The sequence below is a fragment of the Adiantum capillus-veneris genome, chromosome 24, assembly GCF_014529385.1.
Source record: "Adiantum capillus-veneris isolate H3 chromosome 24, ASM1452938v2, whole genome shotgun sequence".
NCBI lineage: Eukaryota > Viridiplantae > Streptophyta > Polypodiopsida > Polypodiales > Pteridaceae > Adiantum > Adiantum capillus-veneris.
This window is the reverse complement of record NC_140954.1, coordinates 17,639,879-17,711,967: the sequence shown is the minus strand read 5'-3', so window position 1 is coordinate 17,711,967 and position 72,089 is coordinate 17,639,879. Positions and strand designations below refer to the sequence as shown.

The 72,089-nt window shown below is 42.4% G+C and overlaps 1 protein-coding gene across 1 annotated transcript; it reads right to left on the bottom strand.

Annotated features, from left to right (window-relative positions):
• Positions 1-19,748: 19,748 nt before the first annotated feature.
• MPPBETA (Insulinase (Peptidase family M16) protein) lies at positions 19,749-50,792 on the bottom strand. The gene is made up of 9 exons (XM_086498085.1): positions 50,157-50,792; positions 49,849-50,013; positions 49,606-49,743; positions 49,369-49,520; positions 49,182-49,290; positions 49,012-49,110; positions 20,507-20,572; positions 20,308-20,415; positions 19,749-20,232 (listed from the first exon to the last, which is right to left on the bottom strand). The coding sequence occupies exons 1-9, from the start codon at positions 50,736-50,738 to the stop codon at positions 20,146-20,148; spliced, it is 1,506 nt and encodes a 501-aa protein (XP_086354211.1). The 5' UTR covers positions 50,739-50,792; the 3' UTR covers positions 19,749-20,145.
• Positions 50,793-72,089: the final 21,297 nt, after the last annotated feature.

The window sequence follows — 72,089 nt, the reverse complement described above, 5'->3', positions numbered from 1 at the left end:
TAGCTTGCCAAAGTTAAAAAAACCTTCCAAGATAAGATAGAGTCCTTACCTGCATCCATCCAAACAAGACAACAATTCAATTAGCCTTGGATGTGTTTTACGGGTATCAATGGACCATACTAGTTGTTATCCATGTCCATCTTACAAACTTTTTTTAAAAAACTTAACAAGCTTAGTGATATATGTGTACAAAATGTTCTTCTTTTTTTATCAACCCAAGTTTGTAACTACAAATATCATTCTGATTAGAAGGCCACCACCACCCCTTCTAATCCAAGTGTCATAATCCCCTTTTAAAGTTCAAAAAAGTATCAAGCTAGTTTATGTTTGTTTAGTTTAAATAAGGTTCAAGCTCATCATGGTATATGAAATTCCAAACATCCTTTAGACTGTGTATTTTTAACCAGATAAAACTCAACGTACATAAAGTGGCAAGGAGCCCTTGAAGTAAAACCCATGAAGCTCTAGAGAAAAAACTGCCATGATTGTTTTTGTTTCTAACCTATATCTGTCTTTGTAATACAGATTTCTTTAACAAGACACTCTGTACCGAAAAAGGCCCAGTACTTGTAGGCAATCGGAAAAAACCAAATAACCAACGAATAGATCAATACCCAAATGCAGTTGGCAGGCCAAGCCTCTCAAAATTATACCATAGGCCATAACAGAGCTAGTATCGATTTTCAAACAAGAAGATACCCGGCATCATAACATCCCCATGCCAATCCAAGGGGCACATACCATATAGTCAAATGCATAGAATTGTCCCATGAAGTATACTTACCTTAATTGGCTGAGGTACTTTAATGAAGAAAGTTTTTCTTACAACGCAGCAGGTGCAGCAGAACATGGATTCATTTCTTTAAAAGAATATACACCCGCCAAGCAAATGCGGCAGAAGTAAAAGATTAAACTGGTAAGTGAATTGGTATAGCAACCGAATGCAACCGGGCCAACATCCCCCACACATAGTGCACAAGAAATCAAATCGGCACACCTCATTATCACATAGCCCAACCAATGGGTTATAGATAGTGAACCATTAACCCATGCTTATCAACTCCAATCCCAAACTATACCTGCTCATGCAGTTACCTCCTTAAAGCCAGTAATGTAATGAGCCAGTACATCAATGGTTAGCATCCGAGGAGAAAAAACACCCTGTAGGAATTCGTTAACAGCAAGTGAAATTCTAGGTTTTTAAGCCAGTCAAGTGATAGCAGCACCAATTTCCTTTAACAGTAGAAGTAAGTGTCAGTTTATAACGACCACCCTTAACAATTTATTCCATGTTGAGTAAAAAAATACAAGGCATATCATTCATGAAAAGTATATACTATATACACCTGCTACACACAGTATGAAAAAAACAGTAATCAACAATCAAGAAGCCCATCCTAACCCAACATCATCACAACCAGCAAATGCCTGAAGCACGGAAAAACCACCACTATGCTATTGTTTGACGACCATTTAGTGCTCAACTTACTGTGCCAGCAGATGAATGCTTAATGTAAACCTAAAGCAAAAAGATTCCAACATAACTAGTAGCGAGGCAAGCCACGATAGTAGAAAAAAAACTCAGACACCTGAGTAGTGAGCTCCATAGCTCCTTTTGTGAAGCAAGCAATAGGTCTTCTCAAAAACAACAACACGACAGAACAACACAGGCTAAGTGAGGGGTAGAGATGCACCCTCACCTATTTAAATAGTGGAGGGAGGATGGACTACCAGTCCTCTGAGCAGGAGCATGACTGAGCCAGGCTGCCTTCCTGTGTGTGTGTGGTTGCACTAATTGGCATGCAGATACCCATGAGTGCGGAGATCCATAGCAAGGAAGTAAAGGCCGCCTTCACGGTGTAATGAAGAGGGTGAGCTAAATCACACTCGGTGTGCCAGAGAAATTCTTACTAGAGATCCTAGTTTAATAAACAAGGGCTAAGCGCCATGGTCTCAACAAGTTAATGGCATTTTTTAGTAGGAACCATAAAGTGACCTAGTAGTTTCCGGGTTCAGAACGAGAGAGGGGGGGGGGGGTTGTGTTAGTTTTTGAAAACAACAAGAATATCATAGTACCAAATTCTGTGTGTGTGTGTGTTTCGACCTAAACCCATGCACACTCACTCTATGAGATAGTAGACCTATAGAGTGGGGCCTACTACCTCATCATAGTGATGATGGTATTTGTGTTGGCTTTAGTTCTAAGCCATTCATTTTTCTTAAGAGATTGAATAATGGTATTCATTATTTTAAGCTATAGAAATCCATTATGCATAAACGTGTTTATTAGTTTAGAGATTTCTTTAAATGCTACGAAGGAGTCACTAGAAAAGTACATTATGAGGTAGAGAACTCCAAAGCTGTTAAGTATGGAGCCAGATTTACCCCTTGTAATTTTTTGTGTTAAAAACGCACATTTGTAAGGTCCCCATTATGAGTAATAGCCATCGTGCGTGAAGAAAAATAACTCACCGGAAAATAAAATCACTCGTCGAAAACCAAAAATTTTCACGCCCAGTCTCAAGCCTAAGTTCGAGACTGTCTTCGTCGAAATATTCCTTTTCGCCAGAATCTTATGGCCGGACAGCGGTCGGAAAGTGGTCGAAAACCGGTCGGCTGATTGGTTAGTGGTCGGAAGTCAATGGCCGGTGGCCAATGGCCGAATTCAATGGCCGGTGGCCGATTTCAAAGGAGGACTTGTCTTCTCAAGGGCGGCCACACATGGGCGGATTGGGGGTCCGATTTGGACTTATCTACACAAGGGCGGCTACACATGGCTGAATCTCATGAGAGAGGGCAGCCCTTTTGGCCTATAAAAGGAGGCCATTTCTACACACATTTCATAGTGTAAAGTTGATGCAACAAGGTGGGTGTGAGGTGGTGAGAGCGAAGCAAGGCGGGAGCTCCAAAAGGGTATAATCCCTTTTTAACCTACTTCTTTTTTTGAAGTACTAAAGCCATTGAGTGGCTGCTTTCCCGTGGACGTAGCCCACATTGTGTGAACCACGTATATCATGTGTACCCTCTCTCTCTCTCTCTCTCTCTCTCTCTCTCTCTCTCTCTCTCTCTACTTTATAATCTCTTGTGTGTAAATTATCTCTCTCCATTAAGTAATCTACTCAATTATCTACTTAGCTATGTCATATTTCCTAACAACTGGTATCAGATCAAGGTTTGCTCGTAGCTAAGTTATCTCAAGGAAAGGATTCCTTGAATTGAGTGGGAGTAATGGTGGAGAAAGGGAAGCTCAAGATCGAGAAGTTCAACGGTAAAAACTACCAACATTGGAAGATGCAGATTGAAGACTATCTCTACCAGAAGGACCTCTATTTGTCACTAGGCGGTCTTACAAAGAAGCCCGCAATGATGGCAGATGAAGCATGGATTGTCCTTGATCGAAAGGCACTGGAACAATCTGGTTAAGCTTGGCATCAATAGTGGCCTTCAACGTTTTGGAGATGAAGACCACGGAGGACTTGATGAAGTCACTTGACAACTTGTACAAGAAACCATCGGCATCCAATAAGGTATTTCTCATGAAACGCTTACTCAATCTAAAGATGGCAGAGAATGGTTCAGTTGCATAACACCTAAATGAATTTAACACAAACATAAGTCAATTTCGATCTGTGAAAATCAATTTTGATGACAAAGTGCGAGCTCTCCTTATACTGTCATCTCTACCGGATAGTTGGGATGGGACAGCCTTGTGATGGCTGTAAGTAATCCTATTTCTGGCACAAATTCTCTTAAGTTTGATGATGTTCTCTTAAGTGAGGAAATGCGAAGGAGAAGCATAGGAGAATCATCAAGTGTTGCACTATCAGTGGAAACAAGAGGAAGGCCTAAGGAGAGGTTCAAAAACCAAAAGGATCGTGATCGCTCAAGATGGAGCAAGTCGCGCACAAAGTCAATTCTTGAATGTTGGAACTACGGCAAGAAGGGCCACGTCAAGAAGGATTGTTGGTCAAAGAAGAAGAAGGAGTCGAAGTCTCAAGACAACAAGCCAACATAATGTGGCAGGTAAAGTAGAGCAAGATGCTCTAATTCTCTCATTAGACAATGTGTCTAACTCCTAGATAGTAGATTATGGGGCTTCATTCCATGCGACACCACACAAGCAACAGTTCCAAGATTACATCAAAGGTAATTCTAGGTATGTATACTTGGGAGATGATGAAGCTTGTGGAATTATCGGCAAAGGTACAGTTTGTGTCAAAACTGCTAACGAAAGTGAATGGAGGCTTAAAGATGTTAGGCATGTTCCTTCTCTTTGCAAAAATTTAATCTCTACAGGACAATTGGACGATAAAGGTCACGACATTGCATTCAAAAGTAAATGGTGGGAGATCTCAAAGGGATCTTTGGTGGTTGCCAAGGGAGAAAAGGTTGGTACACTTTACTTGTGTACTATTAGCACGCAACCTTCAGCTTGTGCAACAACTACAGAAGTTGACAGTGCGGTGTGGCACTACCGGCTTGGGCATATGAGTGCCAAAGAAATGCAAATCCTTCAAACAAAGAAGCTTCTACCATGTTTGAAAGAAGTGGACTTAGAGTTCTGTGAAGATTGTGTTTATGGTAAACAAAAGAGGATAAAATGAAAGAAAAAATAAAAAACTTGAGTTGGTTCATTCTGACGTTTGGGGTCCTGCAAGTACACCATCACTTGGTGGCTCATTGTACTACTAGGAAAACCTGGGTTTATGTAATGAAGAATAAATCCGATGTATTTTTCATATTACAAAGATGGAAAGCTTTTGTGGAGAATGAAACAGGTACTAAGGTTAAATGCCTCATATCTGACAATGGAGGCGAATATTGCAGCCAAGCTTTTAAAAGCTTTTGTGCTAGCAATGGCATTCAAAGGCAAAGAACAACCCCAAGGACACCTCAACAAAATGGCATTTCCGAAAGGATGAACAGAACAATCATGGAGCGAGCATGAAGCATGCAGCTACATGTCGGCCTACCGCTTGAACTTTAGGCGGAAGCTGTAAGTATGTATGTGTACTTAATCAACCGATCACCCTCAACGGCATTGGATAGGGGAGTTTCAGAAGAGGCATGGACAGGTAAACCACTGAATTGTGCATTTCTCAAAGTGTTTGGGTGTGAGGCTTTCATGCACATAGATAGAAGCCTAAGATCAAAGCTAGATGCAAAGTCCAAAAAGTGTTTCTTCATTGGCTATGGAGAAGGTGACTTTGGGTATCGCCTATGGAATCCTGAAGATGGTAAAATCTTTAACGAACAAAATATGTACAAAGATTACTTGGAAAGAAAACAAACAAAAGAAACATGTGATGAGTACATGGATCTTGAGGACAGTGAAGACTTAAGGACGCAAACGGTGACAATGTGCAACAACGTCAACCAATTGAGGAGCCTCAACCTTTTCCCCGAAGATCTACAAGAGCAAGTAGACCTCTAGAAAGGGTCATTCCTTCCTTCAACCATCTCTTGATCTCTGATTTTGGAGAGCCGGAATCATACGAAGAAGCTATGCATCACGAATCCAAAGAAGAATGGATGAAGAGCATGCAAGTGGAGATGGACTCATTACATCGCAACCAAACATGGGAGTTGGTTGATTTGCCTAAAGGTAAGCGGGCACTACAAAACAAATGGGTGTATAAGCTGAAGGAAGAAGAAGGTGGGAAGAAAAGGTACAAGTCTAAGCTTGTGGTAAAAGGATTTTCTCAAAAGAAAGGTATTGACTTCAATGAAATATTTTCTCATGTTGTAAAAATGAACTCAATTAGGCTTGTCTTAAGCTTTGTGGATGCTCATGATTTAAATCTTGAGCAAATGGATGTAAATACGGCATTCCCTACATGCTTCAACCAAAGGGGTATGAAGTAAAAGGTAAGGAGAAAATGGTTTGCAGATTAAAGAGGAGCTTGTATGGTTTAAAGAAAGCATTAAGACAATGGTACTTGAAGTTCGATTGATGGATGTTGGATCATGGAATCACAAGATGCAACTTGGATCATTGCGTCTACACAAAGAATTTGGGAGATGGGAAGTTCATCACCCTAATGTTGTATGTTGATGACATGCTGATTGCAAGTGCTAATATGCAGGACATCAAAGACCTAAAAGAGGAGCTATCTAAATCTTTTTCAATGAAATATTTAGGTGCTGCAAAGAGGATACTTGGTATGAAGATATCAAGGGACAGGGCAAAGAAGACAATAAAGCTATCTCAAGAGGATTACATCAAGAAGGTACTAGAAAGGTTTTCAATGCAAAATGCAAAAACGATTTCTACACCTTTGGCTAGTCACCTTAAACTAACCAAGGATATGTATCCAAAGACACAAGAGGAGATAGCCTATATGTCTAAAGTTCCATATGTTGCAGCGGTAGGTTCTCTTGTGTATGCTATGGTTTGGACAAGGCCAGACATTGCACATGCAGTGGAAGTTGTAAGTAAGTTCATGGACAACCCAGGTAAAGAGCACTAGCAAGCTGTGAAGTGGATACTTAGGTATCTAAAAGGGACAACAACAAATGCTTTGTATTTTGGAGGAACTGATATTTTTCTAGAAGGGTATGCTACTGCAGATATGGCAGGTGACAAAGATACTCGAAGGAGCACTACTGGCTATGTCTTCACGATTGGAGGCACAGCAGTAAGTTGGTCTTCAAAGCTGCAGAAAGTGGTCTCACTTTCTACCACGGAAGCAGAGTATGTAGCAATGACGGAGGCAAGCAAAGAAATTATGTGGCTTCACAGATTCTTAGGAGAGCTTGGATTTAAACAAGACAATTGTGTCTTGTACAGTGATAGACAAAGCGCTATCCATCTTCCAAAGAACTCAGCCTTTCATTCAAGGACAAAGCACATTGAGGTGAGATATCATTTCATACGCACTCTTTTGGAAGAGGGGCAGCTAAAGCTAGGAAAGGTGCATACAAGTGAAAATCCTACAGATATGTTTACAAAGGTGGTCAACAAGGAGAAGTTGAGCTTTTGCTCATCTTCAATCGGCATTCAAGGATAAGAAGCCAGGATGGAAAGCAGTCAAGATTTGGTTTGGAGATCGGTCTCCAAGTGGGAGATTGTGAAGTATGGAGCCTGATTTACCCCTTGTAATTTTTTGTGTTAAAAACGCACATTTATAAGGTCCCCATTACGAGGAGTGCCATCGTGCGTGAAGAAAAATAACTCGTCGAAAAATAAAATCACTCGTTCGAAACCAAAAATTTTCACGCCCAATCTCGAGCCTAAGCTCGAGTCTAGCTTCACCGAAATATTCCTTTCCGCCGGAATATTATGACCGGAAAGTGGTCGAAAACCGGCCGGCCGGTGGCCGGTAGTCAGTGGCCGGTGGTCGAAAGTCAATGGCCGGTGGCCGAATTCAAAGGAGGACTTGTCTTCTCAAGGATGGCCACACATGGGCGGATTGGAGGGTCCGATTTGGACTTATCTACACAAGGGCGGTTGCACATGGCTGCCGCTCATGAGAGAGGGCAGCTCTTTTGGCCTATAAAAGGAAGCCATTTCTATACACATTTCATAGTGTGAAGTTGATGCAACAAGGTGGGTGTGAGGTGGTGAGAGTGAAGCAAGGTGGGAGCTCCAAAAGGGTATAATCCCTTTGTAACCTACTTCTTGTTTTGAAGTACTAAAGCCATTGAGTGGTTGCTTTCCCGTGGACGTAGTCCACATTGGGTGAACCACGTAAACTCTCTCTCTCTCTCTCTCTCTCTCTCTCTCTCTCTCTCTCTCTCTCTCTATATATATATATATATATATATATATATATATAATCTCTTATGTGTGTAAATTATCTCTCTCCATTAAGTAATCTACTCAATCATCTACTTAGCTACGTCATATTTCCTAACAAAAGCAAGTATTAATTTCCTTTTTATAAGGGCGATTACTTTTTTCTTTGATAAATTCATTAGTAGTGAATTGAAATTTATCTAGTTTTCAACTATATCTTGTTGTAAAATCCATGGTGCTAGTAACATATTTTTTAATCATAAGATAAGTTGTACTAGTTGTAAAGTGTTCTCCATTTAATAAATTCATTGTGTTAGAGGTATCTTCTATTTTAAGCACATTAAGGGAATAAATGTCCATAAGTTGTTCTTTGAAAAATTTATTGCCTAAGCTAAGAATATCATCCATATATCATGCGGTATATATAAATTGTGTGAGTTTTTTTTGTGTTCTAGAGTTATGTAATTGTCTGAGATACCATTTGTATTCAAAATAAGCCACGTAAAGATTACATAATTTGTTTTGGAGGTTTAAGAAAGATCTGTACTATTCTTGATTATCCAAAAAAGATTGTAATTGATCCCAAGAAATTTGTGAGTTGTTTTTTGTTTAGTTGCACAATGGTGTTCTAGTTCTGTGAGAATTAAATCATGACATTTAGTCATGCATTCTGTAATTTTTGTACAAATTTCATTTGAAGCATTTGAGATCCATCTAAATTTATGTTTGTGTCCTTTGTAAGTAGGAAAGAGTACACGTAGTTTTTTGTTAGGTTTGTAACCTAGTTGTTGAAGTTGTGGTGTAAGTAGATTCCCAGTATCATTTGGATTAAGAGAGTAATGGAAAATTCATCTCCATTCAGTCTATCTAGTGCTGCCAAGTGCACAAGCTATTTAGAAATAATTGTAGCTGTATTTCCAGCTTTGTCAAAACCCACAATAAAAAATTTAGAAGCGAGATCTCTAATTTTTGTAAGTATATCTAGAGTATACCAAGTAGTGTCAGTGCTAAGCCACTATGGGTTCAAGTTTACTCCCTTGTTTGAGAAGGAGTGAAAAAGTAGTTGAGAGAGGGTATGGAACACCTCTGACTCCAATTGGAGTTTATTAACCAAGTCGGTAAAGTAGTTAAGAAGCACAACACAAAATCCAAGTGAGGGTTAAATGGTGGAAGAGGAATGTGATTTAACCCTTTGTTAAGCAACACATGAATCCCATGATCCTCAAAAATTTCTAGGTTTGAAGTACAAGTGTGTGATCCAAATTTATCAAATTGAGATGTAAACTCGGTATGATTAATGCAATTACAAGTAGGTACGATGTGTTTCCTTAAAAAGTCATTATTGTATAAAAAAAAATAGTGGAAATGTGTACATCCAGCCAAACATAACAGGAAGCCCTCGTCTCCAAAGGCCGCATCAGATTGCTGGATGAAGGCCAATACTTTGTCGGTGGCACCAATGGTGCCATCATAGGTGAAAAAAGAAATACTCTTTCCTCCCTCTTTGAATTTCTTGAGCTTTTGGGACCTTCTTCATGCAGGGTAAGGTTTGCGATGTCCTCCCCTCTTGTATTCTCTAGAAGAATAGCTATTGCTTTCATCGGAAGAGGAGGAAGATGAAGAAGAAGGAGAAGAGGGTGACCTCTTTCTTGCCCTTTTCTCCCTTTGTTTCCTCTATTCTCTTTCAGAGTGACGAGAGGAAGGACTATGGGTTGACTGTTTATCAAAGGCCAATAGTAAATAATTACAACATGCCAATTGAAATCCATGGCCATCGCTTGTACCTTGGAGTAACTTGCACTTGAATGTTGTCTCTTTCCTCAGACAAGCAGTTAAACTACCTAGATTGTCTATATTTGCTTTGGTCATAGCAATCACAACAATCATTAGAAGTATATCATTGCAAAGCTCATCCCATCATTCCATCCTTCTAAGATGCCATCCATTTTGGTGCCAAATCCAAGCTATAAGGCAGCATAGGAATGATGAGGATAGTTGGTTTGTCGCAAGATCATGTTGCTAGAGATGAAGGTTTTGAATGAAGCCTAAGCATGGTCTTCACATTTCAAGACATATTTCATCACACCCATGAGGAAATGAGTATAGCTCTCTTTAGGAGCTACCATTTTTTCACTAATGGTAGTGACATAGAACACAAGAAAGTAGACTACCAAGAGATAGAACTACAAAGTGAAAGACATGAGTCTTATGAGTATGCTTCAACACCTAGAGGAGCATTCCATTCAAGTGCTTGTCATTGCCAAATGCAGAGAGAGGGAATCGGCCCTATGCCAAGGCATATCTAACATCCAAATTCTTACGAGAACTCGTATGGGCCAATCCGGTGCCATGTTCAGTGTTTGAATGAGCTTGATCATGAGTGTGTCCAAGGCAAAATGCATATAAATCCATGCATTGATAGTTTAAGCATCCTAATGAATCCAAGGCAGCTGTAGAATTCCAGGTTGTGGATGGCGATGAAGGTTTGGAAGATTTTATTTCGGGTCCTCCTAAGGCAAGCTTGGAGCCTGTCTACATGCACGCGGACGAGTTATGCGCTCAATTAAAAATGGGTTATGAGAATGATGTGATGAAGTCACAATGAATTTCATTCACATCAATGAGTGATCTCCAAGCCCGTCCATGTGCGCGCGGACAAATTGCAAGCTCAACTTTGAGGGCAGAAAAGGGTTGTGAACGAGACATATCTAGGTTGCACAACAAGGCGACATATCATCAACATTTCATCTGCAAGCAAAGTCGGGCAGCATATCATCAACAAATCTGCAACAAGAATAAGCACTCCTATGAGACAACAACAAATAAGCACACTCCTATGAGACAACACGTGCGAACAAGCTACGAGCTCATGCGTGGGATGAGGAGGGAGGGCAACAGGCACAGTGGGAGGGGGGTGAGCTCTAACCTCAAACACCACAAGAGCTTTCAACCGATACACTCCCAAGTAGAGAAATCGTGGAAGATGGTCTTCAATAGCATTTTGATCCTTAAAATTTTGCTGATTTTTAAGTTTACTAGCTTAGTTGGCATCCTTTGGCTGCGCCTCTCTCTCTCTCTCTCTCTCTCTCTCTCTATATATATATATATATATATATATATATATATTACCTTGTATGTTCTTTTACATCTTGCTCAGAATGAGCTTACATCTATCTCTAAAATGAGAATCAGATATCGTCAAAACATCCTCCATTACCTTGGATAGAATCAAGCTCGAAGGAACAGAACCCGGCTTGTGAATTTTGTATGTGCTTCTTGAGGAAAGGGGCAACTCTGAGAGCTCTGCTCTTAGCCACAATTTTGTACACAATCCACATCATTGTTATGGGCCTCTAAACCACTAAAGATCACGGCAGACAGAATCATGAGTCAAGGAAGCCCTTCCCCATCCTTGGGAACCACGACCAATTGAAGGATTACATAATTAAATGCCCTCATTGTTTTAGTATTTAATTTTTACGTGTATGAGACATACACTTTCATTTGGCCAATAATGTGAACTGATGAAATGTTTAAAACACATAAGACTTTTCTTCACTTAAACTACAACCAAAACAAAAAAAAAAAATTGATGAATGTATTAAACTTGATCACAGTTATATTTAAATAAAGCACTCCTAGGCATGTCGATAAAGCTGGACAACCACCAAAATGGATATGTGGCACCACTGCCCCATTCTGGTAGATGTCCAACGTGCACGAGAGCCTTTTGTTTAATATAAATGTGATCAAGTTTTACTAAGTTGTCAATTTTACATAAAATTTTTGAAAATCATCTGCAGAAACGACCAACCCCGTTGCAACAGTGCTCGAATCCGTCGTCATAGACAATGGTGCCGCCTTGTGCGAGGAACCAGTCCGCACCGGCACGTGGACTAGTTTGGATTACAATAACAAAGGTCATACACAACCCTGCTAAAGTTGATATGGATATTTTGTGAAATTTTTCAAAATATCCCATAAATTTCAAAAATTTCCAAAAGGCCATTGCGCCGTTTTTTTTGGATTGCTCCAACTTTCAAGTACCTTATCCTTTTCTAATAATAGAGGTCCATCTTTAAGAGTGTTACATAAACAAGCTGAAAAATAATAGGATCACAAATCGTGCTCCTAATATTTTCTAACATTACAGAACTAAAATTCCTAAGAAGAGTTGTCAAAAATCATGTCTTGAGAGATGTATGCGGGATTAATATTAGGAATTTTGATAAAATTGAAGGGCATTTTGGGAAGTTTTAGTCAAAAATAAGCATGAAATTTTGGGGAAAAATTTTAAAATTTGAGGGGTATTTTGGGAATTTTGACGGGAGTATTTTGATAAGTTTCCCTTTTTTTTTTTTGTAAACCTTCGTAGGATTACGCAGCTTCGAAGAGCTTGTTCCACCGCGCCGACGCAGACTGCTGGCTTCGACAAGTATTGAGAGGCGTCGGCGGTGGCAGAACCTGGTCCCTACTTCACTCCGCTACTCTCTAACATGGTCTTCGGTAAGACGACCAATCCTCAAGAGCCTCTCGGAAACCTTCAAGCCAATCAACAATCCACACACAACTCCACTCAAGCCCAAAAACGTTAACCATCTACGCTAAATGTAAGTTTTCTAAGCTTTTAGCCTTCTCAAGCACTGGGTCCGGTCCAACTTCTCTATGATTGCTCCCTCTTTCTACTCTCCTGCTACCTATTGAACAAAGGAGTACAAGAGATTAGTATTCTTGAGGGAGTTCCATTGGTGCCTTTCTCTTTGTAGACAACACCTACCTAGAGATACTCCCTAAAATTTCCTTGTTTCCCTCCAGACATCATCGTGGCTCTCTGCCAAGCATATTTGCATAAGCTTCACTCCAACCAAAAGCTCTTATCTCACTTTATCCTTGGCAATATCCACCATCAAGCCGCGTTTAGTTGACCTTCACCATTACCAATGCCAGAAGGGGCTTCACACGTCATGGAGACAGCTATCAATAAACCATTGGTACTTTCTTCGAAACACGTTGGGATGTAAGGGTGCCTCAAGTTGAGAACAAGTGTTTTGTTCCCACAACAAATCTTTCAAAAGCAAAGTGTTGGGGTAAAGCTGCTACGTCTTTTGCCTGAGACCGAACGTCCGTTGTCCGATCGCATGTCCACATGTGTACATGCCCTTATTCATTATACATATATGAATAAGGAGCACCTCAATCACTAATTTCTTGAGGTTGTTCCACTTATATCGGTCTCTTGCTTCTCCCCTTTCCCGCACGCATCACACCGCGTACGCATCCGCGCACACGTGCACTCACAAGTGGTATCGGAGCTACCGCTCGACAGTGGCGACGGCAGTGTCTCAACGGCAACGGCAATTTTCTCGAAGCTCGGCGATTCGCTGCACCAAATCGAGTTGATTCGGGGCGGATCTGACACGGATCAGACATCTCGACGATTCCCGGCTACTCGGCACGCACAGCCCCTCTCTGGCGTTGCGAATCTAGAGAGTTTTCGATGGCATCTCTGTAAAAACAAAGATCTCTACAGGAACAGAGGCTCGTGTGCAAATCTTAGCTTGGAGGTGAGAATCGAAGCTCGGCATCTAGCAAAGCAGCCTCACTGTGTGTAGGAGGCTGGACCAAGTCCAAGCATGGGGATTGGGGGAGCAGTCGACAGTCAATTTTTTGAGCAAAGCCGAGCCCGTGAGCTGCAGGCAGTAAGCTTATGCAAGCAATAGAAGCTTGAGAGCATCGGTAGCAGCGGGTCTGGCAGGGCAGTGTCAAATTCGAGCCAAGGTTGAGGACTTGCAGGCGGAGACAAGAGAAGCGGGTACAGCCGGTTAATCGTGCAAGCTGCAGGCAAATCAAAAGCTTAGCTTGGTAGGGCAGGAGTCGCAGACAGTGGTGGTATTGCTCACACACACACCCCATCCCTGCAGCTCGCAAGTGCTCGTCACACGCAAAGCCTGCAATTTCATTAGAGTTCGTCAATTTGTGACAAGTGACCAAGCAGTCAATTAAAGTTTTTTTTTTTCAAAACTTTGCCTTCACACTATAGTGTGTACAAGGCACTGTTCCCACTAAAACCCTCGAGCACCCCCCCCCCACTCCCCCGAACACTGACTCCTAGACTCCTCGTGTGCAAGGGATAAACCCGGCCCTTCGACTCTCTATCTCGACTCACACACGCCTCGATAGAGCGAGTGAGCAAGAGTTGTGAGAGAGAGAGACTGAGAGAGAGCAAGTGAGAGCTTGAGAGATAGAGCGTGAGCGTGTGAGTTGACAGAACGAGAGAGAGATAGCGAGTGAGTGAGAGGTAGAGAGAGAGCTTCGACGAGTAAGCCAAGACATCAGCCGACATCGGCTTCTCCTCGGCTACGGTTTTTCGACGACTCGGCATCGATTTCGACACCGAATTCGGCGTCTTCTCAACGTCCCGGCATTCCTCCTCCACGACTTCGAGCATCGGCTATCGATATCAAATTTCGACACTGATTTAGCGGCTCGGCTTTAGCGATTTTTCTCGGTGTTTCGCATTAGCTCGGTCTCAGCTCTTGACATTAGCTCCGAATCGATTTTAACACCAATCATGCGACTATACGGCTAGCGCACTTCTGCCCGACGGAAGACGGCATCAACGACGATTTTCGACCTCGACACACCAGGCGACCAGAGAGCAAGAGCGACATTGGCTCTCCTCTAGCGCCCATTCCGGAGCGGATTTGGCTCCGACGTACTCTCCACGGCGACGACAGCTTCGCAGTTTCCCAGCACATACCAACAGATACGGCTCTAACGGACCATTCCAGAGCAGGGTTTTCCTTGAGCCCACTCAGCTCCTCTTGGCAGGTTTTTATGGTCGACGTGTTCACCAAGCAATGAGGTAGTAGTTGCGAGTTTTTCAACGGTTTTGCTCATAGGTTGCAGTGCAGCTTGTGTGGAGCACTATAGAGCAATTTTTGCATCGTTTTCTGCAGTTTCATGTTATGTATGCATTACGCGGATGTAGTTTGATCTAGCCATAGCTCGTAGGTAGCAAGTTCGCAGGTTTACATGTGTTTTTGGACAGGTATACATCCATAGAGCCACTCGATCAAGAGTGAGTTGTTTTGCGAGGGTTTTGGCAGTGCTATGTATGCCATTTGTGGATGTGTTTACTGAGACACTGTGTGCCTATTTTCGTGCGTATTTGGTGAGACTTTTTTTGAGTTTTTGCTTAGTTTCCAGGGAAAACTCTACCAGATTTTTCTCAAAATCTCGCCATGGTTTATGCGTATTCGCAGTTTGCTCTCTAATGGTTTAGTGGTCGAGCTAAACTCCCACTTTGACAGTGATCAAGTGTTCAGTCTCACTTATAACAAGCCCGGGACCGGACGTCCGATGTCCGACCGCCCGCCCACATGTATACATGCCCTTATTCATTATACATATATGAATAAAGAGCACCTCACTTTCAGCTCGTGAGGTTGCTCCACCCATACCGGTCTCTTGCTTCTCCCCTTCTCCACACGCATTGCACCGCGCACGCACGCATCCGCGCGCACGCGCACTCACACAAAGCATGCAAGCATATGTGCATGTGTTGGATACAAGGCAAGTATAGGTTTGTATGAGGCCGCATGCACGAATATGGTTTTGTTTGTATTGTAAAGTGTGAGGTAACATGCATACTTAAAAGAAACTCACATATTCACTTGGCCAACTGTGGTAGATTTGGCTCCAAGGTTACTGGCCTAGTAAGTAGTAGGTGGCTCAAGAAAGAAGCTTATAGACCTAGCTCATTCTTCATTGCATGCGATGCGCATGCCAAGTCCATAAATGAACAGAGAATCCGTGAGGGAGAAAAGTATTCAAAGATCTAGAACAATATTAGTGAACGATGAGGAAATATTGGAGGATAGCAACAGGCCAAAGTGTATTACAACCACGAGAGCAGTTGGTGTATTTGGGAGTGGTTAGCATGAAGGTTGCACTTCCCAACATATGTGGTCTGAGATACTAGTGCCTTAGATAGTGTGGGCAATTCAGCATATAGAGCCTGGCAAGAAAATGACATGCTTTGGTGTTCTTGTAGAGCAAAATGCTCGTTGACATTATTATTTTCTTCGTTAATATACCTCGCGCTCCCATCAATTTTTCAATGGTGTTGCTTATATTTGCTTGGAAATTGGCTTCGCTCGATTTTCTTTACTCGTTGATTAAAAAGCCTCTGTTAAAAGCCACAACTTATAATACTTGTTACTTTCATCAGTGAAAAGGAGGCAAGTATTTCCATTGCCCATCAATCAACATATCTGTTTAGAAGGTAAAAAAAAGAGTGAAAATGTCACTTTTGTTTGATTGAGTGTGTGTGTGTGTGTGTGTGTGTGTGTTTTTGAGTACTCATTTGTATACATAATCCACAAATTGAACCCAAGCCCTCAAAAAGAGATACGACAGAAGTTAGTATAAATGGGTACAAATAGTTTTCTGTACATGACTTAACAAATAATAACGAATTTCAATATCTAACTCCATCTTTAAAAATAAAAGAGGTACTCTAGCTGGAGCAAGTGGTTTTTGCATCAATAAATTGAAAAGCTATTGAATCCAAAGATAAAAGAAGCCAAATCCTTAGTTGAAACCGTCATACAAACAAAAAGATCATCAGCATTTTTGTTCAAACATGGAATGCAAATATAAGGCAGACCTAACAGAACTCAACCATGTTACAGTCTGGGATAGGTCACTTACAAGAAATAACCTATACTGCGTGTGCTCAAAGGTTCTTATAAAAACCCGTACATCTCCATGCTTACAGATAATAAAATAACCTCTTTTTCTTTTTTTAAAAATCAAAATGCAATAAAAACACCTTTCTATGAATGTAATTATTTAATTTGGAGAAAAAATCCCAATTAGAAAACCCCTATTTTGAACTGACGTGCTATATACTTACAATTTTGGGGATAACCCCCCGAGGTCACAATTATCAACATATTCATGCCGGTTCGAATGACGGTATTTCTTGTCTTGTATCCACATAAAAAAGGTAATCCATTTATCATATTGAAATGGGCAAGCTGGTTACACCTTGCACAAGAAATTTTATATGTGCTTTGCAGAAGAACTAAATTCTGATGCTAGACTCGAACACGGAGCAATTAATTGTGTAGCATTTTGGTTCAGAACGGACTAAGGGTGACATTCCTGCCTTGAAGCCCACCTCTTTCTTGTGTAGAATTATAAGGAAGAAACTATTATTCTAAAGGTCAAAAAAACCAAAAAGTGAGTGATTCAATCATTGATTTTTAAATGGACAGCAAGGCATCTTTACTAGAAGAGTATTTGTAGAACTTAAGAGGTTTAGTGTTCTCTTCTGAGCTAAAAATTAAGTTTAAAAGTTGAGTCTCCTTAATAGATTAGTAGATTTATGTTAGGGCACACATTAGAAGGCCTTAGTGGATGGCCTAAGATAGACTAAGGATGTTTACAGTCCACAAGTCTCAAAACTATATGTGATAGCAAGATCAGCAACAACCTAAGCAATTTCCTCAGATCTCACTGTGATAAGAACCAGGAGCTCTTAAGCCAAGCAAGAAAAGTCCTTTGGGTTTACAGAAAAACAAAACCCCAAACCATAACAAGTTGGGGCAATACATCGAGACTTATTACCAAAAAAATGAACCCAAGGGCTCCGGATTGAACCCTAAGGGCCCCAACATTATTCAAAAAATACAGTAGCCCGCGCACGCGAGAGAGAGAGAGAGAGAGAGAGAGAGAGAGAGATGTAGAATGGCACATTTTGCAGTCAATAGCAATTGATGTGTGGAGGTGACTCAGTAAGCTTGCAGTTGCCTTTGTCTCATCTGTAGCTACATTCCCCTCAGGACAATCTGGAAATGTGTCTTAGCACGGCTTGGGTGAGTCCTTCCAAGCAAAGAGCGAAGCTTGCTAAATAAACATGCAATGATCATAAAGTGTATTTTGGTGAGGGGGACTTAATGTGCATGTGACGTTGGATCTCCTGTCTAATTGAAAAATCAAAAGGGATGCCACAGTAAAGTAGTTAGTCGCAGACGTTGGTGGCAATGGCCGTATACTTCTGGATTGATTATATTCGTAAAACGTGTAGCATCTTATTGCAAATTATTCAAGGGGTTGTTTTGTGGCTCAAATGAGCAAGAATAACATACATGAGAGAAAAAACTTACAACGAGACGAGAAACTATATGGTGTGCTGCCTATGCATAACAAGAATTCACAATGACAAGCACCATAACTACAACACCACCCATAAATAAGTGAATATGATAGCCCATAACAAGTTAATGAAGAGCCAATTGCTCCTTTGAGAACATGTGCAATGCAGGAGAGATCAAGTGTTGGGCTCTCAAAAAGTACCTCTTTGACACATTGGTGACACCGGTGCTTCTTTATGGAGTGGAGGTGTGGGGTGGAAGCATCGGGAAGTCTACTTGGAAAGAGTTTGAGAATGTCCAAAAGCGTTTTCTCACCAACTTTCTCCAAGTCAAGACACAAACACCCTACATGCTCTTACTTCTTGAGTCCGGATCGCTTCCCATTGAGGTCTTGGGCATGGAAAGGGTTGTGGAGTACATGCGTAAGACACAACATAGCCCTTTGCATCGACTTCCTAGAATCGCATATGAAGCAAGTCAAAAGGTTCAAAAGACATGCAAGAGCAAAATACTAAGTTCGGGGTGGATGCTTGATATCAAGAAATGGTTTGGAAGATGGGATGCATGTCACTTGGTCAAGGATGCGTCGATCGACTCCCAAGTTAATGAAGCCTTCTTACAACGCCAATGTATCATGGCTTGGGAGAAATCTGGAGGTTCTCGCTTCAGCCATTACACCACACACGTTGCCCCAAACTACAAATCTCTCTTCTTCTCGGAACGAGGTAACCGAACCCATTCCTACATCCTTGAGCCCATCCCGTTGAGTGCGATCCGCACCATTGCCTCCATTCGTCTTAGCTCCCATTCTCTACGCTGCGAGACAGGACGTTGGGGCACTGGCGAGGAGTGTCATCGACTTTGCACCTTATGCCCTCTTCAAGTGCGAGAGAGTGAGTACCACACACTACTTGAGTGCTCAGCTTTTGACCACATTAGGTCCTCTTTTCCCCATATATTCAGCCATGAGCTCTCCCTACATACCTTCCTCTCCCAACCACGATGTGGACTCTCTATTGCGACGCTCATTTCAGCCATTTTTGAGCATCGAGAGTCACTTATGAACTCCACTCACACCACGTGACATGTTCATTTGGTCCCATAGGTCATATTTGACCTCCCAGGACGATAATAGAACTATCTATCTATCTATCTATCTCTCTCTCTCTCTCTCTCTCTCAACCATGCCTTGGTGATCAAGTTCCACGTTAAACCTGCAGGAGCCTCCCAAGTCTATTTTCATTTTGGGAACCAATCAAGTGTAGGCTGTTGGCTTATAATAGCAAACAATTTGGATTCCACTCCATTTGGTTTAGCAAATTAGTTTACTTTTTTGGCCTGTTGAGGGAAGGCCGCTCTCTTGGGCTCAAGCCAATGAGGGCTTCTAGGCCATGTGCAGGGATTTTCAGCGTCTTCTCTGGGCTGGCCCATTGTAGGTCTGCATAATCATAAGTGCCATTCCTGCTTAAACCTTGCAAAAGCAATAAAAATCACCTCTCTCTCTCTCTCTCTCTCTCTCTCTCTCTCTCTCTCTCTAGGCTTGGTGCTCTAAGATTCCATATATTGAAGAAGATTCAACAATCCCCGATTCAAGACTTGAGGGCTCCAAATAAATACAAAGTTTCAACGAAACTAACATTTCACATCCTACCAAAAGCTCCTGGACCTACAGCAAGATGACATGTCAGCACCTAAAACCGAACGTTCATTTTGACAGTCTTAAAAACAGAAATGGCCACTTATTAGCTCGCAATCAGCATTCACCAAAATACATTTTTGAACGATAATGACATCCTCAATATTCTCTTTACCCAATAGTCACATTCGCTCAATCAGTAAACACAACATTGAGATCGCCAATCACAAAAGCATGATTATTAAGATAAATTCCAAAATTGCTCAATTCTTCTTGGATCAGAAACAAAATGTGTGCACCTCACAGAAGTTATGAACCATCCGCAATGAAACTCTTTCGAGGCTTACACACCAAACTTCCATCTACCAAGTCAGCTATGTTTGCCACAGCAACAGATTTATTTTATTGGCAAAGCTCTTGATGACTCTCTCTATCAAAGAGGGATACTTTGAAAAAGAAAAAAAGGGCCAGATCATCATGGATCAGACAATCACCCAACGCCCTCTAGAAATATTTGCGATAACAACACCTTGAGAATACAAAGCATACAGAGAATGAGCTAATTCTATATGATGTTGAATACCACCACCACCTGTTAGATGGACCGCCTAATACCGAAGCCAGTAGGTGCGGCGACGGAACCAACTATAATCCGGAAGGTCATGTGTTGGGCCCATAGCAGCAATAGCAAGCTCCTGTAAGTCCCAAAATATAGAAAATTAATCGGCTGCAGTTCAACATATCTTTGAACATGACTCATATATTCAAACCTTGTCATAAATAAAGCGATTGGCAACCCTTTTGACTGTTGCAGCATTTACAGCATCTATCCTGGCAAAAAGTTCTACCAAAGGAAGTCTTCGACCGTAAGTCAGCATCTGCTTTGAGAAAAATCGAAACAAACCAAATAATGAGAACATGCCAATGTGCCAGTTTTCGTTAATTAAGCACGTTACAATAATGTCACACCTGACGTCCAATATCCTCTGCTATTGCGCTTGTTCCGTCAAGATGAAGTACCAAACACGCCTTCAACTGCATACCCATGACAAGACCCTCAGAAAACTTAATGAATTATGAGCTCATGAGTTTTGGAAAGTCTATACCTACGGACTTTAGAAAAGCCAGAGAAACACATTCTTAAGTTTCATCAAAAAGCCAGAGAAAAGCCTATACTTACAGACTTTAGAAAACCCAGACTTTAGAAAAGCCAGAGAAGTACATTCTCAAGTTTAATCAACAAGTCAATTACCGGCCAAACTAAATCTAAACACACAAATTTCAAACAGAATCTACAGGTATATGCGATGGCTGGCCACCATTTGCTGTCGAGAGCTCCCTGCCTGCACAACAGACTCACTGCTCAGAGCAGGGCTACTGCCCAGCTGCCCTTGGTCGCCATTTGTCACCATCGGCCTTCTCCGACTCTTTCGCTGCCAGTTCAGATGGTGTCTTAATCTTTCTTTTCTTCTTTTCAACCTCTTCGTTTCCTGCATTGTCCTTCAAGAGTTCCCTTTTCTCGTCTTTCTTTTCAATCTCTCTGTTTTACATGCTTGTTCTTTCCTTTCCCGGATGCATGTGTGGGTGTGGGTGTGGGTGTGGGTGTGCGTGAGTTTAAATGTGTGCGCGTGTGTAGTAGTATACTTTTGTGTCTTGAGACGGAATGTTGCACCCATTCTTCTCATAGAAGTCCTTAGGCAAAACACCACAAGCGACAATACCGATGGGCCATGACCGTGCTGAAGAGAAAAACATAGCCACCATGAGACTTTCATCCACAACCCTGATGATCTATTATTTAAAACGAATAAGTGGGAGGATCTCCTTGCTACCTTGCCTATGGTCAGACGTCCGATGAACCACCTGACCGGTAGCGACCCCTTTTAAGGGCCAACGTCCAAGAGTGTAGTCACGCACCGACGCTAGACTCGGTCTTCTCTCCCATCACATGGACATAACATAGTTCCCCCTGGAGGATCATTGATGTCCTCATCAATGAAGTGGACGCTAGAATTTGGGATCTCGTGTTGTTACGTCCCCAGACATCAGGATGGGCGCCTGCAGTATGTCCCGCTAGTGTAAGCTTGGCCCTTTGGTTCTGTAGTCCTATAAATAGGACTTGAGTCTCATTTGTGAGACATCTTGTGTGATCACCACACTTGGGACTCTAGGCCCTTGGTGGCTCTACCTGCACACCCATACTAGTGTGGGCTTGGTGGTCTAGGACACCAACCCTTGTGATAGAGGCTAGCCCATTTAGCTGCAAGCTCCTATGCTCGGGGATGAGCCCGTATTGGCTCTATGACTCGGAGGTGAACCTGATGTCCGCTCACTACAAGGTCTAGGTGTGAGTTTGGCTTGCGTCATGTCATGTGTGCAAGATAGATCCAATGAGGGACTAACATTGAAAGCATCGCAAGTCTTCTTACCCCGAATCTTTGATCAAGTGGAAGCATTGTACTGAATCCCAAGCCACTTGGGAGTCAGTCAGATAGTTAAGAAATCGTTTTCCCGGTTTTATAACCATGTCCGACCAGCCCTTTGGTTATGAAATCCTATAAATATGACTTGAGTCTCATTTGTGAGACATCTTGTGTGATCACGTCACTTAGACTCTAGGCCCTTGGTAGCTCTATCCGCACACCCCTAATTGGTGATATGGAATGACAGCCCTTGTGGTAGAGGCTAGCTCGTTGGCTGCACGCTTCCAGGCTCGGGGGTGAGCTTGATTGGCTCTATGAATGGGAGGTGAACCTGATGTCCGCACACTACGTGGTCTAGGTGTGAGTTTGGCTTGTGTCACGTCATGTGCGCAGGATGGATCCGATGAGAAACTAACAAGTGCTTTTGAAAATTGAGCAATTTATAACAGTGCTTTTGAGAGGCCAAGGGCCTTTAAAATATGTACAAGGGGATCACTCTCTGGTATTCCAAGTAGCAGGAAGCAAAGGAGTTGCCCCCAAACCTCTAACCAATTGAAGCAATAATAAGAAATACTTGAGCGTGAGGATCTGTATCCTAATTCTAGTACTTCATACTTATTCACTATGTTTCTGAGCAGAACTTGAAAAGATAACTCTGATAAGAGACTTAGAAGACTGTGTGTTTTGATTGATTGAATGGATGGTTCAAAACTGAGTACGATAGGCTCCTTATATAGGAGATAAAGAGTCACAAATAAAAAAAACATCTCATGTTGAAGAGACATGGCTTAAGACGTAAAAACACATCCTTTGGACGAAGAGTTGCAACAATTGGGTGAAGGGGTGTGACCAGTCGTCGAAGGAGTGTGGCTTTTGGTGAAGAGGAATGTCTTTAGAGCGAAGAGTGTGACCATCCAAGTGTAGGGATCCTCATTGGCATGTCGCGTATCTGCAACTAAGACTAGATACAAGAATGCAACATAGTCATAATGTGACATTCCCTCAGCTTCTGTTAAAGAAATGACTTTCGATGTTGATAGAACTCTGGAAAAGCATTGAATCTCCTAAAATCTCCAGTCTTTGAGTTATCAAAAATCTTTATTTCCTTCGAGTGAAACCATTGGTAAATTGAGTTAAGAGTTTTGTGTTGAGTGACGACCACTGTTTGGATTCCATTGGTTTGTCTGGAAGAGTAAAATCCTCCTGAAGGGATGTCGTAGACTGAGACAGAGTAGTGTTGGGAGGTATATCCATCTGTGACGGTTCATCGCTACAACAAATTGTGTCCAAAGATTCGATTGCACCCACTGAAGTCATATTGCAAGAGTCTGCATCTGATTTATCCTTTGCACCGCTGAAGGTAAGGATTGAAACATTCAAGTTTAATAAACTATCATTCACCACTACATTTGATATCTATTCAGAACCAATAAAATTGTGTCACTTCTTGGTGCTCTTTTGGTCACTATTTGTCACAAACTACTGACATGTCAAGCCACTAAAGAACGGAGCCAACGTGCAAATCCCGGCCAAGAAGCCTAAACCCTAAGTAAAGAAGCAGAAGCAGCAAAAGAAGTTTTACCAACTTGCAAAGTCTTGCCGAGAGGCCTATTTTAAAGAAGAGTTCCCACCAACTTATGGGACCCCGTTTGATGGGACCTGAGTGACCTAGAGGCATTAAAAAGTAAAAGTTGATGACGTGGCAGCCTATACGGAATCCCGGATTTCGAGCTGACATGCCGACATTGCAGTTGTACGGACGTACGCAATTCGTGCTGACATGCTGAAATGACAGATGTACGGATTTTCGCAAAACGCGCTGGCAGCTTTTGGCCCTTGTGCTTTTGGGACGAGTTGCTTTTGAGTTTGACTGCTTTTCAAGGCCAAGGGCCTTTAAATATGTGTGAACGGCTCATTCTTTGGCATGCTTCAGTGTGAAGGTGCAGGGATTGGAGTATCGGCATTGTACTCAGTTGAAGCAATATAACGAAATATCGAAAGGGACGCCAAGGTTTGGGGCCAGGAATCTCTGGGATGGAGGTCCGCCACTCCCCGGCTTGTGTGTAATGGTATCAGAGCTTCAAGCGTGTGCTTTTCAAAAAGCAAACCGGTCTCTTGAGTGGTGCCCGTCTCTTGTGACAGTGGTATCAGAGCTTCAGGCGTGTGCTTTTCAGAAAGCATACCGGTCCTACCAAAGAGGAGACAGAGCAAACCAACGCTTCTAGAGTCTACTGGAAATTGTATTGAAGAATCTCCGTGTCCCGACCCCGGACTTATTAGTAACTCCCACCCTTACTTCATCGCGCATCGGACCCGCTCCCGTCTTCATCGCTCTGTCTTACAAGGCAAAAGCCATAAAGATCACCTGCAAAGAAGGATCAAGGATTTTTTTTCAAGCCGCTATTTTTCTCGGAGGTAGTGTCGTGCAGTGGTGGATGTTTATAGCTACCAAGCCACACACTCCAACGACTTGGCAAGATTTCAAGAAAAATTTTGCCCGAAGTCATAAGGTTCCTGGTAGCTTCTAACAGAGTCGGGTATCCTAAAATGCTTGCCATGGAAACCCTAGCAGATTATAACTTGAAACTTCTCGACATCTCTCACTAGGTGTCTCTTCTCGAGTTGATAACCTTGGAGGTCCGATGTGATTGCTACGTTTTGGGACTACCATCGCTGCCAAAGAACGCTATCTGTCCAAGAGCTGATGGACCATGCCATCCTCAGCTACGACCTTATGGAAGGAACCTAACCCTCATTTTTGGTGCAAGTTTTAGGATGGAAAGTCAATCGACTTTTCGAGCTTGAGTGATGTCGAGATTGTTTTTTAATTTTGAGTTCTGTTTGAGAACTTCTTTAGTGGTCCTGTTTGAAATATGTTTAAAATGGATGGTATATGTTTTAAACCTATCTTGGTGCCGATTTGAACTGTTTTGACTCTCGTTTTAATACTGCTTTCAATGATTGGTGATTTTATATATACCTTCATAAGTTCAAAATAGTCTGAACTCATGAATTATAAGAGGGAATAAAGCACTCATAAAACTATAAAAGCAAGGGACACACGAAAAGAAAAGAAAAACAAAAACAAACAAACTAACTAACTAAATCACTTTGATTGCTTCGAAACAAAACTAGATAAAACAAAACATTATTAACTTAAAAATGTTTTCAAAAAAGGTATGTGTAAAATAAGTTGACGCAACTTACTTGGCTTAAAACAAGTACTCAACTTTAAGCAAAAAAAAAGGATAAGGCATCTTAAAAACTTAATCCTAGAAATCAAACTTCACACAACAACCTATAACGGAACACATTCTTAAGTCCTCAGGTAAGCTAAATATGAAATCGAAAAATGAATACTACTACAAACCTACGAAGAGCAAAGAACCAAACTTGACAATATGTGATCTCAACTTCACTGCTTGTCCAAACAGGAAGAATAAGATTATCACCTTTATCATGCATAGCTTGGACAACAGCTATGACATCCCTACTCACGTCGTCAGTGCCCAAGAGTAGGTGCAGGTTTATATAGAGGTCATTCATGCTTTGAACGTACTCTACAAAAGCAACGAGCTGAGTTTCTATCACCCTCCGGAGGTGATGGGCATACTCAGCCATGATAAAGGCTAACAATTGTCAAGCTAAAGTGAAAATACTAGAAACGCTAAAGATCAAAACAACAACATAAGGTGTTATTAAGTCAAACAATAAGTGGGCTTTTTAGCTCCCCACTTCTATTGAATTTACTACTGATTATCTTGAACATTCCAAAGGAAGAAACACTAAAAATAAACTTACTACGATGCAAAAATGAACGAACTTTTTTCATGATTCTTTTGAATGAGTATCCTTTTTCAACTAGTAAAGAAATAAGATGGCAAAATTGAACAACAAAAGTAGATTTACTAGAACAAAGACGAGAAAATCTAAATAGTTGAGAGCAAATGACACCGTACTTAGTTAAAAGAGAAATGTTCGAAGAAATGTGAGGCATGCGGATGATTTTTAGATTGGCATATTCTGGTTCAAGGCGCTTATCATAGATATCTACTTCTAATCCCAAGGGAGTTTGAAAAATCTTAAGGTCTAAAAAGGCACAACAATCACTATTTGTGGTACAGTTAAGTTCACAAAACTCCTTGGGATAAATCCCTCCGCCTACAGAACTCGAATTCAAGTACATAAAATCTTGAAAAGAAGGAATGTCAGGGACAAAAAGATAATCTACAAAGCGTCTTACATTGCATAACTTGTGCAAAAATATTGGGCAAGTGTTAGCAAGGACAAGACGCTCCATAAAATCAAACTCATAGGTAAAAAGATAGAAATTAGCAAGAAAAACAGCACAATTGGTACCCATAGGGATACCAATAGTTTGCTTGAAAAGAGAGTCGCCGATGGTTATATATAAATTGTCCAAAAGAAAATCTAACCAAGATATGATGTCAATGTCATCTACAATCCTGGTGAATCTCTTTCTTCCTTTGTCTACATCTACATTCTTAATTTTCAGCCATAAGAAGTCAAAGTTCAAGGCTGACTTTTCTACTAGCAATGCCTTGTACCTATCCTTCTCAAGCTTGTACGCAAAAACTTTTGAAATAAGAGACTTGACTCTAAATTTTTGGTCCTCCAAATTTAGCTTCGTGTATAGCGTTGTAAAGTCAAAAGTTTGGAGACATAAAAGGAGAAGATTTCTCCTTAAGGCTTCTTGAAGAGTTCAAAAACTTTAAAACAGGAATCACACCTACTGAATCATTTAAAATCCAACTTGAATCGGTAGGTACGTCTACTTCCTTTAGCATATTATTCCATAATTCATTTACGCTAGGTAAAATGGCTTTGAAACAATAACTAAGCCATTTGGAAACCTCGGTCAAAGAGGTGTTACAAGAAGCAGCTATAAATCTAGGCTTTATAGGGTTCTTGTGGAACTTCCAAACGGTATATAAAAAAGGTAATTTAGGCTGGCACTTAAAACCAAAAGACTTACAAAAGTCTTGATGTTTCAAGATAACCTCTTGCATTGAAAGATCACAATCACTGTAAGTCTGAGAATTTACTTCACCTAACAAGCATTCTAAATAGAACTTTTTGCACGTAACAACAAAGTTATTAGAGCACTTATCTACATAAGAGATTACAAAATCATGATGAAATTTCCTAAGAGCATCACGATCAGAAGAAGATAAGCTATTCCTTCCTGAAGAAACGTTCCGAGAGCAAGATGCTAATTTCAAAGAAGCTTTCTTGAGGATTACAGACTTCCAATGGGTAAAAATACCTTGAACTCCTAAAGACTCCTCAAACTTTACTACGAAACTAGAAATTCCCTTTTCTATGGCTTTGAGAAGGCAAGAGTCGTTTGAGGAAGGGAGCCTATATTTAGTACCTCTTGAGAAAAGGTCTTTCAAAGAATCCGAAGGAAGGATAGAACAATCGGCAGTAACTACATGACCCAAAGCTCCATTTACGTAAGAAGAAAAGGCAGTTTTACTACAAGGGCAATCAATACTTGAGATTGCAAGCCTCTCTTGCTTTTTAAGATTACGTCCTATGTCACTATAGTTGAAAGCTTTTTGTCCTAAAGTTTTCACATATTTGAAAGCTACGACAGGATGGTTCCATACCTTTCTCACACAAGGAGGGAGAGTATCCAAAGCTTCTTGAGATCTCAAAATAGAGCTTAATCCAATCTTGTCTAAGTCAGGGGAGGTAAAGATAGTTATCAACAAATCTTTCTTTCCAACCAAGGGATTTTTCAGACTAGGACATTTAGACTTCAGAAATTTGCCTAACAGTACTCGAAGTTGAGTACTATGAGACTCTCTTAGCTCCAAATCTTCATAAGAGTAGTTCTCAAGGGTATACAAGAGCTTAAATAGGATCCTTATATTATACCTTTCAAATATTTTATAAGAAAAAGAACCCAATTCCATGGCACTAGATAAGTAAATCAATCTCCGTTTGAAATCTCTATAAGCAAAAATTCTATGGTTAGAAGGGTCATCACTCTCAATTCTAGAGATTGAAGCCCTAGGGAGACCTTGTACTCTACTAGAAATAGTGTTGTGCAAAACAACTGGATTGATTTCAGGGATAGAAGGCGGATCTGAACGAGAACCTTTAGGAATCCAAATTCTTTTAAACTGACTTGAAGGGAGTTTGGGATGCCTTCGCCAAAGCATAGGTTTCTTATGGTAAATTGTCTTATTTTTACGTAAAGAAGACTTTCCTTCCAAGTTGAAACCTTTAGGGAAAAAAGTATGCAAAGTTCTCATCCAAAACAACTCTCGAGGCCACGCTGATTTATAGAACTCTTTAGAGTTTCTAAAATTACCTTCTATGTGCTCAATGGGAAAACAACGGAAAGATTCAAACCCATGTTTTGCTATTGCCGCATACAAGGGTTTCACACTTTCACGTACGGTGCTCTTACTCACGGGTGTAGTAGTAAGAAATGATGTTTGAGAATGCTTGCTCATACTCATGGCCCAGACCCTTTTGGTTATTTGCGGGGGAGGTATTGAATGTTTGAAAAGTGATGCTTTTACTCATGGGCCGGACCCTTGTGGTTATTTATGGGGGGAGTATTAAGAAGTCTGAGCAGTGGTTACTCTCAGCACCTCCAAACAACGCAGGTTGCGGTCTCGGGAACGTTTGATTGTAAAAGGCCTCTATATCTCCCGGCCCGGATCTTGTTAGGTTATGCGGGAGGAGTGATGAGGGAGTCGTTGAATATCTCCAGACCCGGACCTTGTTAGGTTATGCAGGAGGAGTGTTCATCAGCGGCTTTATGTTTCTATGTCTTGTAACATGCATATGTGAGCATTCGAGTTGCATTGTGATGTGCCAACCACTGAAATATTTCTTATTGGATGAGATACTTCTGGGAAACCAACGACCCAGGATATCAAGAGTTCCGGTCTGGAATAAGACTCCTTATTGGATAAGATACTTCTGGAAGATCAACGACCCAGGATAGATATCAAGAGTTCCAATCTGGAATGAGACTCCTTATTGGATGAGATGCTCCTAGGAAACCAACGACCCAAGATATCAAGAGTTTCGATCTGGAATGAGACTCCTTATTAGATACTAGATGAGATTCTTCTAAGAAGCCAAAAACCCAAAAAATCAAGAGCTTCGATTTGGAATGAGAAAACTGATTGTCTCTCTCATTGTCCCTCGCAATGACTCTCAGAAATTTTTGAGCTAACTTGATTTGTTTTGCAAATATGTTGTAATCGCGGAGATTACTTTCTTTCAAGAAGGGGGGATGTCACAAACTACTGACATGTCAAGCCACTGAAGAACAGAGCGAACCTGCAGATCTCGATCAAGAAGCCTAAACCCTTGGTGAAGAAGCAAAAGCAGCAGAAGAAGTTTTACCAACTTGCAAAGTCTTGTCGAGTGGCCTATTTTTAAAGAAGAGTTCCCACCAACTTATGGGACCCCGTTCGATGGGGCCTAAGTGACCTAAAGGCATTAAAAATTGGCCAACACACACACACATACACACAAAGCGTAAAAATTGATGATGTGGCAGCTTGTACGGAATCCTAGATTTCACGCTGACATGCAGACGTGGCAATTGTACGAACGTCCGCAGTTTGCACTGACATGTTGACATGGCAGCTATATGGATTTCCACAAAACACGCTCGTAGCTTTTGGCGATAGTGCTTTTGGAACCAGTTGCTTTTGAGTTTGACTGCTTTTCATGTAACTGCTTTTCAAAGCCAAGGGCCTTTAAATATGTGCAAAGGGCTCATTCTCTGGCATGCTTCACGGTGAAGGTGCAAGGATTGGAGTATCGGCATTGTACTCAATTGAAGCAATATAAAGAAATACAGAAAGGGGTGCCAAGGTTTGGGGTGAGTGCTCTCTAGGGTGGAACTCCGCCACTCCCCGTCTTGTGTGTCGTGCATCTCTTTTAGTTCAGTTGTTATTAAAGTGCTAAAAGTATGTTCAGCCTGTTCTTTTCCGTTGGCATGTGGTGCCCATCTCTTGTAACACCATCCAAGGGTACCATGGCAAGGCAGAATTCCACAATATAAAATTAGGACATTGCAATGCTATTTTAGGCATGCCTTGGCACAACAAGAACGATGCTACCATTCACATCCAAAATCAAATCATCACTTTGATGCATAATGAAGAGCTAGTCGTCCTTCGAGTTCAATTGACTAAGACCAATCCACAATGATTTTAAATTTTGCATATTAATTAGATACCTTATGAACTCTGTTTGAGAATACTCTTTGTAATTTGTTTGAAATAGAATTTATTTATTTTGACCTTGTCTTGGTGTCAATCGAGTTTGCCTCATTTTGATTTTGATGTTGGCTTCAAACGCAAACTACAATCTAGAAACCATTTCGTTGTATTTGCCATGTGAAAATCTCATGACCCAGGCTTCAGTCATGGGAGGTGTAACATGACGAGCACCAGGTGCCAACGGAAAAGAGCAGACTGAACAACTTTAAGCACTTCAAACAACAACTGAGTTGAAAGAGATGCACGACACTCGAGACGAGGAGTGAGGGAGTTCCAGCCCGACCACTGGCCCCAAACCTTGGTGCCCCTTCTGCTATTTCTTTATAATTCTTCAACAAGGTAACACTCCCATGACTCTGCTCTGCATCTCCCACGGGTAGGCTGCAAGAGCGAGAGCCCATCAATCTTATTTTAAGGCCCTAGGCCCAAAAACAGTTACATGAAAAAGCATCTGGCCTTCCCAAAGCAGCCAGAGCATAAGTAGGAAAATTCATACATTGCTACCACGTCAGTCCGTACAGTCCTGCCACGCTAGCATGTCAAAGGAATTTTTGGAAGTCTGCCATGTCAGCAATGCCTGCGTAAAATCCAAATTATCCGTAAAATAGTACCATGTCATTTGTTGATCGCAAATTCTATTTGTGAGAGTAGGTTCTCCTTTACTTTATTATCGGCCCCACCAGACGGGAACCCCATAAATTGGTTCAAACTTCTTCTGTTGCTTCTTCTCTTAGGGTTTAGGCCCCTCAATCGAATCTGCAAGTTGGCTCCGTTCTTCAATGGTTGTACCCCCTTCTTGAAAGAAGAGTAATCTTTCGCGATTACCGTATATCTGCAAAACAACTCAATTTAGCAAAAAAAATATATATATGATGGACATTTCGAGGGACGATCAATTTTCTCATTCCAAATCGAAGCTCTTGATATCCTGGATCGTTGACTTTCCAAAAAATCTTATCCAATAAGAAGTGTATTCTCATTCCAAATCAAAGCTCTTGATATTCGGACGTGGCACAATTAGCCATCACACCCAGACCGCGCTGATCTGTAATAGGTGTTTGGATGCACTAAAATTACTTATCCAAATGGTTGGCACATCACAATGCAACACGAATGCTCACATATACATGTTACAAGACACAGAAACATATACGCGTCGATGAACACTCCCCCTGCAAATAACCATCCAGGTCTAGGCCATGAGCTCTTCAATGACTCCCTCATCACTCCTCCCGCAAATAACCTAAAATCCGGGCTATGAAATATAGAGGCCCAACAGCCCCCAAACCGCAGCCTGCATCATTTGGAGATGCTGAGAGTAAGCACTACTTAGACTTCTTCATTCTCCCCCCGTAAATAACCATCCAAGTTCGTGCCATGAGTAACAACAACAATACTCCCCCCATAAATAACCACAAGGGTCCGTGCCATGAGTAAAAACAGCACTTTTCAGAAGTTCAATACTATGTGCAAGCATTCTCAAGCATCATTTCTCAATACTCTACCTGAGAGTAAATCACCAATCATTGAAACCAATATTAAAACCAGAGTCAAATAATCGAAATCGGCACTAAGACAGGTTTAAAACAGATACCCTCCATTTCAAACAAATTCCAAACAGGATCACCAAACAAGTTCTCAAACAAAATTCAAAAAATTGCTAAATCAAAGTGAAAAAGCATTCTCGACATTAGTCGAGCAAGAAAGTCGACAAGGCTTTTGTTGTGAAACCTACACCAAAATTAGGGTTAAATTTCTTCCATAAGGTTGTAGCTGTGACCGCAACTGGTCCATAAGCTCTTGGACAGACAGTGTTCCTATAGCGGTGATGGTAGTCCCAAGACATAGCAATCACACTCGGACTCCGAGGTTATCGTCTCAAGAAGAGACACCTGTTGAAAGATGTCCAAAGACTGCAAGTTGTAATCTGCTAGGGTTTTCGTGGCAAGCATTTCATGATACCCCACTCTGCCAGAAGCTGCACTCCAAAGGAGGATGTCAGAAAGCATGTAGCTTGAGGCAAAAAAAATTCTTGAAAGCTTGCAAAGTCCTTCGAGTGTGCAACTTGGTAGCTATAGACATCCACCACTTCATGGCACTGTCTTTGAAAAAAACGGCGGCTCAAAAAAGAAATCTTTGATTCTTCTCTTGCAAAGTGGTCTTTGTGGCTTATGCCCATTAAGACAGAGCGATGAAGACGAAAGCGCGAATGATGCGCGATGGACTAAGGGTCGGAGTGGCTAATAAGTCCGATGGGCGATGGACTAAAAGTGGGAGTGCCTAAACCCTAGAAGAAGCAGAAGAAGAACTACGTGGGAAACTGATGATGTGGCTAAGCTGTACAGAATCCCGGATTTCACGTTGGCATGCTAACGTGGCAATGGTACGGATTTTCGTAATTTCTGCTGACGTCAGAGTGACGGGGAACGGTCGGAACGGGCCCCTGCCATTCCCGAAAGCGTTCCTGCAAGAGTCGGCCGATCGGAACGAAGACGGTGGTGGAACGGCGTTCCGTTCAGAAGCTAAACCGGACCGCGGGCCAAAATGGCTGCGGAATGGGCGAGACGGGCGGAACGAAACGTGGAACGACCGGCAATGGGAACAGCAGCATTTTGAAATTCAAATTTATGGCCATTTTTAAAAAAAAATAGCCGTTTCAGGTGGCGTTTTCGAACGCTTGGGAGAGGGGGTGAGAGGCCTAATACCTATATAAGGGCACCTTTGCCTCCCCTAAACCTCATCTCTCTCAACTTCTCAAGCCTCAAGGGCCAAGGTCGACAACCGTCAACGGTGGCTTGCCGCTTCTTGAAGTTCTCGTGCTCAATGCTCAAGCTTCACATGCTCTAGCCTCTAGCCTCGGCCCTCTCCATCAAGCTTTCTCTGCATCCCTTGGCAAGGCTCATTGCTCAAGCCTTCAAAGTTCATTCATTCATTCTCATCTCTCTCCCTCTCTCTTGGGCCTCAAGGCTTCAAGGCTTCAAGGCTCAAGCTTCCTCTCTCATCTCTCTCTCTCTCTCTCTCTCTCTCTCTCTCTCTCTCTCTCTCTCTCTCTCTCTCTCTCTCTCTCTCTCTCTCTCTCTCTCTCATCATGGCCCAAGCTCCGCATCAAGTGAATGCGTGCCCTTGGGCGTGAAGAAGAAGAAGGACGAAGCTTCATGGTGGGACGAAGTGCATTCCCGAGTGTTGGGAAAGGCCGGTGGTGCCCGTACATGGAATTGCAAACTATGCGGCTTCGAACGGCAATCCGGCACAACCAAAGTCCGTGCTCACTTCCTTAAGCTATAGGGACAACAAGTAGCAATATGCAAGGCCGTCAACAAGCAACGGTTGAAGGAATTTGAAGCCAAGGATGCCGCCATCAAAGCCACACGATCACATCCCCTTCATAAAGGCTCGGTAAGATTTACTATCATTTTCAATTTTTCATACAATCAATCATCTCGATTCTCATTCTTATCTAAATAGTAGAGACTAATACCTCTTGTGTGCAATGTCTAGGTCGAAGTACTTCAAGACCATGTGCACGAGGATTGGAGAGTATGGGGCACGCTACATGTCACCCTTTTTCGAGGCCCTCCGTACTACTCTACATGATAGAGAGAAGGCCGTTGTGGAGATGGCAACCCTCAACATGAAGAGGCAATGGACGAAGTATGGCGTGACCCTCATTGCGGATGGATGGAGCGACACTAGGAGGAGGTCCATCCATGGCATTGTTGCCTATTTCAAAGGGGAGATGTATTTTGCCCACTCCCATGACGCCATGGAGACAGGAAAATCAGCAGATATCCTTGCGGGTGAGTGGGCCTCCGTTGTAGAGACCATTGGGTCGGACCTTGTGATAGGTCTGGTCACCGATGGAGAGGCATCAAACAGGGCAGCCGGAGCTATTTTGGAAGGCACTTATCCTCACATCACGGTGTCTTTTTGCATGGCACATTGCCTTAACAACCTCTTGAAGGATTTCGGCAAACTACCTTGGATAGAGCCTCTCATTCCATCCACGTCCAAGGTGGTTGCTTTCATCAACAACCACAACATACTTCGAGTCGAGTTCTTGAAGCGGTCGAGGAGCAAAGTGCTTCTAAAGTATTGTGAGACCCGCTTCACCTACAACTATCTAATGGTGAGCCGTTTTGTAGAGTGTCAAAGTGCAGTGCAACAACTCTTCATCAGTACAGAGTTTGCTCAGACTACCCATGCAAGTACAGTCGCAGGGATCATTTGTAGAGGGAAGGTGGAGGATCTTGAGTTCTAGGAGTCCCTAAAGAGTATTGACAAAATGGTGAAACCAATGATCCACTTGCTTAGAGTGATGGATGGTATGCAACCTTGCATTGGCAAGGTCTATGAAGCAATGGATCGCATGGTCGAGACTCGAGGCCCTTGAAGAGTATGAGCAGGACCCAGATAGGCTCGAAGAAATCAAAGAGCTTTGCAGTAGCAAGTGGAACGCCTATAGTTCACCTCTTCATGGTGCAGCTTTTGTGTTGGACCCAAAGTTCCAAGGTGCAGGGCAGGAGCATGATTCGGAGGTAAACACACATTGGAACACCATCTCAAAGAAGCTTCACCTTGATCGTGACATGCAACGCAAGATAAAGGATCAGCTTGCATTTTACAAGGATATGCGAGGATCCCTTGGGACAGCCGATGCCCAAATTGATCGCACCAAGATTTCCTCCGTCTTATGGTGGCAAGAAAATGGTTCAGATGGACTTGCCGTCCGCATTCTCAGCCAAGTGGTTAGCTCCTCTTGCTTGGAGCAATTGTGGAGTGTATATAGCCACATTGCATCTAGAAAGAGGAACCGAATTGGAGTGGAGAAAACAAATGACCTTGTTTTTCTCAGTGCAAACTTAAGAATGCTTTGCGAGTCAACATCCAAAGTGATAGATCCCTTTCTACAGTGGGAGATGGAGGGAGAGGCAAAGGCGCTTGGAGAGGCAAAAGGATCTACGCATGAGGATGAGCCTGTGCAGGAGGATTGGGATGATATTCACGACGTCCAGGACTCCACTACAGATTGGAGGTGGGATGCTCTTCTGCCCCTACCTAGAGGTGAACTTCAAGCACGAGTCGTGACTCATTGCTCATTGGTTTTTTATATTTGTTTCCTTTGTGGCCGCCGGCTTTGCCCTCTTTTTGTATTGCACTACCATATGAGTGATTGAGTCTTGACATGTATCTATTGACTCTTACAGTTGTTATTTAGCACTCTTAGCATCTACATGTCTTTTTGTAGCGCCTTGGCTGGCCTTGTAAGCCATCTTTATAATCTATGATCTATCATCTTTTTGCTCCAAGATTTTGTGTGGAGTCTGGACTCTATTCTTCAACTTTGAGTTAATGTTCTTTCTATGAAGAATCAAGATGCTTTTGTGAAGGATGATCCCAATTCATGTATTGTATATTGCGCAATCGCGTGTAAGCCTTGAGACTGAAGAATCATTGTAGAGCATGCCTAAATAGGATTCTACTTGGACTAATGGGTGTGTATATACCTTCATAAGTTCATAATAGTATGGACTCACGAATTATAAGAGGGAATAAAGCAATCATAAAACTATAAAAGCAAGGGACGCAGGAAAAGAAAAGAAAAAAAAAACAAACAAACAAACAAACTAAATCACTTAGTTTGCTACGAAACAAAAGTAACATTATTAACTTAGAAATGTTTTTAAAAAGGCATGTGTAAAATAAGTTGACGCAACTTACTTGGCTTAAAACAAGTACTCAACTTTAAGCAAAAAAGGATAAGACATCTTAAAAACTTAATCCTAGAAATCAAACTTCACACAACAACTTCTAATGGAACACATTCTTAAGTCCTCAGGTAAGCTAAATACGAAATCGAAAAATAAATACTACTACAAACCTACGAAGAGCAAAGAACCAAACTTGACAATATGTGATCTCAACTTCACTGCTTGTCCAAACAGGAAGAATAAGATTATCACCTTTATCATGCATAGCTTGGACAACAGCTATGACATCCCTACTCACGTCGTCAGTGCCCAAGAGTAGGTGCAGGTTTATATAGAGGTCATTCATGCTTTGAACGTACTCTACAAAAGCAACGAGCTGAGTTTCTATCACCCTCCGGAGGTGATGGGCATACTCAGCCATGATAAAGGCTAACAATTGTCAAGCTAAAGTGAAAATACTAGAAACGCTAAAGATCAAAACAACAACATAAGGTGTTATTAAGTCAAACAATAAGTGGGCTTTTTAGCTCCCTGTAAGTGCAGCGGAAGTGAATGTTGAACTTTGCTCAAGATGAGTGCTCCGAATTGTGCTCAAGGTTCCTTTTACTTACGTAAGGGAGAGCCTTTCGTTCCTTTAGTGAGGCAATGGACACAAACAAGTGGATAAACACTATGAATGAAGGTGCTGAGAGTAAGAGATAGAGAGAGAAGAGAATACGACACCAAGAAGTTGTCAAACCCTCCTCCGAAGGCCCCACTCTCTATGGCGAGAGCGGTCTACTCCACTCTCTATGGCGAGAGCGGTCTACTTATGATTGCACAAATCTCTATAATGCTTTGGACTTGCCGACGATGTCAACGACGATGAGGACGACAACGACGAGACGGGCTGAAATCTGAAAACGCTAATGGCTAAAATCTGCAAATCTTTATCTGCTGAATTCTGACTCTATGTCGATGACGACGATGCAACGACGACGCGCTAAAAACGGAGATGCTGAAATCTGCGTTTTCCTGGCTGAATCTGTAAACCTTGCGGAATCTGACCGTGCGGCGAGGATCTGCTGCGGGAAGGTGAGATCTGTGAGGTTCGGGATTTGTTCTGCGATGTCTAAGTGCTGAAAACTGGAAACGTTGGTGCTTGTGTTGGTTCCATCGCAGTAGATCTGCAAAATGCTGAAATGCCTGGCAAATGCAAAAATGTTAGGGCTGAAAATCTGACTTGCGGTGGAAATCTGCTAACACCAAGGCTGATATGTTGTCGCTGTGCAAATCTGCTAATGCTAGGAGTCTTCTGCTTCTTGCTATCGCCAAGAATCTACAAGATCAAAAACGCTGGCTGATCTGTTCCAAAAGCGCTAGGTGTTGCAGTCTCTTGCAAAACGCTAGGCCTCTGTGGAGTTCTGTTGAGAAGTTGCCTGTTGAGCAAGGTGCTCCTGCTGCCTCTTCTGCCAGAGAGTGCTAGCTCTGGTTTCCTTATATATTTCATTAACAAAATTGCCCTACCTACTTTCCAACAAAAGTCACTTAAAAATAACAAGTGAAAAATGTCAAAAATAGAGAAAATAGGTCTATGCACTGTAAAAATGCTACTGATGGTTTCTGATTGGAATTTGATGCTCATGTTGTGTGCAACGGGAGGATATGCATCTATTCTAAGTGTCTGGACATGCACGGTTTGCGAACAGACTCACAAAAGTGCCAAATCACTTCCTATTCTAGACTGACTTGACTGAAGCGAACCCTCGTCATGTTGTAGCTTGTCAACGGACCCATAGGGTTGTGTCACGTGACACTCCTCACTTCTATTGAATTTACTACTGATTATCTTGAACATTCCACTTACCGTTCCGGCCCCCGTTCCCGTTTTGCCTTTTTGTGGGGGGGCCGTTCCAAAAACGTTTCGGAGGCCCCGGTTCCCGTTTCGGGTAACTTTGGCTTGTGTGGCAGTTGTACGGATTACCGCGTTTTACGCTGATGACGTGGCAACAGTTCGGACTTTCGCAAAACGCATTGGACAGCTTTTGGTACTTTTTGACCAGCTGCTTTTGAGTTCAAAGCTTTTCATGTAAACTGCTTTTGGACCTAGGGCCTTTAAATATGAGGCCATGTGTAAGGTGCAACGGAAGTGAATGTTGAACTTTGCTCAAGATGAGTGCTCCGAACTATGCTCAAGAGTTCCTTTTACTTACGGAAGGGAGAGCCTTCCGTTCCTTTAGTGAGAGAGTGCAAATGATCACAAACAAAGTGAATGACACTGTGAATGAAGGTGCTGAGAGAGAGAGAGAAGAATACCACACCAAAATGTTGTCAAACCCACCTCCAAAGGCCTCGCTCTCTATGGCGAGAGAGGTCTATGCTATTGATTGCACAAATCTGGTACAATGATGTCGACGACGATGAGGACGGCAACGAGACGGACTGAAATCTGAAAACGCTAAGGGCTGAAATCTGCAAATCTTGTATTTGCTAAATTCTCAATCTATGTCGGTGACGACGGCAATGACGACGATGCGCTGAAAACGCAGATCTTCCTGACAGGAATAAAATGAGCCTGCTTGCTGAATATACAAATGATGGTCCAAATACCATCATTTCCTGTCTGCGTTCTCGGAAGATCAAAGATAAAATCCATAGCAATACTTTCCCATGGTTTATCTGGAATAGGTAGTGGTTGCAATAACCCTGGTGCCTTTTGCCTGTCAAACTTGACCTTCTAGCAAATTAGGCATTCTTGCACAAAGGCATCCACATCTCTTCTCAATGTAGGCCAATAGAAGAATGTCTCAACCGCTTTAACTGTAGCATCGATACCACGATGCCCTGCATACGGTGGGACATGACTCTCTTCCATAACTTTGCGTCGCAATGGCTTTGTGACAAACAATCTGCCATGCATCATCATGAACCCATCTTTGAGAAGATAGTGTTCATGACGTTGTCCATGCACTAGCTGCTCGAAGACCCTTGCAAAATCTTCATCATTTTCATACTGTTCCCTCATATCATCAAGTTCATGATGATAAGGAATTGACACAGCTAAAATTTGTGGCTTCCTTGACAAGGCATCAGCCACAACGTTCTTCTTGCCTTCCACATGCACGATCTGAAAATGGAACATGGACAAGATATTTGCCCATTGCATATGCTTTTCAGATAACTTTGTCTGTGTCAAGAAGTATCGCAAGGTCTGATGGTCCGTTTGGACAACGAAATCTGCACCTAGCAGGTAGTGTTTCCAACTTAAGAGCGCATGAATCACAGCCAGTAACTCTTTCTCATAGACCTGCATGGTCATCTCTGGCCCTTGCAAAATTCTGCTCTCATAGGCTACTACCCTGCCATATTGCATTAGCACTGCACCAATGCTACTACCACAGGCGTCAAACTGGACCACAAATGACTTCCTAAGATCTGGCAACACAATGACTGGATCTGAAGTCATCTTTTCCTTTAAGAGATTAAAAGCTGAAATCTCTTTCTATGTCCATCTAAAGGTGACTGCCTCCTTTTGAAGAGCATGTAAAGGTGAAGCAATCTCAGCGAAATTTCGGATAAACCTTCTGTAATAGGAGCATAGTCCCAAGAAGCTTCGGACATCATGCACCGTCTTCAAATCTGGCCATGACTTGATCGCTTCAACTTTTGCAGGATCCATTCTAACACCATCCTTTGAGACAATGTGTCCCAAAAAGTGGATCTCTTCCATAAAAAATTCACTTTTCTTTGCATTGATGAGCAACCTATGACTGCGTAGCTCTTCGAACACAATGGCCAAGTGATGCCTATGCTCCTCTTCATTCTTTGAGTAGACTATCTGTCATCAAAGAATGTACCAACAAACTGCTGGTGTGGACGGAAAATTATGTCCATCATCCTATTGAATGTAGCAGGAGCATTTGTGAGACCAAAGGGCATCACTAAAAATTCGTAAAGGCCAAACGTTGTTCTAAAAGGAGTCTTGTGCACATCCTCTAATCTAATGCGGATCTGATGGTACCCACTCTTTAGATCTATCCTGCTAAACATAGCTGCTCCTTCTAATTTGTCCATAATATCATCAATTCTAGGTATAGGGAACCTATTCTTGATGGTATTCTTGTTCAGTGCACGGTAGTCGATGCACATACGCCATGAGCCATCCTTTTTCTGCACCAACAACACTGGAGAACAGAATGGAGATGAACTGGGCTGAATCAGCCCCTTTTCTAACAACTCCTGTACTTGGCCCATTATCTCTTTCTGCTGAGCCGCACTAACCCTATACAGGCTTATTTGGTGGGCTACTGCCTGGCACCAAATCTATCGCATGGTCCTCGGGTCTCTCTGGCGGTAATTGAGACGCTAATGAATCGGAAAAACAGTCACTATACAGTTGTAAAAACATTGACCTTTCTTTATCTAGCACAGATAAATTTGATTCATCACAATCTGACACTTCACGTGCAAAAACCAAGTACGCAGAAAGATGCTTTTTCATTACAGAAGTAATAGCAGAAGCTGATACAGTGGGAATAGACTCCCCTTTAAGCTTTACATCCAGAATGTGAGTCTTTCCCCTGCTCTGTACAGTGATCTTTTTGTTGTAGGCATCCATGATTCCCTGTACACGAAACAACCAAGGAATACCTAACAACACATCACATCCGTCCAGTGGCATGATGTAAAATTCTTCAGCATCTACATAGGACTGGATATGTAGGCGCAACTTTCCGATGATGGGTCTCACAGCCTCTGTATGGCCAGGACATGCCAAACCTACCTCTGCTGTATACCCCATCTCTTCAGGTGTGATTCCCAACTTGAAGCCAATTCTGGGGAAATGAAGTTGGCTTTGGCACCTGGATCAAAGAAGATAAGCATTGTTTGATCCCTGACCTTTCCCCATGCTCTGCAAAGCTCACTTGCATCTGAATTTGGCTTGTCGCCCACCATATATGGCACTAGACCAGCCATGGGCTTCTTTCCTTTCTTGTCCTCCTTGTCTTCAGAATCAGCTGGCCTTTTCTTTGTAGGACAATTGTAAGCAATGTGGCCAAGCTGCTCACAGATGAAGCATTTGTTCTCTGACCTCAGGACCTTCTTTTGCTCTTCCGACTTGCGACGAAAACGTCTTTTCCATTTCTTCGCTGGTCCCTTTTCTGATTCAGCCGTAGCTTAGTCTTTCCCTGCATTGGCCGGCTCCTGAGTCACTTTCGGAGCCTCCTTGGGAACATGCTTCTTCGCTGAATTTTTCTTGGCTGATCCTTCCTTGACGCCAATATTGAATTCACAATCTTCTACCTTGAGCAAACCATTGCTAGTGTTTGCTACCTCGATGAGCTGCGTCAAAGTAGTGACTTTGGTCTTCGTGCAGTATTTTCTCAATCCTTTGGGTAGGCCACAGCAGTATTTTTCAATCTGTTCTGTCAATGGCACAAACCTATAGGAAGTTACTGGAAGTAGAGCTTTCCAAAACTTCCGATTGTAGTCATCCAGATTCTTGCAAGTGGCAGCATTAAGCTGGTGCCATTCTGTCATGACATCTGCTTCAAAGTCATCAGATAACCATGTTGCTACAAAAATCTGCTTGAAGTAAGTCCATGTGGACGGAGCTTGCCCTTGAAGCAATAAAGTTGTCCACCATTGTCCCGCATTCCCTGTCAAGAAAGTGGCTGCCTTGCGGACCTTTGAAGCCTCTGTAAAGTTTCCCCTTGCATAGGCCTTGTCAAACTGCTGGAGGAATGAGAGAGCCTTCTTCCTGTCATCAAACCCTGTAAAGGTCGTGAAAGACACACCTTTGCCACCTTCTTTGTACGGAGTTGGCCTCTCTAGCAGAGTCAAATTGTCATATGGAAGTGACTGAAACATGGGAACACTGTTAGGGTTCATTTGTGTTCCCTGACCGCAATTAAGTTGACCTGGGAATGCCATATTTGGCTGCTGATTTGTAATTCCAGCCATACCAAAATTTGCATGTGGCATCCCAAATTGGCCCTGAGTGCTCTGAAACCTTGGTAGCATGCCCGTGACACCATACATGGGGTTAGGCATCATTGTTTGAGCACCCCGAACACTGTTCCTGGAGTGTAAAACTGATTTCCAGGTGTATGACCAGCCATGCTCTAGAATACCGATCCACCTCCAAAAGAGCCAGGGTGTACTGAAGGTGGTGGGAAGACCTGTTGCATAACATGTAGGTTGCTTCCCTGCCCATTAGAACCAGCTATAGGCTGCTGAAAAGTGGCTAGCTGAACTGGTACAGCTTGAAAGACTGGCATCTCAGCCACCTGTTCTTGCTCCTTAGGCACAGGTTGTGGAGACTGCATGTTCTCCGTCAAGTGTACATGTGTTTCCATAGACTGTGCAGTATGAATCACCTATGCTCGAGCCTTAACAGGCTTTTGAATATGATCCAGTGACCCAACTTGCTGAGACGGAACAGGAGGTTGCAGAAAGGCTAAAAACCTCGGGTTCTGCATTACTTGTGTGAACATAGCCACAGCAGTAGCCAACTAGGTCCTGAATATATCATCATCCGTCTGTGGTGGTCTTGAAGACTCACCCACTTCATGTGTCTGTTGACCCTGTGAAGAGGAAACCTCTTCAGTCACATCATCAGGTCTGTCAACCATAATTGCTATTTCCTGTGTCTGGTCTATGATCCCCTGTGTCTTCAAGCCCAACCTGACCAAGGCTCACTTCTATGGGAAAAAGTGATTTAATCCCGGGGATGGAACCATGAAACCGGCCTGTACTTTCAAAAAGGGCGATAGACTTCAGACTTAAACCTTATTTGCTTTCACCCATTTAATTTGTCGCCCACTTTACCTGTACTTTCAAGACACAACGAAGGGGAGAGGGATACAGGCTGCTAGAATGCACCTGTATGAGAAGACCGACACCAGATTGGCCCCTAACTTAGGCGCCCCTTTCGGTATTTCTTTATTGTTTAAAAGAGGGAATAAACGTTGTGGTTCCCTACAAGCTGCCCCGCACAAACTCGGCTGAATTTCAACTGTTCCGGCCCGATTTCGGCAACATAACTGTACTACGACCCTTCACAGTCAGTATTCCCACGCATTGACTGACTTTCGGACGCATACGGGCACTTTGCAAAACCTGGCGAGAATCTGCAGCACGCTGAATTCTCTGTTTTCAGCCCCAAAAATGCGCCAGATCACCTGTACAGCGGTCCCCTCACGTCCCCGAACCTCCTGGGGGTATTAGGGACCGTTTAGGGCCAAAACCCTAAACCTGCAAAAATACACAGCAGGCTGTAATTTACTGTTTCGGGCTCCGTTTCACGTGCCGGTCGCATCCGTAGCAAGTCCTCGAGCTCCCGCACCTGTAGGGCTACTTGCCCTTTGAATCGGACGAGGTTTCTGGCGTGAAACCTCTCCGAATTCACCTGTACTTGCGGGGGGATTAGCCGCTAGCTAATCCAATACCTGTGCAAGAGGCTCTTGCCTCGGCAATCGCGCATGAACCCACACAACTGTACATTGGTCAATTGAAAAGCCCACTAGAGGGGCATAACATACTGCCATAAGGAAAAGAGAGGGCAGTGCGTAGCGTGCAGGGCATCACTCCTGGCACCACACTGTACATAGGAGGGAAAGGAAGCACTCCATAGCTATTAACCTGTGACAAAATCTGAAAATGAGCCTCTCCCAGCTTAAAAATCAGCGCCCATTTTTCTGCATGAGGAAAGTGCACCAGAATGTGCCACTTGGCGCATTTACAAGCATTTTCCCGTTTCGGGGTTGCCGCCTAAAAATCTCCCAACCGGTTGCCCAGTTGACTGCACGGCAGAGTAAGAAAATGTTCTCCTTGTCATTCCGGAGGTAATGACGCAAACACATTTTCAGGTCCCAAAATAGCAGTTCCCTAAATTTTAGGAGATGCTGCCATTGTATCTTTCTAGGTCATCTGACCCCCTTTGTACACTGTAGCCACACCCAAAACTAAAATGTAGCCTCTGTAGCAAAGAATTCCACTTTGGCTAGTCAACAACCCCACTTTGGCTAACCATAGTCTTTGTTCAACCTTAGTGCTCTCTTGCCCTCAAGCCTAGACTCCCTCTGGACAGTTCCACACTAGCTATGCAATGCAGGGCAGTTAGATTTCCCAAGGGTGTTTCCAAAAAGTGAAAGTAAATAAATAATAAGAAAGAAATCAACAAAAAGGATAGATAGTAGTCACACGCTAGTGACACCCTCACCGTATATTTAAATATTACAAGGGATACCCAAAAGCAGAGCCCCAAAAGCTTGAAAGCAAAAGCAGATTCTCTCTCTCTCTCAATGAGTAAAAATAAAGCATATTCTCTCTTTAGCTCTCTTCCAATTTCCTTGCAAAGCCAAAAAGCAAGGATTTGCGTCGCTCAAAAAAAACAAGAAAAAAAAAATTATTTTTTTATTTTTTTCCACCTCCGTGATTTTTGGAAATTAGGTCTGGCAAGAATTAGGGTTTGCACGAATTTTAGGGTTTTTGGCAAAAATTAGGGTTTCTGTTGTCGGTAGCCACGTGATCACTTTGTGACACATGCCACGTGGACTAGCATTACGGATTTCCGCTTTTCGCGCTAACATGCTGATGTGGCATACTATACGGAATTTCAAAAATCACGTTGGTTGCTTTTTGGTAGTTTTTGAGGACCGGTTGCTTTTGGGACACTTTGCTTTTGAGTTTTAACTGCTTTTGGGGCTCTGCTCTTGGCATCCCTTGTAAGAATAAAAGGACCCTAGGGGCCTCACTCTTGAGAGCATCTGGACGCTTTATCTGAGAGCAGAGGACCTGCAAGAATTGTATTTTGATCAAGCATTAATATAAAAGAAATATCGAAAGGGGCGTCAGGTTTTGGGGCCAATACCTAAGGGCACGGAACTACGTCGGGTCGTGTCGACTCAAGGGGTTTTAAAATTGTGAAGTATTTTGAGTGATTTACTCATGTGTCATGTTGGATTCTTGTCTTGGGGGTGACCGAGATTGTGACAGTGGTATCAGAGCATCAGGCGTATGCTTTTCTCAAAGCATACTGATCCTATCAAAGAGTAGACAGGGCACTTGGGCACAATTGGCACAATTTCAATAAATTGTTATTGAAGAATCTTCGTGGGCCGACCCCGGACTTATTAGTTACTTCCACCCTTCGTACGTCGCACATCGGACGCACTCCCGTCTTCATCACCCTATCTTACAGGGCATAAGCCATAAAGAATTTCAGATTACACATGGGTTCTCGTGGAGAAAATGATAGAGATAACACCTCTCAACGCGAAGGTAAAGGAAAGTTGAAATCCGACGCGGGAACTGAAGAAAAGAATAAAGATTTCGGTAAATTTTTTTGGTGGAGAAGTTTGCCAGAGCAGAATACAAACACCCAACTGCAGGTTGACATTGGGTGTGAAAAGATTGATCAAGAACTCCAGAGACCCGAGATTTGCGAAACACCAAAAGAATTACTTGATTGATGAGATTCACTCAAGATGGCGTGAGGCCATTGAGGCTCCTCTCAGGACGGGGTGGAAAGCTGAAAGGACAGACGAGTGCAGAAAAGCGGAAGCTTTACTCGCAGGAAGAGCTGGAACAGAACTGTTCACCACAAGATGAACCAGATACTAGAAAGGACACAAAAAGGGATATTGATGTACTGACAATCTAGTTCTTTGTGACAGATAACCGCGAGGAACTCGCATCTGTATGGATTGGGAAGCACGGAGCTGGACATCCACTCTTTTGCAACGAGGTGAGCCATCTCCTTGTCAGTTTTGCAGGTGAAATCGAGGATGAGATGGTGAGATCAGGAGCGACGGAAGCTCAAGAATGGATCCATCGATTCAAGATAAGAATGATGAATCTGAATGAATGGATAATGACGCATGTTGAATGATTATAATACATCAAGATTCCCATATGAACGGGATGACTGGATACTATGGTAAGCGCATCAAGAGTTCCTACAGGATGAGATGGCTACACAAGGATCTAGGTGCATCAAGACTTCTGGACGGATGAGATGACTAAATGATTGAAACTCTTTGTTCAATATGAACTAAGTGTGTGAATGAAGAACTTTGAAATAGAAATTTCCCAAGATGAATTTGATTTATGTATCAGATTAACGTTCTCTGGAAGAACTTGCTAGATGTGTGCAAATAACAAGTGAAATCGATGATCATGGATGACGAATTGGGAGCAATGACCGCTCCAGAATAAACCCGATAAGTATTTTGAATTTTCAATGAAACTAATGTTTTATGAAAGAACCTCCTATTTGTGAACAGATAACAAGATTAATAATGGATAATGATGATTTTGGAGCATTAACAGCTCCCAAATGAACCTGATAAAATTGAATCATGATCGATTCAATGGAACTGTGCATCAAGAGTTTCTACGGGATGAGATGGCCACACAGCTGGAATTGAATGATTGGACCACTCTGTTCAGTATCAACTTAATGATGGATTGGGATTCCCTTACTCGCACACGACAATGCTTGAGGCGAATGATTACTCGCACATGACGGTGCTTGAGTGGAAAATCTCTATAGACATGGTTGCAACAAGGATTGGTTAATTTGACATCAGTGAGGTCCGAGATGGATCTAGATGCGATTACTAAATACATTGCTTGCAATCATGGTCTGAAATTTGGAATGAATTTTTTGTAATTGATTTGATTTGTCATGTGACGTGATGTGATGTGACTGTCGTCTTTGTACAAGTGTTAGTTTGTGTCGCCTAGTGCGTCGGTACTTTAGAGTCAATGTCTACTGAATTGGTTTATGGCTTATGTTTGCTTTTGCAGGCGTAATCGAGGCAATTACAATTCTTTCAAGAGGGGGTATGTCACAAAATGGTGATGTGGCATGACCACCTACTGCCGTGGACAGACAATACAGACAAATGACGCGGCAACACATGACGTTGCAGTTGTACGGACGCCCGAAATTTCGAGCTGACATACCACCTGTAAAAACAGTACCGATTTCCGCTTTTCACACTAACATGTTGACGTGGCATATTGTATAGAATTCCGAAAATCACGATGGTTGCTTTTTGACAGTTTTTGAGGCCAGTTGCTTTTGGGCCAGTTTGCTTTTGAGTTTAACTGCTTCTGGGGCTCTGCTTTTGGCATCCCTTGTAAGAATAAAAGGACCCTAGGGACCTCACTCATGAGAGCATTTTGACGCAGAGTCTAAGAGCCGAGGACACGCGAAAGTTGTATTTTGATCAAGCATTAATATAAAAGAAATACTGAAAGAGGCGCCAGGTTTTGGGGCCAATACCTCTTAGCACAGAACTATGCCGAGCCGTGTCGACTTAAGTTTTTAAAGTTGTGAAGTATTTTAAGTGATTTACTCGTGTGTCGTGTTGGATTCTCGTCTTGGGGGTGACCAAGATTGTGACAGTTCCCTCCCGTTTGAAGTCCAAACGCTAGTAGTAGTTTTAGATAACATGAATCTAGAAATAGTAAATACAAAGAATTTAACTATTTACACAACTAGTTCTTGTTTGATTTCATTACATCTCCAACCATGAGTCGTGACTAATACCACAAAACTCACGTATAAGTCTCACAATCTCAATGATTACCACACATCAATGATTGTCATAGCCTCATATGAACGATGGCCTTTGTTCCAATCAACAAAACTAACAAACACCATCATGGAGACATAATTTAATAGAGGGATTTTAAATGTGTTCGGTACTGACTGTACTACAGTAAAACGTATCATACCATTCCATATCGGGTCATTTCATTCGTTGAGTCTAATGTAGAGGCTATTGCACGTATAAGGTAATGAGGTGATAGTAGATTGCCGAGGGGTGACCTCTATGTATGTATATACTACATACTTTATTTGTTGCTACATTTTAAACTCCTCAAATTTCTTGTTCAGATTATTTTTATGATTTAGATCGTTTTAGAGATGAATGTCAATAGCACTGCATAGGGAATCCAAGGTGAGTCTGAAATGTTAGGCCAAGATGTGATGACTATTTTACACGAGGATGAGTCCAATTGCGATGTTGGACCAAATTTTTCCGATTGTGCATCGAGTGAGGTCGTGGTCACCCATAAGGTTGTGTGATTGACCTGCACATCCGAAGTTCGGATTGGCTTGAGACTCAAAATAAGCAAAACAAGGTGGAGTATTTATAGGTACCTTACTTTTCATTACAAATTAGCATAGGCTCTGGACCAAAAGCCCTCATGTAAAGATTGAACAACAAAGGGAGATCTACCAAGCCACTGAAAAACACTTTTTGACTTACAAAGATCATTTCACACGTTGGGGTTAGAGAGAGAATAGTATCAACCCCCTATAAGAACATGGCTCACATAGACGTTGAGTAGATCCCTAGGCAATCCTCAAGGCTCCCATAATGCTAGAATGTCCTACATCCTCTCACAAAGGACTAGAATCAGTTGTGGATAGCACATAACTTGCTACTTATTTTTCCTTCTAAAAGCTACAGAGCTATTCAGTTCTTTGCTGGCCAACCAAGTGCAACAATACCCTAACCACATAATGCCCTTCACAACGCAGAGCTAAAAGCCAACTCTTAAGGAATAAACACCAAGAGAAGACAAGAAGCTGGGAGCATGAGAAAGAGGAGAAAAAGTGAATTGTAGTACCAGTGACCACGGCAATGACTAAGCAGAACAATGACGATCATAGACAACAAGAGACAAATGCGGATTGGAGCTAACCACAAGTGAACTCAAACAACAAGCAAAAGGCTATGTGAGAGGTCATTTGCACAATATGCATCAATAGAAGGCTCTTACTCAAAAATTATAAAAGTTTTGCTACATAGAATAAAAACACCACCAAGACATGGAGTTAAATTCTACAAATTCAATTCCAATGCAACCTCGAGCACCAATCAAAGCACAAGGAATAGACAAACAAACAAATAGATCTACATTAATGAAGAAAAGAGGCAAATCAACTGACTGTAAGTCCCACAAAAACAAACCAATGCACAACTTTCCATAAGAAATTAAAAAAATTCCTTAAGGCCGTGAACATGTAGGATACCATGCGAAAGTAAAACCTTTACCTGATTCCTTGCTCGAATCACATCATCTTCAGTCACCCTATAAATCAATCTTCCAATCTCGTGCATAATCGCCCATGAGAGATCGGCCACTTTGTCAGGCTGTTAAACATGAAAATGTATTCAAAGATATGATAGGAAAATAAGATACTCAATTGCCAGATCAGACAAACCTTAGCAATAGCATAAACTCCAAAGAGTCCTGCATCACTGTAGTTGGTGTTAAAAGCCATATAACTCTCGCACAACTCATTTGCTGCAACCTTCTGCGCAAGCTCAGACCTGGGAAATCCAGTGTCTTGTGAAATGCTAACACACCACATGAAATACAAAGAAATACAAGCACTACTTGAAGCATACCCCATGTGCTTGCCGGCCCCTGCAGACTTGTTCCAACCCCCGAGCAAGGTCTGCATAACCATGAGAGCAATGGAATCGGGGTCCGTCCATGCGGCTCCCATAACAGCTAGCGCAACATGAACCAAGGGCAGGTCATCATCCCTGATGCGAACCTATTCATCGAGAGAATGTATATATTACCAGAGCAAAAGCTATTGCACACAAATTTTGTGACTTCAAGTTTCAACCAAATAAAACCTCTGAGCCTGTGAAAATTGCAGGATCCTTCTCGATATAATGAGAGGCTGTTACAGGATTTGTAGAAAGATTATTGAACAGCTTTCCAGCAAGTTCAACGATCTCTTTGTGCTCCAAAGCACCAGCACCGGCTATGACCTGCCATGGTGACACCAAATCAACTGTCAAAAAGAGACCCGCATGCATATAGATAGTCATTCCCTAAAAAGGATGTAAGACTTTGAGCAACTGCAAATTGATTACCATTCGAGGCGGTGTGTAGTGGGTTCTAATGTACTCCAGAATGTTCTCTTTTGTGATGCTTTTGATATTCGCAGCTGGGCCTAGTATAGTGCGCCCAAGCGCAGTGTGTTGAAACGCTGTTGCATGCAAATGATCGAAGATTACCTCCTCAATTTGGCCTTCTACCTGCACACTTTAGTAGACCATCATCACATTACTGAACATAGCAGCTCACATTTGCAATCAACCCCACAAATTTGTCAAAGAGAAAAATCAGACAAAGCATAAATCAATTCCCCAGTTTTTCTGACCCTGCCATTTTTCCATACCTCTTGCATCTCACGAAGGATAACACTCCGTTCTCTCTCAATTCGGTCTTTGCAGAAGGAAGAGTTTTGAAGAATGTCGGCAAGCAAGTCAAGGGCAAAAGGAACATCACGCTTAAGAACCTTGGCATAGTAAGTAGTTTGCTCTCGGGAAGTGTAGGCATTGAGGTGGCCACCAATGTTCTCAATCTCTTCTTCAAGTTGTCGCATGGAGCGCCTCTTAGTGCCCTTAAAGATCATGTGCTCTAGGAAGTGGGCAGTGCCATTGGTCTCTGCAGTCTCAAAGCGACTGCCTGCATCAATCCATACACCAAGAGAGGCAGTCTCGAGGGCGAGATGCGATTCAGTAGCAACTCGCATGCCATTTGGCAACACAGTCACCTTGGTAGGGGGCGTAGCGAGTACTGCGCTGTGATCGACGAGCGTAGGTACTGGAGAGTTGTATCGCCTGAACAGATCATCTTGCACAGCCAGCGACTGTGTAGAAAACGGAGATGAAGATGATGATGCACGCATTAGCACGCTCAGCCATGACTCTGCTCTCTTCCTCCTCCGCAACCCTAGCGCTACCCTCGCCATGGCCATCGCGCAGAAAAACGGCGAACCTGGCCTTTTCGAATTTAGCGAAGGAAAGACATTTATAAAGAGCGACCTTCTTTGCACAGTGCACTTTTAGTGTATATTGTGTAACGAGTGATAACATTCCTCTCCAAATGGTAGGAATACACCGTTCGGAGATGAGGGCTTGAGAGAGTCCTCTAAGCTACGTCATGTAGCTATGCATTTTCAAAAGTCTGTCAAGCAATGGTGAGCTATTCTATGAGCAAACGGTGAAGCTCCACAAACATGAAAAGTTTTAAGAGCTTCCATCATGAAGCAGTTTTTGGGTAGCGATGCCAAAGACAAAGTACTCACAGAATGGCGAAGCTTGAAGCTCTCTCCCTATGAATCTATTCATAAATATATAAAGAGGTTTTGGGATTTACATTTCAAAGCCACTGTCTACAAAAAGATGGATTTTGGAGAGCAAAAACAACAATTTTGTGTGGGTTTATCTGAGGATATGGCAGAGTATGTTAACTCCCCAAGGCCACACACCATATCTGCGGTCATACACCATACCATGGTGGTTTCAAGAATCAACTTGCAGCAAGGGGCTAAGAGAAATCTTAAGCCCTTGGAAAACAAGGACCGTAATGAGCTTAAGGGAAAGGACAACGTCCAAAAGTTTCTCAAAGGCAACGCAAAGAACAACAAAGCTAAGGAGAGGGAGTTTATAAAGGCAAAAATAAGCTCTCTCTTGAAGAGCTAGAGCGTTATGAAAAGATAACCATTGTTTCAAATGTGGGGAGCAAGAGCATGCCTATCGTGCTTGTCCCTACAAAAATACATGTAATGAGCCTCCTAGAGCTACCTTGGTCAAAATTCAAGAAGAGGATGTTCATCACAAAGGATCTCCTCTATGTCATGCTTGGGGAAAGGTAAGAGAATATGATGCTTTCATTCTCTTTGACCCTGGTTCTCCTCACAATTTCATATCCACAGAGTTGGCCACCAAGCTAGGCATCCAAGCCTATGAGATGGGAGATGTCCTATCTGCCGATGGTGCTCTCAAGGGACAAGAAGCCTCAGTCTCTCCCTTAATTAGGAAATTGAAGCTCCATGTCCAAAGCTATGTGGACAAGGAGGATTTCTTCATATCTCCTCTTAAGCACGAGGATGTAATCCTAGGGGCACCATGGTTTGATCGCATGGTTGCCAATGTTGAATTCCCTGAAAGAGAAATCTACTTTAGGTACAAGGAAAAAGATATGTAAATAGATGCTAAGGAATTGGGTAGTACCATACCCATTGTACATAAGCATGCTTTCAATAAGTCAATAAGGAGCTCTATTTTCGTGTAACATTTAATGGCCTAAAATCTTATGTGTAGCGGAATTTAGCATGAACATAGTGGGCATTTCATTAGAATAGATTCCTAATGAGAATTACAAGAGTGCTTGGGTGGAGAGAGCAACAAAAAGCATAACACCTAGTTAGATAGCATCGACAATACTTTCAAAAGAGAGAGCAATTAAGCTATTGACAACAGTTGAGGACCGGATTTGCATGGAGCCGGTCCCCCCTCCAAAAGGCTTTGTATTATGGTTTCTCCCATTAAGAGAGACATTGTACAATACAATTCTTTGTGTTCCTTCAAGACTAGCTAGTGCAATGAAGATGGAAGCTTCATACACCAAGCAAAACACTTAATCAAACACAACTTGAATTATCCCCGTTCTCAGACCCAAGACCTCACACACCTTCGAAGATGGTGAGAGCTAGCAGGGTATGAGAGTAGATTGAGAGGAAAAAGAAGTATCTTACGAGAAAGAAGTACATCTCCTCACATAATCACTCATATTAGCATAGCTTAGCTTAGTAATTAGCTTGGTAGAGAAGATGAGCATGCATTGAAGCTTGGCTCTTGGTTGGATTTGCATCCACATGCCAAGAGAGTGTTGATGTAGGCTTCTATCTCACAAGCTTGGAGTAGGTGATGAGCTCTCCATTAAAGCTTGGGAGGAGATAGAGTATTTTTCCCTTCACACATGGTCAAGTGTGAGAGTGTGAGAGTGAATGCCAAGCAAAAATCAGCCCCCCCTCTCTCTTGGGCGAGCCCTACCTGCTAAGTTAGGTTGGCTTTTTCCTCATTGGACCTCCCCAGGTCAAGCCAATAGGAATTAAGCAGCATAAGTGATAGCCTTCTGACATGTGTCCCCCTTTCCCCTTTTGTGAGAGCTTTAGATAATTAAATAATTAAACTAAACTCTCATTGGACCCCTTTGCCTCCTGGCCAATAGGAATCAGGCAAGCCATGGGGCTTCTGAATGCTCATTGGACCCCTTGGGAGACTGCCCAATAGTCTTCTAGGACACTTAATTCTTATTGGTTTCTTTTATTAAATGTTTTTAAATTAATTAAACTAGATTTACTCTAGCTTAATTCTCATTGGTCCACTTCAAGGGTCTTCCAATAGGAATTGGGCACACCTTGTGGGCATCTGGCCTAGGGAGCTGACATGTGTCCCTCATTCCCTTTGTGTAAAGGGAGCCTGTGTGTGTGTGTGTGGCTTTCTCTCTCATCCCCTAGCTTTGGGGCTCGCCCCCTCCCATGTAGGGATGCAGAAAGACTTTTTGGGCACACACTAAGCATCCAATTTTCCCTAAGGTTGACCATTGGACACAACCTTTGAATTTTGGAACCTTAGCATTTTGGAAGTCTTAATGGGCTGAACCTTAGGGTCTTTTTAGCCCATTGTTTCACATGGCTCTTTTGCAGATGGCCCCCCCTTTGGATCCCTATTTTCCCTCCTTTGGATCCCTACTGTGGCCGGTCTGCTAACTTAACCAATATTCTAGCTTTTTCTCCCTTGGCACTTCCCCACATTAAATGATCAGTTTAATATGAGAAAATCATTTAGGAGAATTAGATATTGATTATTATGACATTACCTCTCTCTTGAAATCATAGTCGTCCTCGACTATGGTGTAGAGAAGTTAAAGCATATGCATGAGTCCTTTTCTTAGCGGGTAGAGGATCCCTATGTTACCCTACGACATCATTCCATAATGGATGACTAGTCCATTTGGTGCTTGAGAGCCTGAGGCTGCCGCAAGCATGTCTGCACATTAGTCCTATCAGTCTTCCATAGTAGAGTGACAAGCTCTACTTGGTGTTCGGGAGACGTCGTCTCCGCAAACTTGATCTAAGCATGCATACTACTTCATTTTTGTGCACAAATAAAGAAAAAGAGAGTCTTATAAGACAAAAATTTTTGTTCATTTTTAACATTTTGTACATTTGCTTACTCTTGGGAAGCATTGTAAGCATTGACAAGGTTTAGGTTATCCTTTAATTGTATGCCTTGCATCCATCTAGCATCTTCAAAAGGATAATTCTTAAACTTAATAAGATATCGTCGGATAGTCTTACCGCCTCTTAATACCTTGTCTTCATGTCGGAGAATGGACTCGGGTTGCAGCACCTCCTCGTGGTCCTCGATCTCCGGTGGGTCTTCAATAGTTGGTTCTTGAGGTGGCTCTCCTTTGTAAGGCTTTAAGAGGCTCACATGAAAAGCATTGTGTATGAGCCAATGATTGGGCAACTTAAGTTGATAGGCCATCTCATTGATTGGCCTAAGAATCTGGAAGGGACCATAGTACCTTTTTGCTAGTTTAGCATAGTACTTTTGGTGGCCCGTAGGATTCTTGCCCGTCGTGTGCCTTAATCGAGCCTTAGGAAACTTTAACAAGACCCAATCGTTTTCTTTAAAGGCTTGGGCTCTTCTGTGCTTGTCAGCAGCAGCCTTTTGCCTTTGCTGTGAGATAGAGATAGCCTCCTTAATCTTTTGGAAAGATTCTTGTAGATCTCGGCTATACTCATCTGCAGCGAAGATCTTCCCATGTACCTTAAGTAGCAAGGGACTTTTTGATCTTCCCTCAATTACCTCGAAAGGTGCTTTTCCTGTAGAAGTATGTACAGTGTTATTGTAAGCATACTCTACTAAGGGTAAGTACTTCTCCCATTGGGATCTTTGATCTACTTCCGTTACATAGGCTTTTAGTAGATCGAGAATAGTTAGGTTAGCTATTTCACTTTGGCCATCAGTTTGTGGATGATAGGCCGAAGAGAAGTTTAGCCTTGTTCCTAAATTCTCAAAGAGACCCTTCCAGAAATTACTGGTCATTCTAGGATCTCTATCCGACACTATGGACATTGGCAAGCCATGGTACTTGAAAATTTGCGAAATGAAGAGGGTTGCCATTTGATGGGCTTTGATAGTCTTTTTGACAGGTATAAAATGAGCTTGTTTACTGAACCTGTCTACTATCGTCCATATTCCCGTATTCCCATGGATAGACTTAGGCAATCCAAAGATAAAATCCATGGATATGCTCTCCCAAGGTGAATTAGGGATTGGCAAGGGTTGAAGCAATCCAAGTTGCTTCCCTCTATCAAATTTTGTCTTTTGACATACCACACATTTGGAAACATACTCATGTATGTTCACTTTCATGGTAGGCCAATAGAAATATGTTTCAATTCCCTTTAGGGTAGACTGAATCCCTCTATGCCCCGCATATGGGGGAGCATGAGATTCATACATTACTTTCTCACGTAGTGAGTTAGTAACGCATAGTCTATTGCCATAGAGAAGATAACCATCTTGTAAAGTAAATGGTTCTTCTTTCTTCCCTAATGCAAGGGCTGAAATCACATCTCTAAAATCGGGATCAATAGCATACTCATCTATCATTAAAGATAGATCATTGTGAGTTGCTATGGAAACCGCATTCACTCTCGGTCGTCTTGAGAGTGCATCGGCTACTTGATTATGCTTGCCAGCAATGTGAGCAATATGAAAATGAAATTGCGAAAGGAAATTTGCCCACCTCATTTGTTTGTCGGAGAGCTTGGTCTGCGTCATGAAGTACTTAAGACTTTGGTGATCCGTTCGCAGAATGAAAGGAGTCCCCAATAAATAGTGCTTCCATGAGTCTAAGGCATGTAGAACTGCAAGGAGTTCTTTTTCGTATATGCCTAGAGCTTGCTCAACAAGGTCGAGCCTTCGACTCTCATAGCCTATGGCGTGCCCTTCTTGGAGCAAAACAGCCCCAAGGCAATCACCACAAGCATCACATTGGACCTCAAATGGTTTTGAGAGATCCGGTAGTGTAAGCACAGGTTGAGAGATAAGCTTTTCTTTAAGCTTTTCGAAAGCATTGTTCTCCTTAGCAGACCACGTATACCTAACATTTTTCTTTGTTAGGTCATGTAATGGTCCCGCAATTTGTGAGAACTTTTCTATGAAGCGTCTATAGTATGCACACATACCTATAAAGCTTCTTAGTTCATGAAGATTCCTTGGTTTAGGCCATCCTTTTATTACCTCTAACTTGGATGGATCCATTTGGATTCCATCTTGAGAGATAATGTGACCTAAATATTGAATCTCTTGCAAGAAAAATTCACTTTTCTTTCGATTAACATAAAGTTTATTCTCTCTTAAAACTTGAAATATTACCTGGAGGTGTTGCTTGTGTTCCTCTAATGAATTAGAGTAGATGATAATATCATCGAAGAACACTCCAGTGAAGGTTCGATGAGGTCTGAACAGCTTCTCCATCAAGCGATTAAATGTGGCTGGTGCATTAGTCAAGCCAAAAGGCATGACAATGTATTCGTAAAGACCAAATGTAGTACGAAATGCGGTCTTTACAATGTCTTGATCAACTATCCTTATTTGATGATAGCCACTTTTTAGGTCAATCCTACTGAAGTAGGTCGATCCTTGTAGCTTATCAAATAGGTCTTCTACCCGTGGAACGGGAAACCTATTCTTGATAGTGATCCTATTTAGTGCTCTATAGTCGACACACATACGATATGTGCCGTCTTTCTTTTGCACTAATAGCACAGGTGAGCAAAATGGAGATGAGCTAGGCCTAACCATGCCCTTCTCAATTAACTCATGCACTTGCCGCATAATCTCCTCTTGTTGAGCTTGAGAAACTCTATAAGGAGGTTTGTTAGGCGGTGAACTTCCTGGAAGAAGTTCAATTGCATGGTCGTCATTACCTCGTTTAGGAGGTAGCTCACAAGGGATGTCGTCAATAAAGACATCTTGAAACCCCTTGAGAAAATTGGATAACTCTAATTCCTTTTGGTTGCTTTTATTTTCTTTTGCTAAAGCATTAGGTTCATTTTGAGAATCTTTAACAAAAATCATGTACACGGAAATAGAGCTCTTTATTGACTTGTTGAAAGCTGGTGTATGTACAATGGGGATGGTGTTACCCATCTCCCTAGCATCTATATACATGTCCTTTTCCCTGAACTTAAAGGAGATTCTCCTTTCAGGAAATTTAACATGGGCAGCCAGACGGTCAAACCATGGTGCCCCTAGGATTACATCCTCATGCTTGAGAGGAGAGATAAAGAAATCCTCTTTGTCCACATAGCCTTGGACATGAAGCCTCAATTTCCCGATTAAGGGAGTGACTGAAGCTTCTTGCCCCTTGAAGGCACTGTCTGCGGGTAGGATATCTCCCATCTCGTAGGATTGTATGCCTAGCTTGGTGGCTAACTCCATAGATATGAAATTGTGAGTAGAACCAGGGTCAAAGAGAATAAAAGCATCATGTTCCCTTACCTTTCCCCAAGCATGGCATAGAGGAGATCCTTTGTGGTGAGTTTGGTGAATCTCCTCCTCTTGGATTTCAACCAAAGAAGCTCTAGGAGGATCTTGGCGGTTGTTCTTTTGGGGACAAGCGCGGTACGCATGCCCTTGTTCGCCGCACTTGAAACACCGGTTATCTTTACGATAACGCTCAAGCTCTTCAGGAGAGAGTTTATTCTTTCCTTTGTAAACTCCCTTCTCTTTAGCTTTGTTGGAATTGCCCTTAGGAGACTTTTGGACATTGTCCTTCCCCTTAGGCTCATTGGTACCTTTGTTTTCCGGGGGCTTATTATTTCTTTTACCCCCCGTTTGGAAATTGATTCGCGAGGCCACCATAGTATGGTGTATTACCGCCGATATGGTACGTGGCCTTTGGGAGTTGACATACTCCGCCATTTCTTCGGTTAAGCCCGCACAAAATTGTTGCTTTTGCTCTCCAAAATCCAACTTTTTGAAGACAGTGGCTTTGAGTTGTAGGTCCCAAAACTTGTCTACATATTTGTGGATGGATTCATTGGGAGAGAGCTTTAAGCTTCGCCATTCGGTGAGTACTTTGTCTTTGGCATCGGTGGCCAAAAACTGCTTCATAATGGAAGCTCTTAAAGCCTTCCATGTTCGTGGAGCTTCACCGTTGGCTCGTAGGCTAGACCACCATTGTCTGGCGGACTTTTGAAAGTGCATAGCTACATGGCGTAGCTTAGAGGACTCCGTGAAGCCCTCATCTCCAAACGCCGCATCGAATTGCTGGATAAAGGCCAAAACTTTGTCTGTAGCACCGAAGGTGCCATCATAGGTAAGGAAAGAGATGCTCTTCCCTCCCTCTTTGAATTTCTTCAGCTTGGACGACCTCTTCCATGCGGCATAGGATTTTCTATGGCCTCTTCTTTTTGATGGTTCAAAAGTTGCACCATCACTTTCTTCAGAAGATGAAGAATTTGAAGAAGGTGGAGAAGAGGGTGACCTCTTTCTCGCCTTTTTCTTGTCTTGATCTTTGTCGTCTTCACCATAGCTTTCATAAGAGGAAGAGGATGAAGAAGATGGAGAAGAGGGTGTCCTCTTTCTCGCCTTTTTCTTCTCTTGCTTTTTATCATCCCTCTTTGAATTATGACGTGGAGAAGAGTGTGATGGTCTTCTCCGCTTTGGTGGTGATGGAGAGCGTTTAGCCCGCCGTCTTCGTGGAGCCATCTCCGCCGAGGTGGCGGGAGACTCGCTTCTTTCTCGTTCCTTCGGTGGAGGCTCTTGAGTTCTCCTTTGGGAAGGAGATGCATCATCAAGAAGTAAGTTCTTGAGCCCTTCATATGGATTCTCTTCTTCTTCCCGAATCGGAGAGAGACCTCTTTTGGTAGTCTCACAAGGAGGCTTCCTAGGTGTTCTCTCGTCATGGTGATGAGCTTGGAGAATCCCGTGAGCACGGAGCTGCCGTTGCACTTCACTTTGGAGAGATGGATTGCCCATGGCTTGTTGAAGCCTAGAAACAAGATAATTAACAAGCATTGAAGCATCATTAGTAGCTTGCTCATGAGCAAAATCAAAGTTATCAACATTAATTTCACTCTCTTTAATATTGTCAGCCATTCTAACAATTTTTAGGTGTAAACTTTTTAGGTGTACTTTGGCACTTCAAGCCCTAGTTGCTACTCCTCTTTACCCCTTTAGAAAAAGCACTCAAGCTACTGTACCCGCGGCTCGAATACCATTAATTGCAAGGAATAGAAGAGAGGGTCTTTCGACACCAAAACAGCACCGGCTCCTGTCAAGCTTCTAATAGCTCAATAGTGGTTAAGCCGTAGGCAAGCCCCGTAGGACTCCACTATTAAGACCATAGCTCTCGACGGTGATGCCCCGTTAACTGCACAAAGGCAGGCGCACTACAAGGCTGAAAAATCCCTATTCTACTTACTCACAGGCAATTAATAATACCAACCATTTGTAGCTAGCTTGAGGACCTCCCTTCTTGAGCAAGAAAAGAGAAACCTTGAGCTCTGATACCAATGTAGCATTTAATGGCCTAAAATCTTATGTGTAGCGGAATTTAGCATGAACATAGTGGGCATTTCATTAGAATAGATTCCTAATGAGAATTACAAGAGTGCTTGGGTGGAGAGAGCAACAAAAAGCATAACACCTAGTTAGATAGCATCGACAATACTTTCAAAAGAGAGAGCAATTAAGCTATTGACAACAGTTGAGGACCGGATTTGCATGGAGCCGGTCCCCCCTCCAAAAGGCTTTGTATTATGGTTTCTCCCATTAAGAGAGACATTGTACAATACAATTCTTTGTGTTCCTTCAAGACTAGCTAGTGCAATGAAGATGGAAGCTTCATACACCAAGCAAAACACTTAATCAAACACAACTTGAATTATCCCCGTTCTCAGACCCAAGACCTCACACACCTTCGAAGATGGTGAGAGCTAGCAGGGTATGAGAGTAGATTGAGAGGAAAAAGAAGTATCTTACGAGAAAGAAGTACATCTCCTCACATAATCACTCATATTAGCATAGCTTAGCTTAGTAATTAGCTTGGTAGAGAAGATGAGCATGCATTGAAGCTTGGCTCTTGGTTGGATTTGCATCCACATGCCAAGAGAGTGTTGATGTAGGCTTCTATCTCACAAGCTTGGAGTAGGTGATGAGCTCTCCATTAAAGCTTGGGAGGAGATAGAGTATTTTTCCCTTCACACATGGTCAAGTGTGAGAGTGTGAGAGTGAATGCCAAGCAAAAATCAGCCCCCCCTCTCTCTTGGGCGAGCCCTACCTGCTAAGTTAGGTTGGCTTTTTCCTCATTGGACCTCCCCAGGTCAAGCCAATAGGAATTAAGCAGCATAAGTGATAGCCTTCTGACATGTGTCCCCCTTTCCCCTTTTGTGAGAGCTTTAGATAATTAAATAATTAAACTAAACTCTCATTGGACCCCTTTGCCTCCTGGCCAATAGGAATCAGGCAAGCCATGGGGCTTCTGAATGCTCATTGGACCCCTTGGGAGACTGCCCAATAGTCTTCTAGGACACTTAATTCTTATTGGTTTCTTTTATTAAATGTTTTTAAATTAATTAAACTAGATTTACTCTAGCTTAATTCTCATTGGTCCACTTCAAGGGTCTTCCAATAGGAATTGGGCACACCTTGTGGGCATCTGGCCTAGGGAGCTGACATGTGTCCCTCATTCCCTTTGTGTAAAGGGAGCCTGTGTGTGTGTGTGTGGCTTTCTCTCTCATCCCCTAGCTTTGGGGCTCGCCCCCTCCCATGTAGGGATGCAGAAAGACTTTTTGGGCACACACTAAGCATCCAATTTTCCCTAAGGTTGACCATTGGACACAACCTTTGAATTTTGGAACCTTAGCATTTTGGAAGTCTTAATGGGCTGAACCTTAGGGTCTTTTTAGCCCATTGTTTCACATGGCTCTTTTGCAGATGGCCCCCCCTTTGGATCCCTATTTTCCCTCCTTTGGATCCCTACTGTGGCCGGTCTGCTAACTTAACCAATATTCTAGCTTTTTCTCCCTTGGCACTTCCCCACATTAAATGATCAGTTTAATATGAGAAAATCATTTAGGAGAATTAGATATTGATTATTATGACATTACCTCTCTCTTGAAATCATAGTCGTCCTCGACTATGGTGTAGAGAAGTTAAAGCATATGCATGAGTCCTTTTCTTAGCGGGTAGAGGATCCCTATGTTACCCTACGACATCATTCCATAATGGATGACTAGTCCATTTGGTGCTTGAGAGCCTGAGGCTGCCGCAAGCATGTCTGCACATTAGTCCTATCAGTCTTCCATAGTAGAGTGACAAGCTCTACTTGGTGTTCGGGAGACGTCGTCTCCGCAAACTTGATCTAAGCATGCATACTACTTCATTTTTGTGCACAAATAAAGAAAAAGAGAGTCTTATAAGACAAAAATTTTTGTTCATTTTTAACATTTTGTACATTTGCTTACTCTTGGGAAGCATTGTAAGCATTGACAAGGTTTAGGTTATCCTTTAATTGTATGCCTTGCATCCATCTAGCATCTTCAAAAGGATAATTCTTAAACTTAATAAGATATCGTCGGATAGTCTTACCGCCTCTTAATACCTTGTCTTCATGTCGGAGAATGGACTCGGGTTGCAGCACCTCCTCGTGGTCCTCGATCTCCGGTGGGTCTTCAATAGTTGGTTCTTGAGGTGGCTCTCCTTTGTAAGGCTTTAAGAGGCTCACATGAAAAGCATTGTGTATGAGCCAATGATTGGGCAACTTAAGTTGATAGGCCATCTCATTGATTGGCCTAAGAATCTGGAAGGGACCATAGTACCTTTTTGCTAGTTTAGCATAGTACTTTTGGTGGCCCGTAGGATTCTTGCCCGTCGTGTGCCTTAATCGAGCCTTAGGAAACTTTAACAAGACCCAATCGTTTTCTTTAAAGGCTTGGGCTCTTCTGTGCTTGTCAGCAGCAGCCTTTTGCCTTTGCTGTGAGATAGAGATAGCCTCCTTAATCTTTTGGAAAGATTCTTGTAGATCTCGGCTATACTCATCTGCAGCGAAGATCTTCCCATGTACCTTAAGTAGCAAGGGACTTTTTGATCTTCCCTCAATTACCTCGAAAGGTGCTTTTCCTGTAGAAGTATGTACAGTGTTATTGTAAGCATACTCTACTAAGGGTAAGTACTTCTCCCATTGGGATCTTTGATCTACTTCCGTTACATAGGCTTTTAGTAGATCGAGAATAGTTAGGTTAGCTATTTCACTTTGGCCATCAGTTTGTGGATGATAGGCCGAAGAGAAGTTTAGCCTTGTTCCTAAATTCTCAAAGAGACCCTTCCAGAAATTACTGGTCATTCTAGGATCTCTATCCGACACTATGGACATTGGCAAGCCATGGTACTTGAAAATTTGCGAAATGAAGAGGGTTGCCATTTGATGGGCTTTGATAGTCTTTTTGACAGGTATAAAATGAGCTTGTTTACTGAACCTGTCTACTATCGTCCATATTCCCGTATTCCCATGGATAGACTTAGGCAATCCAAAGATAAAATCCATGGATATGCTCTCCCAAGGTGAATTAGGGATTGGCAAGGGTTGAAGCAATCCAAGTTGCTTCCCTCTATCAAATTTTGTCTTTTGACATACCACACATTTGGAAACATACTCATGTATGTTCACTTTCATGGTAGGCCAATAGAAATATGTTTCAATTCCCTTTAGGGTAGACTGAATCCCTCTATGCCCCGCATATGGGGGAGCATGAGATTCATACATTACTTTCTCACGTAGTGAGTTAGTAACGCATAGTCTATTGCCATAGAGAAGATAACCATCTTGTAAAGTAAATGGTTCTTCTTTCTTCCCTAATGCAAGGGCTGAAATCACATCTCTAAAATCGGGATCAATAGCATACTCATCTATCATTAAAGATAGATCATTGTGAGTTGCTATGGAAACCGCATTCACTCTCGGTCGTCTTGAGAGTGCATCGGCTACTTGATTATGCTTGCCAGCAATGTGAGCAATATGAAAATGAAATTGCGAAAGGAAATTTGCCCACCTCATTTGTTTGTCGGAGAGCTTGGTCTGCGTCATGAAGTACTTAAGACTTTGGTGATCCGTTCGCAGAATGAAAGGAGTCCCCAATAAATAGTGCTTCCATGAGTCTAAGGCATGTAGAACTGCAAGGAGTTCTTTTTCGTATATGCCTAGAGCTTGCTCAACAAGGTCGAGCCTTCGACTCTCATAGCCTATGGCGTGCCCTTCTTGGAGCAAAACAGCCCCAAGGCAATCACCACAAGCATCACATTGGACCTCAAATGGTTTTGAGAGATCCGGTAGTGTAAGCACAGGTTGAGAGATAAGCTTTTCTTTAAGCTTTTCGAAAGCATTGTTCTCCTTAGCAGACCACGTATACCTAACATTTTTCTTTGTTAGGTCATGTAATGGTCCCGCAATTTGTGAGAACTTTTCTATGAAGCGTCTATAGTATGCACACATACCTATAAAGCTTCTTAGTTCATGAAGATTCCTTGGTTTAGGCCATCCTTTTATTACCTCTAACTTGGATGGATCCATTTGGATTCCATCTTGAGAGATAATGTGACCTAAATATTGAATCTCTTGCAAGAAAAATTCACTTTTCTTTCGATTAACATAAAGTTTATTCTCTCTTAAAACTTGAAATATTACCTGGAGGTGTTGCTTGTGTTCCTCTAATGAATTAGAGTAGATGATAATATCATCGAAGAACACTCCAGTGAAGGTTCGATGAGGTCTGAACAGCTTCTCCATCAAGCGATTAAATGTGGCTGGTGCATTAGTCAAGCCAAAAGGCATGACAATGTATTCGTAAAGACCAAATGTAGTACGAAATGCGGTCTTTACAATGTCTTGATCAACTATCCTTATTTGATGATAGCCACTTTTTAGGTCAATCCTACTGAAGTAGGTCGATCCTTGTAGCTTATCAAATAGGTCTTCTACCCGTGGAACGGGAAACCTATTCTTGATAGTGATCCTATTTAGTGCTCTATAGTCGACACACATACGATATGTGCCGTCTTTCTTTTGCACTAATAGCACAGGTGAGCAAAATGGAGATGAGCTAGGCCTAACCATGCCCTTCTCAATTAACTCATGCACTTGCCGCATAATCTCCTCTTGTTGAGCTTGAGAAACTCTATAAGGAGGTTTGTTAGGCGGTGAACTTCCTGGAAGAAGTTCAATTGCATGGTCGTCATTACCTCGTTTAGGAGGTAGCTCACAAGGGATGTCGTCAATAAAGACATCTTGAAACCCCTTGAGAAAATTGGATAACTCTAATTCCTTTTGGTTGCTTTTATTTTCTTTTGCTAAAGCATTAGGTTCATTTTGAGAATCTTTAACAAAAATCATGTACACGGAAATAGAGCTCTTTATTGACTTGTTGAAAGCTGGTGTATGTACAATGGGGATGGTGTTACCCATCTCCCTAGCATCTATATACATGTCCTTTTCCCTGAACTTAAAGGAGATTCTCCTTTCAGGAAATTTAACATGGGCAGCCAGACGGTCAAACCATGGTGCCCCTAGGATTACATCCTCATGCTTGAGAGGAGAGATAAAGAAATCCTCTTTGTCCACATAGCCTTGGACATGAAGCCTCAATTTCCCGATTAAGGGAGTGACTGAAGCTTCTTGCCCCTTGAAGGCACTGTCTGCGGGTAGGATATCTCCCATCTCGTAGGATTGTATGCCTAGCTTGGTGGCTAACTCCATAGATATGAAATTGTGAGTAGAACCAGGGTCAAAGAGAATAAAAGCATCATGTTCCCTTACCTTTCCCCAAGCATGGCATAGAGGAGATCCTTTGTGGTGAGTTTGGTGAATCTCCTCCTCTTGGATTTCAACCAAAGAAGCTCTAGGAGGATCTTGGCGGTTGTTCTTTTGGGGACAAGCGCGGTACGCATGCCCTTGTTCGCCGCACTTGAAACACCGGTTATCTTTACGATAACGCTCAAGCTCTTCAGGAGAGAGTTTATTCTTTCCTTTGTAAACTCCCTTCTCTTTAGCTTTGTTGGAATTGCCCTTAGGAGACTTTTGGACATTGTCCTTCCCCTTAGGCTCATTGGTACCTTTGTTTTCCGGGGGCTTATTATTTCTTTTACCCCCCGTTTGGAAATTGATTCGCGAGGCCACCATAGTATGGTGTATTACCGCCGATATGGTACGTGGCCTTTGGGAGTTGACATACTCCGCCATTTCTTCGGTTAAGCCCGCACAAAATTGTTGCTTTTGCTCTCCAAAATCCAACTTTTTGAAGACAGTGGCTTTGAGTTGTAGGTCCCAAAACTTGTCTACATATTTGTGGATGGATTCATTGGGAGAGAGCTTTAAGCTTCGCCATTCGGTGAGTACTTTGTCTTTGGCATCGGTGGCCAAAAACTGCTTCATAATGGAAGCTCTTAAAGCCTTCCATGTTCGTGGAGCTTCACCGTTGGCTCGTAGGCTAGACCACCATTGTCTGGCGGACTTTTGAAAGTGCATAGCTACATGGCGTAGCTTAGAGGACTCCGTGAAGCCCTCATCTCCAAACGCCGCATCGAATTGCTGGATAAAGGCCAAAACTTTGTCTGTAGCACCGAAGGTGCCATCATAGGTAAGGAAAGAGATGCTCTTCCCTCCCTCTTTGAATTTCTTCAGCTTGGACGACCTCTTCCATGCGGCATAGGATTTTCTATGGCCTCTTCTTTTTGATGGTTCAAAAGTTGCACCATCACTTTCTTCAGAAGATGAAGAATTTGAAGAAGGTGGAGAAGAGGGTGACCTCTTTCTCGCCTTTTTCTTGTCTTGATCTTTGTCGTCTTCACCATAGCTTTCATAAGAGGAAGAGGATGAAGAAGATGGAGAAGAGGGTGTCCTCTTTCTCGCCTTTTTCTTCTCTTGCTTTTTATCATCCCTCTTTGAATTATGACGTGGAGAAGAGTGTGATGGTCTTCTCCGCTTTGGTGGTGATGGAGAGCGTTTAGCCCGCCGTCTTCGTGGAGCCATCTCCGCCGAGGTGGCGGGAGACTCGCTTCTTTCTCGTTCCTTCGGTGGAGGCTCTTGAGTTCTCCTTTGGGAAGGAGATGCATCATCAAGAAGTAAGTTCTTGAGCCCTTCATATGGATTCTCTTCTTCTTCCCGAATCGGAGAGAGACCTCTTTTGGTAGTCTCACAAGGAGGCTTCCTAGGTGTTCTCTCGTCATGGTGATGAGCTTGGAGAATCCCGTGAGCACGGAGCTGCCGTTGCACTTCACTTTGGAGAGATGGATTGCCCATGGCTTGTTGAAGCCTAGAAACAAGATAATTAACAAGCATTGAAGCATCATTAGTAGCTTGCTCATGAGCAAAATCAAAGTTATCAACATTAATTTCACTCTCTTTAATATTGTCAGCCATTCTAACAATTTTTAGGTGTAAACTTTTTAGGTGTACTTTGGCACTTCAAGCCCTAGTTGCTACTCCTCTTTACCCCTTTAGAAAAAGCACTCAAGCTACTGTACCCGCGGCTCGAATACCATTAATTGCAAGGAATAGAAGAGAGGGTCTTTCGACACCAAAACAGCACCGGCTCCTGTCAAGCTTCTAATAGCTCAATAGTGGTTAAGCCGTAGGCAAGCCCCGTAGGACTCCACTATTAAGACCATAGCTCTCGACGGTGATGCCCCGTTAACTGCACAAAGGCAGGCGCACTACAAGGCTGAAAAATCCCTATTCTACTTACTCACAGGCAATTAATAATACCAACCATTTGTAGCTAGCTTGAGGACCTCCCTTCTTGAGCAAGAAAAGAGAAACCTTGAGCTCTGATACCAATGTAGCATTTAATGGCCTAAAATCTTATGTGTAGCGGAATTTAGCATGAACATAGTGGGCATTTCATTAGAATAGATTCCTAATGAGAATTACAAGAGTGCTTGGGTGGAGAGAGCAACAAAAAGCATAACACCTAGTTAGATAGCATCGACAATACTTTCAAAAGAGAGAGCAATTAAGCTATTGACAACAGTTGAGGACCGGATTTGCATGGAGCCGGTCCCCCCTCCAAAAGGCTTTGTATTATGGTTTCTCCCATTAAGAGAGACATTGTACAATACAATTCTTTGTGTTCCTTCAAGACTAGCTAGTGCAATGAAGATGGAAGCTTCATACACCAAGCAAAACACTTAATCAAACACAACTTGAATTATCCCCGTTCTCAGACCCAAGACCTCACACACCTTCGAAGATGGTGAGAGCTAGCAGGGTATGAGAGTAGATTGAGAGGAAAAAGAAGTATCTTACGAGAAAGAAGTACATCTCCTCACATAATCACTCATATTAGCATAGCTTAGCTTAGTAATTAGCTTGGTAGAGAAGATGAGCATGCATTGAAGCTTGGCTCTTGGTTGGATTTGCATCCACATGCCAAGAGAGTGTTGATGTAGGCTTCTATCTCACAAGCTTGGAGTAGGTGATGAGCTCTCCATTAAAGCTTGGGAGGAGATAGAGTATTTTTCCCTTCACACATGGTCAAGTGTGAGAGTGTGAGAGTGAATGCCAAGCAAAAATCAGCCCCCCCTCTCTCTTGGGCGAGCCCTACCTGCTAAGTTAGGTTGGCTTTTTCCTCATTGGACCTCCCCAGGTCAAGCCAATAGGAATTAAGCAGCATAAGTGATAGCCTTCTGACATGTGTCCCCCTTTCCCCTTTTGTGAGAGCTTTAGATAATTAAATAATTAAACTAAACTCTCATTGGACCCCTTTGCCTCCTGGCCAATAGGAATCAGGCAAGCCATGGGGCTTCTGAATGCTCATTGGACCCCTTGGGAGACTGCCCAATAGTCTTCTAGGACACTTAATTCTTATTGGTTTCTTTTATTAAATGTTTTTAAATTAATTAAACTAGATTTACTCTAGCTTAATTCTCATTGGTCCACTTCAAGGGTCTTCCAATAGGAATTGGGCACACCTTGTGGGCATCTGGCCTAGGGAGCTGACATGTGTCCCTCATTCCCTTTGTGTAAAGGGAGCCTGTGTGTGTGTGTGTGGCTTTCTCTCTCATCCCCTAGCTTTGGGGCTCGCCCCCTCCCATGTAGGGATGCAGAAAGACTTTTTGGGCACACACTAAGCATCCAATTTTCCCTAAGGTTGACCTTTGGACACAACCTTTGAATTTTGGAACCTTAGCATTTTGGAAGTCTTAATGGGCTGAACCTTAGGGTCTTTTTAGCCCATTGTTTCACATGGCTCTTTTGCAGATGGCCCCCCCTTTGGATCCCTATTTTCCCTCCTTTGGATCCCTACTGTGGCCGGTCTGCTAACTTAACCAATATTCTAGCTTTTTCTCCCTTGGCACTTCCCCACATTAAATGATCAGTTTAATATGAGAAAATCATTTAGGAGAATTAGATATTGATTATTATGACATTCGTGTACATGATTTTTGTTAAAGATTCTCAAAATGAACCTAATGTTCTAGTAAAAGAAGACATAAACAATCAAAAAGAATTAGAGTTATCCAATTTCCTCAAGGGATTCCAAGATGTTTTTATTGACGATATCCCTTGTGAGCTACCTCCCAAATGAGGGGATGAAGACCATGCAATTGAACTTCTTCTAGGAAGCTCGTCGCCTAATAAACCTCCTTACCGAGTTTCTCAAGCTCAACAAGAGGAGATTATGCGGCAAGTGCATGAGTTGGTTAAGAAAGGCATGGTTAGGCCTAGCTCATCTCCATTTTGTTCACCAGTGTTATTAATGCAAAAGAAAGATGGCACATATCGTATGTGTGTCGACTGTAGAGCACTAAATAGGATCACTATCAAGAATAGGTTTCCCGTTCCATGGGTAGAAGACCTATTTGATAAGCTACAGGATCGACCTACTTCAGTAGGATTGACTTAAAAGGTGGCTACCATCAAATAACGTAGTTGATCAAGACATTATAAAGACCGCATTTCGCACTATGTTTGGTCTTTACGAGTACATTGTCATGCCTTTTGGCTTGACCAATGCACCAGCCACATTTAACCGCTTGATGGAGAATCTGTTTAGGCCTCCTGAACCTTTACTGGAGTATTCTTTGATAATATATTCATCTACTCTAATTCATTAGGCGAACACAAGCAACACCTCCAGGTAATATTTCAAGTTTTACAAGAGAATAAACTTTATATTAATCGAAAGAAAACTGAATTTTTCTTACAAGAGATTCAGTATTCAAGTCACATTATCTTTCAAGATGGCATCCACTGGATCCACCAAAGTTAGAGGTAATAAAAGGATGGCCTAATCCAAGAAATTTGCATGAATTAAGAAGCTTTATAGTTATGTGTGCATACTATAGATGCATCATAGAAAAATTATCACAAATCGTGGGACCATTGCATGACCTAACAAAGAAAACCGTTAGGTATATATATGGTCCACCAAGGAGAACAATGCTTTCAAAAAGCTTAAAGAGAAGCTTACCTCTCAACCTGTGCTTACACTCTCTCAAAGCCATTTGAGGTCCAATGTGACGCCTGTGGTGATTGTCTTGGAGCTGTTTTGCTACAAGAAGGGCACGCCATAGCCTACGAAAGTCAAAGATTCGACCCTGTTGAGCAAGCTCTAGGTATATATGAGAAGGAACTCTTAGCAGTTCTACATGCTCTAGACTCGTGGAAGCACTATTTATTGGGGACTCCTGTCATTCTGTGAACAGATCACCAAAGCCTTAAGTACTTCATGACGCAGACCAAGCTCTCCGACAAACAAAACAGGTGGGCAAATTTTCCTTCGCAATTTCATTTTCATATTGCTCACATTGCTGGCAAGCATAATCAAGTAGCCAATGCACTCTCAAGACGACCGAGAGTGAATGTGGTATCCATAGAAACTCACAATGATCTATCTTCTATGATAGATGAGTACGCTATCGATCCCAATTTTAAAGATGTGATTTCATCCCTTGCACTAGGGAAGAAGAAAGAACCATGTACCTTACAAGATGGTTATCTTCTCTATGGCAATCGACTATGACTTACTAACTCGGTACGTGAGAAAGTAATGTATGAATCCCATGCTCCTCCTTCTGCGGGGCATAGAGGGATTCAGTCTACCCTAAAAGGGATAGAAACATACTTTTATTGGCCTGCCATGAAAGCAAACATACAAGAGTATGTTTCGAAGTGTGTGGTATGCCAAAAGACGAAGTTTGATAGAGGGAAGAAACTTGAATTGCTTCAACCTTTGCCAATTCCTAATTCACCATGGGAGAGCATATCCATGGATTTTACCTTTGGATTGTCCAAGTCTATCCATGGGAATACAAAAATATGGATGATAGTAGACAGGTTTAGCAAATAAGCACATTTCATACCTGTCAAAAAGACTATTAAGGCCCAACAAATGGCAACCCTCTTATATCACAAATCTTCAAGTACCACGGCTTGCCAATGTCCATAGTGTCGGATAGAGATCCTAGAATAACCAGTAATTTCTAAAAGGGTCTCTTTGAGAATTTAGGTACAAGACTAAACTTCTCTTTGGCCTATCACCCGCAAACGGATGGCCAAATTGAAATAGCTAACCTAACAATTCTTGATCTACTAAAAGCTTATGTCACAGAAGTAGATCAAAAGTCCCAATGGGAGAAGTACTTACCTTTAGTGGAGTATGCTTACAATAACACTGTACATACTTCCATGGAAAAAGCACCTTTTGAGGTGATAGAGGGAAGATCAAAAAGTCCCCTGCTACTCAAGGTACATGGGAAGATCTTCGCTACAGATGAATATAGCCGAGACCTACAAGAATCTTTCCAAAAGATTAAGGATGCTATTTCCATCTCTCATCAAAGGCAAAAGGCTGCTGTTGATAAGCACATAAGAGCTCTAGCCTTTAAACAAAAGATTGGGTCTTGCTTAAGTTTCCCAAGGCTCGATTAAGGCACACAACATGCAAGAATCCTATAGGACACCAAAAGTACTATGCTAAGTTAGCAAAAAGGTACTATGGTCCCTTTCAGATTCTTAGGCCAATCAATGAGATGACCTATCAACTCAAGTTGCCCAACCATTGGCTCATACACAATTCTTTCCACGAGAGCCTACTAAAGTCTTACAAAGGAGAGCCACCTCAAGAAGCAACCATTGAAGACCCACCAGAGATTGAGGACCAAGAAGAGGTGTTGCAGCTCGAGTCCATTCTCGGACATGAAGACAAGGTATTGAGAGGTGATAAAACTATCCGACGAAATCAAGTTTAAAAATTATCCTTTTGAAGACGCTAGATGGATGCAAGACATACAATTAAAGGATAACATAAACCTTTTCAATGCTTACAATGATTCCCTGGAGTAAGCAAATGTAAATACGTATAAATGAACAAAGTTTCTGCCTTATAAAACTCTCTTTTCTTTATTTTGCACATTATTAATAAGTATGCATGCTTAGGATCATGTTTGTGGAGACGACGTCTCCCAAACACCAAGTAGAGTTTGTCACTCTAATATGGAAGATTGATACGGACTAATGTGCAGGCATGCTTGCAACAGGTAAGGCTCTCAAACACCAAATGGACTAGTCATCCATTTTGGAACGGTGTCGTAGGGTAAAATAGGGATCCTTTACTCGCTAGCAAACGGACTAATGACTAGGCTTTATCTTCTCTACCTCATGGTCGAGGACGACTATGATTTCAAGAGAGAGGTAATGTCATAAAAACTAATATCTAATTCTCCCAAATGATTTTCTCATGTTAAAATAATAATTTAATATGGGGAAGTACCAGGGGAGTAAAAGCTAGAATATTGGTAAGGCTGCCAGACTGGTCTCAGCAGGGATCCAAAGGAGGGGAAAATAGGGATCCAAAGGGCGACAATCTGCAAAAGAGCAATGTGCTTCAATGGGGCTTAAAAGACCTAAGGTTCAGCTCCATTAAGACTCCCATAAGCTAAAGTTCCAAAAACTAATCAAAAATCCAATGGCGAAAGGTGGGGAAAAATTGGATGGTTATGGGAAGACTTGGGGAAGACTAAAAAGTCTTCCCACATCGCTAGGAAGGAGGGGGCGAGCCCTAATGGTAGGGGATGAGAGAGAAACACACACACACACACACACACACACACACACACACACACACTTACAAGCTCTCCCCAAAGGGAAGAATGGACACATGGCAGGCTCCTAGCCCAGTTGCCCCCAATCTCCCCTCAAATCCTATTGGATGGTCATAGAGGTGGACCAATGAGAATTAGGC

Coding starts and splice junctions, on each gene's coding strand:
- MPPBETA (XM_086498085.1), bottom strand. CDS start 50,738: ATGGCCATGGCGAGGGTAGCGCTAGGGTTGCGGAGGAGGAAGAGAGCA. Junction 49,744..49,848: donor ACTACACACCGCCTCGAATG/GTAATCAATTTG, acceptor TCACCATGGCAG/GTCATAGCCGGTGCTGGTGC. Junction 20,573..49,011: donor TGATTCGAGCAAGGAATCAG/GTAAAGGTTTTA, acceptor ATGGGTATGCAG/TTGAAGGCGTGTTTGGTACT.